Raw genomic sequence first — 71,325 nt, forward strand, 5'->3', positions numbered from 1 at the left:
GATGTTTCACAGTGGGTCTTAAGTAAAAGGAACTCAGGTTTTGGTTGCCTGCAGGACAGATGTTCTTTTGGGTTCAATATGTTTGCATAGTGACTTGCAACCATGGGACTGGTGTTCAAGGACTCTCTTGGTTCCTTCAGTTCCTAGGTTCTTTCTTGCCTAGATTTGACACTTAGTTTCAACAGAAGAGCTGATATTCTCTAGTGAAGGCTATTAGTTTGGGCACAAGTGGTAACCTAAACCTATTCCAACCTGTACATATAAACCTGGAAGATGGTCTCATTTCAGTCCCTCAGTCAATACTTTTTCTTTTCTTCCCTCAGAGCCAAAACCTGTGTTTATAAACCAGGAGAAGGTGCAGAAAGAGGTGAGTGCTGCCCTGGCAGCAAGTGCCTCCCTCAGCTGTAAAGTAGCACAGGATCCAACCGAAGTAAAATGGTACAAGGATGGAAGACTGCTTGCCTCCTCCAGAAAGTTCAGAATGGAATCTGTGGGCAAAACACGGCATCTGGTTGTGGAGCAGCTGGAGAAGAAAGATGCTGGAGAATACATCTGCAAGGCTGCTGGCCAGAAGATGACCTTCAAGTTGGAATCAACTGGTGAGCATTCGCTTTGGGAGCACTAAGCAGCTTTGGTGGGATGTGGTTGGGGTGGAATGGGTGGTTTCATTGACATGAGAGAACAGGCAGTGATGCTGTGAAACCAGATGGATGATGCTCAGCCTGGCCATGTGCCTCAGAGCTCTTTGCTCAAGGAAGCCAAGTGTAGTTGTGGGGTTGCTCTCAAGAGCACAGTTTGGTAGGGATGAGTTGGCGGTTGGACTAGATGACCTTAGTGGTCTTTTCCAGCCTTAGTGACTCTGTGGTTCTCTGCTTCAGGAAAGACCTACTCGCTGACTTACACACGTGTCCATGTCAAGGATGCAGCAGAAATAAAATCTGTAGCAGAAAAGGCGGAATCTCGTGCCCATCTTACAGTGAAATGTAATTATGCTTCTGATGATGATTTTGCTTAAATTATGTTATAAACCAGCTAACATCCTTTGCTTGAATGACTAAGAAGTTAAACACCACCAGGACCTTTCACAGAAATAAAAACTCCTACCTACCTACCTTTCTGCCCACAAAGTATCCAGCTTGTCTTTTGGGATTTACTTTTGCTAAGTAAAACAGATTATTTTCTTAGGAGGTTGATTTTCTACCTCTAGACTTGAGATTTCTGTTTGAACGTTGAGGGATAAAAAACATAGCTTGACTTTTTCTTCATTTTCTCTTGCTGTTTGAAAAGAGCACAGGGTTCCTTTTTTAATATATACAATGTTAGGGTATATATATGATTTTAAGTGCGATAAAGAAAAGGGAGACATTTGAGTTAGCACACTACTCAAGAGTTCAGTCCCCAGCTTTGCCACTGTTACAATTATAAGGGCAAGAACATTCTGGAAAATGAATTTCTCTTAAGTAGAGTCATTACGTTTGAGCTACAGAGACCTTTACTAGGAGAAAACTTGTTGTTCAGAGCTAAGTTGCTGTATTTAACCAAAGTAATTATCAATGTCCGTGTTTCATTGAACCTCTTTTCCATTTTGTAATGCGAGGAGTTTGATATCGGGATGGGAAGGTCATGGTTTGATTTGGATGTTGGAGTAAGAATCAAAAGATCTGGGCTCTCTTCAGGTTGTCAGTCTTATTGTCTGACTTCTTAACAACATTCTTTCTATTATTTTTTAATGATGTTTTAAGGCATTTTGAGCTGATAGGTGTAGTGTTCATGTGCAGTAATGCTGACATGAGTAAGTAGGGTGATAATGTAAGGGTTTTTTACATTCCTTCTAAATCTCTGCTTTCTCTTGTTCCATCTTTCTTAAAGAGCAATCCATTAATCTAGTAAAGGAGCTGTGTGATGAGGATGTGACTGAGCCTGAAGAAGCCAAATTTGAATGCGAGATATCCATTCCTTCTGTGAAACCTTGCAGGTGGTATCTACGTGGGAAGTCTTACAGGCTGGCGGAAACTTGATTATGCAGCAAGAAGGCACCATCCACCAGCTGACCATACTGAAAACCACCACTGATATGACAGGCACCATTCAGTTCTCAATTGGCAGATCCAAATCCACAGCCAATCTGCTTGTTAGAGGTAACATATCCTGGCTTGGTTTACATCATGAAGATGAAGAATTAATTAATGTCCAGTTTTCCTTCACTGGGGTCTTTGAAATATTGTGTGTGTGTCTGGAGGTTCTGCTCCATTTCCAGTTCAAAGTCGTTGGACACTAAATGAGACAGCTGCGTCTTAGTAAAAGATCTGTATGAATAGTTGTGATGTGCTTACTATTCAGATCTACAGAACTGAGGTTTTTTCCTTGGCTATACCAAAGAAGTCAAATCAGGTGAAATTAATTGTATTTCTGAAGTAGACAAGTTTAAGTTTGGTAGCACCTAAATTTGATGCAGTTTGTCATTGATTTTATCTGAAAGAAATTTGCAGGCATTTTATCTCCTGTTGTCCCCAGCGTAAGAGTCTCCATTCACATCCTAAAGTACTTGTTATATTTTCAACTCACTCTTATTTGAATAAAAGCCTCAACTGGGAGCAATTTAATAAACACAGAGCAAGAGCTGAAGCTTGCATTTGGTAGATACTATACAGTATTACTTTATAGAAATGTAATCAATGGCCTTCCCTATAGACAATCATTTGTTTTATCTTTAGAGTTGTTCAAAGAACCATTGTGAACATGAAATTAATTGGAATGGAATAGTTGCAAGAGACTTTCCTCTTCTTCCAATTGTCCTCATCCTTTCTTCTCTTCCACCCCTGCTTTTCAGATTACCATATACAAATCACCAGGAAGTTGGAGGACAAGACAGCTTTGGAATGTCATTCTGTCATCCTGTCCTGTGACTTCAGGCCTTCTCCAAAGGTTGTGAAATATTTCAAGGGCCACACACCCATCGAGCCCTCTGAGAAGTACAAGATCAAGAGGGATAAGCATTCAGCAGAGCTCCAGATTCTGAAGCTGAAGCCCAATGATGCTGGTGTGTACAAGTGCAAGGCGGGAATTGCAGAGACTGAGGCCACGCTGACAGCTGAAGGTATGAGCAGGGAGGGTGGCCTCTTCCATGTCCTATTTCACCTCAGATTTCTCTTCTTGAGGTTGATTTCTGCCGTTCTCTCCTGCTAACTTTGCAAATGTATAAACTTCACTGAGAAGATTACACAAAGATTATCTAGTCCAGCCATTCTACCACATCCCAGTATGCTTTATAGTAACAGTGGTAACAGTTCACCTTGTTTCCCTACAGCCCTCGATGTAGAAGTAAGGAAGCACCTGCAGGATGTGGAAATTGAAGAAGAGAGCTCTGCTGTCTTCTCCTGCGAGCTGTCCCATGATGATGAGGATGTGGAATGGTTTCTGAATGGCAACCTCCTTTACACCAACAATTACAATGACATCAAGAACGTTGGCAATTGCTGCACACTGACAGTGAAGCAGGTTAAGCCTGAGGATGCTGGCACAGTGACAGTGAAGTCAGACAAGGTGTCAGAAAGCGTGCGCCTGAAGGTGATAGGTGGGTCTGATCACAGCCCTCCTGGATGTAAGAGATGCTAAGGAGCTCCAGTTCATTCTATTGTGCAGCAATCCTGCTTCTAAAACTCACCTCTCTGGGTGACAAGTCATCAGGGGCTTTCTTCCAGTGGAAGGTTCCATTGCAGCAGATGTCAACGAAGGAGGATGGTTTTGGTGTCCTGCCAAAGCATTCCATTGCTTTTATCATCATTTTACTTAACACAAGGAGAGTTACAGGAGCAAATTTTTTTACTGCTTCAGTGCCATGCAGTGTCAATGCTGTTGTCTCCAAGGATTTATGACTGCAGGGAGAGATCATTCAGTGTGTGTTTTGCCTCTGGAATGACTAATGACCAGGCTGTGAGCAACCCGATCTAGCTGTGAATGTCCCTGTTTATTGCAGGGGAGCTTGGCTAGATGGCCTTTAAGGGTCTCTTCCAATTCTAAGGATACTGTGATTCTAATCTGCTCTCCCCAGTAATTAAGCTCTTTTACTCTACGCGCTCAGAGTTTGAAGGATTTCCTCTTTCTCCTTTCTTTTGCATTTGGTGGATCTTTTTTCCCCAGTGTAAACCTCTGATGTGTGAAATAGAAGATAGATAAAAGGAGTCAATAAAGAGGAAAATCAAAAGTGTTCAGCAGCTTATCCTCTTAATACTGTGGCCTGCTGTATGAGCTCTGCTCCACGTGAGGGCAATGCCAGCTCTCCAGCTTTAGAAGAGCTACATCCCAATTACTTCATATGATATCAGTCCCACCCACAGCAATGCAGGCTGTCCCTCCTGTTCCCTGTATTCTCCTACTGATTAGTTCAGAATTCCTTAAAGTGTATTCAGTGAACAGACATGAAACCACTTTAGGTTCTATATTGGTGTCGTCAGTAATGGTAAAGATTTATTGATACCTCTTTAAAAATCTGAACACAACTGGAAATGTCTCAACTTCTGTATCACGTTGTTCTGTTTTGCCTGTTTAATTGCAGAGAAGCCTGCTGTCTTCATGAAGTGTTTGAATGATGCTTTTGTTGAGGAGTGGGGTGTGATTAAATTGGAATGCGAAGTCTTTAAAGAGAAGGTCAAACCAGTGTGGAAAAAGGACGGTGTTGTGCTCACTTCTGGCAACAAGTTTGAGCTGCTACAGTTTGGGAAGACCCTATGTCTCCTTCTCCATGACCTCGAGAAGTCAGATGCAGGTTTATATACCTTTGATATTGGCACTGATGTTGCCAAGTCAAATGTCGGCGTTCAGGGTAAGTACTGTGGAAAGTGAAGGAGTGCTAAAAGCACATTCAGTGTGGTCACTATGTCTTACACCTATTCCCCCACGAGCCTTAATAGTTTCTACAATAGAAGTGTATTACTGCAAAATAGCACAGTGATGTCTGGAAAATTCCCATTGCTTTTGAAGTAAATGTATCTCCTTTTGCCATGAAAATCACAAAACACGTCAAGAATGTCCTGGAAATGTTTCCTTTCTAAACATCCCTAAAATGGAGAAATGGTTTGAACACCAGTAGGGGTAGGATGGTAACAAATTAGCTAATAGAAACATTTAATGTCTTGTCGTAGGCAAAACCCTTTTTCTCACGCAGCATCCTAGAGTTGTCCTCTCTGTTAGGTTTTTCCCTCTGTAGCTCATTGAATCTTCATTGTGCTCCATGGACTGAGCTGCTCTCCTTGTAGTTCTTCCAGAGCAAAGCCAAGAGATTCACGTCTCTTTTTTTTTATAGCTTTCTGGTAATTCTGAGAGGAGAATGTCTTAGAGAATACATCAGTGAGGAACGCAGCCATGATCTGCAAATCCTGAGTTCAAACACCAGTACTGCTACTCATGTCAGTCACAAATGCCTTTTCTCCATCTAAACCTCATACTAACCTATCTCTTATCTTCCAGAGCTGAATATTGGCATTAGCAAACGGCTGAAAAACAATGAAATCCAGGAGGTAGAAGATTGCACTTTTGAATGCATTCTGTCCCATGAAAGCATTGATGAGTTCAACTGGACACTGAATGGAAGCAGAGTGGAAAGTGGTGGGCGATTTAAAGCTTCTAACGTGGGTTGGTAAGAGACTCTCCTTATCAAAAGTGTGACTCCTACTGACTCTGGGGAAGTCGTTTTTATTGCCCGTGGTCTAACCTCCAAAGCCTCTCAGTCTGTGAAAGGTAATGAGATGGGAGAGATTCTGGGGTCTGATTCCTTCAACTGTCTTCTGATAAGATTGTCGTGAGAGCTAACTCATAATATGGTTAAAGTGAATAGCAACCTTCTACTTGAACCTCGAAGCACTGAGAATTTCTCTTAAAAATAAGTAAAAGGAGGAACCATTTGACACAAATGTGAGAACTACCCAAAGCACTGGGGTAGTGTTGGAAATGGGCATCTCACTACAGCTTGTTCCATTAACAGTAAATCAGGAATGATCTGTTGAGGGAACTGTGGGAGCAAATATCCTCTAAGTATAAGCTGAAGGGATGGCCTTCACATCATCTAGCTGTACAACAAATTCCTATCTAGAACATGTGCATCTGAGAGCATCATCTGAGGCTCCCAGTGTGATCAGTGGAGAGAAGGAAGAGGCAGTTTTCAGTCATGGTTCATCATCCTCAATTGGGTAGATTTAAGAGAGAATAAATGCTGCCTGGAATTCTATTGTCTGTACTTTGCAGATTACTGCTGGCTGTAGGATGGCGTCTGTTGCAAGTGCCTCTCTAACTTATCTCCAGCATGTAGATGCGTGTATTTTGAGAGAGGCATCCTACCCTAAGTGTATGTTACTCAAAAAGCATGTTTTCTTTCAGAAAAACCTACTGAGGTAACAAAACAGCTGGAGGATAAGACAGCAGCAGCAGGGCAGGACATCAGCCTGAGCCGTGAGCTGTCGAAACCAGATGTGAACATCAGGTGGTACAAGGATGGCAAAGCAATCAGAAAAAGCCAGAAGTACGACTTGCAGCAGGAGGGAACTGGGGCCATTCTGATCATCCATGACTCTACCGCCAAGGACAGCGGGGAGTACACCTGTGAGACAGAGGACTCTGAAACAAAAGCCAGGGTCACTGTGCAAGGTGAGTTGAAAAGCACACTGGGGATGGCATGTAGAGAAGTCGAGGTAAATATCTGCAGCCTGTGGGTGATGTTTTTCTCTTCTGTTTCCTTGAGCGGGATCAATTCTTAGTTTTCAGAAAATATGGTGGATTAAAATATTTTAGTTAAAATAATCTCTAAACTAAATGATAAATGGCATGAGAAAGCAAAGCTGAGAACTAAGCTCCAGAAGAGAAAACAATGTCAAGTATGGCATATTTAGAGACAGGTGAAGAACACTTGAGCGCACTGAGGAGTACTAGCATACTCTGGAATGTCTCTTGGGCTCCCTACAGCACACATACTTGCTCTGGGGCATGTCTGGATGTCTGTAGAGCTAATTGCAGGGCCCTGAGAAACCTCTGGGGCACATTAGGGGGCACTGGTTTCCATGTGAGTGTTTCCAGGTTCCCAGAAGTCAACAGGGAAGCCTTTGGAGACCCCTTGGGAAGACTCAGTGGGGCCCTAGAGTGATGTAGCAGCTTGTGTTGGTTACATCTGCTTGGCAAGGAAGCGATTTCCCTGGTGGGAGCTGACTGACTGGGAGGTGATTCCCTTGGTTTAATTAATTTAATTACCTGGATTATAATTAAATAACACTGTTCAGCGTTCAATCAAGATTATATTTTTCCAAAGTACTTCAGTCATGCATCTGTAGCAGCTTTCCTAAAATATATCGAGTTTATTCAAAATTCCAGTGATGCTCCTAAAGCACTTGAAGTGCATTTGAGGTGGCGAGTGACAAAACAGCTCTGAGAGAATCATCATCAAATCAGAACATTGGAACGGTAACTAATAGCAGAGATTCTGATAAGAATATTTAAATTTTCAAATTACCTTTTTCTAAAGTTGTATTTCACCAAGTTTCATCAATATGCACACTGAAGAGCTGACTTGCTATGTTTCTTTTTATAAAAAATCATGTGTTACAATTGAGAAAAGAAGGTATAGCATGTAACATCCTCCAAGTAAAGTGCAAAAAACATTTCTTCACAGTTCCAATTAATGTCTTATGTTTTGTTCAGACTCACTAAATGATGTATTTCAGGGTACATCACATGGGAATATAAGAAGACTATTCAGAACAGGAGCTGCAGAGCAAGATGAACAGCATGTGAAGGTAAGGCCGGGAACCAAGGACACAGCTTTTGTGTCACTCAGCCACCTGTGGCAGAGGTCAGGATTTCAGCAGGGATTTCTGCAGACGTTCCTTGAACACCCCCAGGGTGGGTGACTCCACCACCTCCCTGGGCAGTCCATTCCAGTGCCTGGCCACCCTTTCTGAGAAGTAATATTTCCTAATGTCCAGCCTGAACCTCTCCTGCCGCAGCTTGAAAACATTCCCTCTAGTTCTATCAGTAATGACACGAGAGAAGAGGCCGACCCCCAGCTCACTGCAACCTCCCTTCAGGAAGTTATAGAGAGCAATGAGGTCTCCCCTGAGCCACCTCTTCTCCAGGCTGGACATTCCCATCTCCTGCAGCCTCTCCTCATATGGCCCCATTGTGCTCCAGACCCCTCACCAGCTTTGTTGCCCTTCTTTGAACACGTTCCAATGCCTCAGTGTCTTTTTCTCAGTGAGGGGCCACAAACTGGACACAGAATTCGAGTTGTGGCCTCACCAGTGCTGAGTACAGGGGGACAGTCACCTCTCTGCTCCTGCTGGCGTCACTGTTTCTGATGCAAAATGTATGTAAGTGTCACATGTGTGACATCCTTTTTGATGGAGTTCTGTGACTGGAGTTCAACGGATTTGAGAGCTGACTTGAAGCCTGTGGGCATCACCCAGGAGTTGGGGTGAGAGGATGAGGCGTAGGAACAGGAACCTCTTTGGTCGTTATTAACTCCCAACTTTTTGGTCAGGAATCTCTGTGTGTTTCTTTATCATGTAAAGAACAGAGTCATTGTGCAACTTGTGAATGAATTGATTCACGCCTGCTGATTGGTGCTGTTTTCTACAGGGAGCTGCAATGGAAATGGACACTTGTAGTCCACTGTCCAGCCCCCTCCCGTGTTGGATTTTCTGGGCTTTGAGACACGTCTTCCAGATGCACTTTGTGTTATTTCTGATGTGTTGACCTGTTGAGCTCCAGCCCCAAAGGAGGATTCAAGTACTACCATTGGGAATGTAGTATTTCTTGCTAAACAGAATTCGTGTGCACCCTTGTCTTTCGTCTGCACAAAGGATCTTGTAATCATCTCTGTCTGCGTTTCTTTTAGAGCCAGAGATGGAGCAGAGAGGAACACAGACTTGGGTGAATCTTCATTCAGGAGCAGGGACACGTCATGCTCATCTGAGGTGTCTGGCTGACAGCAAGAGCAGAGAGGTAAGTTTCATAGGGTCGCGTGCCCATTTTATTTTATTTTTAATTCATGATGCATAGAGGCGTTCCCCAGACAAAGTGAGCATTTCTCAACTGGACTTTCTAGAAATGAGCTAGGCAGTGAAAATGGGTTTGAAGCATTCCTAAGAGCCCCGCAAGAGAATGCTGAGAGTTAATCTGGCACCCTCCTTTGGAAACGTCCGTTGTCTGTCAGCTCTTCAGCTGTGCCCTAACACCTCCCATTGCGCTGCCACACCAGGATAGAATTCCAAGCCCACACTGAGTCCTGGAATGTTGTGGTGCCGTGTTGGAATCAGATGTGACCACGTGGTCTTGGCTCCCCGCCTTGTGGGGGGTCATGGTGGACCAGGCTGTTGGCCGTTGGTGATGTCATAAGCAGCTGGAATGAGGGGAGGAGCGGTGCGTTCTGTGTTCCTTTGTGGGTGAGCTAGTGGTCGGAGTGGTTGGTTGTCTTGTTGTTCTTGTGCCTTTTGTGCCGTTAGTTAGTTAGTTTTGTTAGTTAGTTAGTGTTGTTAGTTAGCGTTGTTAGTTAGTTACTGTTGTTAGTTAGTGCCGTTAGTTAGTTAGTTCCGTTAGTTAGTTAGTGCCTTTAGTTAGTTAGTGCCGTTAGTTAGTTAGTGCCTTTAGTTAGTGGCTTTAGTTAGTATCTTTAGTGCTTTTTCTTCTCACCGTCGTGTGCAGCAGCTTGTAGGTAAGCTGAGCTGACGTGGGATGGATGGGTGGGCAGTGAGGTGTTGAGAACTGCTGGCTGTTTGAGCTCACAGCACCGTATTGCTTACTCTTGACCATCAGACGTAATTTTCCCTGGTACACACGTTCCAAAGGGGGTATCAGTAAAGTTGGCACCTGTCCCGTGCTTCTTCCATTGTCTTTGCTCAGTAGTGGAAGCATTGTAAAGTTGCTGGGCGGACAGGCATCACGTAGCCTGAGACTCAGCATGTCTTGCAGCAAGTGGGTGGGACAGTTGTGCTGTGTGTGTTATTCCATGACTGTCTTAGCCCTGCTCACTGACCTGCTCTTTCTCTCTCCTCTCCTCACCCTCCGCCCACTGCCTCGGTGCAGCTTTTGCTCTCATTTCATCCGAGCAAAGCGACAAGGAACTGCTGCAGATAGCTTGAGGTGATCTCACTGCCAGGTACGTGCCATGTTTTGTCCCCCCGCATGGTTTTGCCGCAGGGTATGCGCGGGTAGCTCTGAAGAAGTCTGTCCATACTGTGCTGTGTGAATAGAGAAAACAGAAGTGTGTTTCTGCTCTGTTCCAGCTGTTCACACTTGCTGTGATGGGTGCTGCGTGCAGTGGGATCAGCCGTGAGCCTGAGGTGGCGGCGACGGAGGTACAGTATGAAGCTCTGGCCGGTCTTTTTTCCCTGTGTTGAGCCATTAGAAGGAGCTGCAGGTGTACTCTCCTGCAGGAAAGAATGGGCCAAAAAGGGCCTGGCCACCTGTCTGTGCCAGTGCCATTGCTGATTAGTCTGGGTAGAGAGAGATGCATCTTTGCATGGCCTGGCAATGCACGCCAGAAAGGGAAATAACTGTGATGAGATGTGCAGCTCCTTCTGAAGTGCTCCTGATAAGGACGGAGCGCATTTGCTGCAGCTTTCTTTGCAGATGTGCTCCTCACCTTGAAATCCTCCTGGTTTGTCCTCATCTCCTGACAACGGCCTGTGCTCTGTTTTGCAGGCTGATAACATGCGGGAGCCGTAGCTGGTGCATGCTATGTCATCTTTAAACGTACCAGCGATTGCGGCAGCCCATGTTATTAGGAGCCACGTCGCCCAGGGGCCGGATGAGCTCTCTCTGGAGGTAAGCAGTTCCAGGCGTTCCTTGTTGTTGTGCACAGAATTAGTATAGAGTGTGAACGCCTCGGGAATACTCTCATATTTTGTGTCGTAGAAGAAGGCTTTTGTTTTAGCTGTGCTGAAGCTGGGATTGATGTTTCAATCTTTTGCAGGTTGGAGACATCGTGTGCATTGTTGATATGCCACCAAAGGAGATGAGCCCCTGGTGGAGAGGCAAGCGTGGCTTTGAGGTAGGCACACATTTTTGACTAGAGAGCACAGCTTCAGTAGTGTCTAGAATCTCCGGTTGGAGCTGCTCTGCCTGCACAGGATGGCTTCTGGATGCAAACAGTTGCCCTGTGTCGGTGTCAGAGGACCTTCCCTTTGGCTCTGGGCTTGGGCTAATGCCCACCTGTCTTTTTGTTCTTATTACAGGTTGGTTTTTTCCCTGGTGAGTGCGTGGAACTCATCAGGGGAAAACTGCCCGAGTCCATCCTACATTCATTGCCAAAGCCAGGTGCGTATTTTACATTTGACAATGCGGGTTAGTAAAATGGGGTCTGAACGTGGCTTTCAGGGGGTTCATTAATGCCCGAGTTGAGCAAGCTTAGAAAGAGAACTGCATTAAGCTCCTTGGGCACCTCCAGGGATGGGGAAAATCCGTTCTTGCGTGTCTTTGTTGGGAACATGCTTTCTGTTGTTACGTGTTCTGTTGAATGTGTTGCACTCGGCCTCGTCCAACCGAGCCAGGGCTGAAATGAACTTGTTTTTTTCTTTTGTTGCGCAGAGCCAAAGAAACGGGGCAAGTTCATCTCCTGCCTTCGTTCCCTGTTGAAGGCCTGCCCCAGGAGAGCGAAGCAGCCTGAGCCTCCAACATTCTCGGGATCCATGTCCCTGCTTGACATTGTTGAGAGGTATTTAGCCAACAGGACTTGAGGGCTGAGCTGTAGGAATGGAAGCATCCTCTGCTGTTTGAAACAGAGGGCGTTTCTAAGCTGTGTTTCAGCAGAAACCAGGCATTGCCAGAAACAGGCAACTATTGGCAAGGGTTCGGTGCAGCTCTTCCCTCACCCTGCACCACGACTGACAGCATGCTCTGTTTTCTCTGCAGAATGAGTTCTCCCAGTAAGAGGGCAGAGTCAGCAGCTTGCAGTTGGCGTTCCTGCTTCTGCCTGGGCAAACCATCCCCTGTGGCCAAACGCCAACTGCAGAGCAGTGCCAGGGAGCCCTCTGAAGCTGAAGTCTTGGTCCTGGCAGGTAAGCATGCAAATCCAGCTTTCAAACACTGCTTGTCAGCAACACAGGTAGAATTCATGCTTTCAGTGGGCTTGTACATCCTTCTGGCATTCAAGCCTGTGCCTGACATCTTCAGTTGACCCCTGTCTTTCCCAAATGAGTCTCTTGTCAACACAAGAGCTGGACCTGCACGAGGATCACTTTCAAGACAGTGACACTGTTGCTAGAAGCCTATTTGCTTCTGCCCACCATCACTGCATAGCCAAATGTCAAGAACCTGTTTCATGATTCATCTTGTGAAACTTTGACACTAACTGCTGTGCGTCTACTCCTTCCTAGGTGACCCGAGCCCTTGTATATCTCCAAGACGCCAGGCATGTTACGATGCAGCATCCTGTGCTTCCATCAATGAAGAACTGTTACTAAGCACAGGATGCTGCAGTTCAGATGAAAGCCTTCCGTATAACATCAGTTATAAAGAGAAGAATGCCATCATCGTTGAAGCTCTCGTTCATCCCATACCTGTTGAAGCTGCTGACCTGAGCCTGCCAGACTCCTCAGGCACCAGCCTGAACCGAGTGCCTTTCGAGGACAGCCCAGCCCAAGCACAGCACGAGTGCCCCGACAGCAGCACAACCATGCAGGCTCAGGTCAGCATTACAGAGGAGAAGCCAAACATCTTGGAGGGGGAGGTAGAATCAGGCCAAGAGTCCCAGGCTCCGGGCAACAGCACGACTTCTGAGACACTCTCGTCAGACAACAGAGGATGAGTCCCATCTTTCCTCCAGACCTCACACCCCCTCCTTTTTCCTATTGAATAAAGGCACGCTCGTGCTCAATCAACGCCTTGACTGAATTCCGAGTTTTCATTCGCGGAGATTGGGATGAGTACAAGAAACAGCAAGACAGCTCAGCTTGCAACGCTCTGGCTGTGGGGTGCGTGCAGGGACACTGTAACCATACAGGGAAAGGCTTCCACTGCTTCCTCAAGCTGTAGTCCAGCCCTGCTACTGCTCTGTGGCACAAAGCCCTGAGGGATGTTCCATATTGTTAACCTAAGTGAAGCCAGCTTCATGCACTGTGTTTTGTTGTTGCTGGGTGAGAGGGGGATGCACGTTGGTGAGAAGATGAGCATTGCTGGATCTGCCACGAGTGTCCCTTCTGCCTCTAAGAATATGTCCTAAGTAGGATGTGAACACTGCTGGCACTCCCTCATTGCACGTGCTTGGAGGATCTTCAGTTCTTGCACATTCAGGATGTCTGTCAGTGACTACGAGGAAATTCTCAAGTACTAGGAATTCCATGAAACAGTTGGAACGGGTAAGTGTCATCTTTGTACAGAAACAGCACGCCTAACAGTCTGTCTCACCACTCTAGAATTAATCTGAGAATAGATTAACAGCTCTTGTCAGTTCTCTAAGTCAGGTTTCATTTGTATAAATTTGAAATTCGTTTTTTAAACCAGTTAGAAATTGTAATATTATATTAGAGAAGAATTCACACTCAACTTTAAGCATCTGTGTTTTGATTTGTAGGTGGTTTTGCAAACGTAAATCTTATGCGGCATCTTCTTACTGGTGAAAAAGTTGCACTAAAAATCATGGAGAAAGTTACTGTAGGGGTAAGCCAAAAGGCATTTAAATATGAGAATATCTTCTGTTGGAGTTGTGGAGTTCTCAAGAACACGGGGGCAGGTGGGATGGTACATACGAATGCAGCCTACTGGTCCCATTGCCTTTTGAAAGATGCTGTAGAGCTGGAAAAAGTTTAACAGAGCACCACAAATCTTGTTGCTGGTTGTTCAGAGGGCAGAATTCTCTGGCTTTAAAATGGAGGAAGTTATTACATCATTACATTACATTACATTATTGTTACATTATTACAGCAACTTTACCAAAATGCCAATGAAAATGCTGAATGTTTTACTTTTCATTTTTCACAGCTCTGTTTCAGAATTTCTATGGGAGTGATGTCAGTCATTGCTGAGTTGATGTTGAATTGTGTACTGTCCCATATGTGCTTGTTCTGTTCCACAGCAGTCAGATGTGGTACCTGGTATGTCACAGTAGTTAGCGATTTCATCGCTTGCTTTTATGGTCTCTTAAGGATGACTTGCCTCATGCTAAAACAGAAATTGATGCCATGAAGAACTGAAGTCATCAACATGTTTGCCCATTGGATCACGTAAGAGAGACATCAAAGAAATATTTATAGTCATAGAGGTAAGAAATAGTTTCTGCTTTCTGTGCTGTCTTTCTTACTTATCTTTCTCTGATACTCTCTAAATGCATTTTCAGATAACCTTATCTTACAGGGAAGCTGTTTGATTGCATTGTTTCTAAGGACCGCCTTTTGGAAGAGGAAGCTCCAGTCTTTTTTTGACAGACTGTTTCAGCAATTGCTTCTGTTCACAGTCAGGGTTATGCCCAGAGACCTCAAACCAGTGAGCCTGAACTGCAGTCAGTCTTCCATAAATAATAATGAATGTGTTTTTATTTTTCTGTTGGCAGAGAGAGTTACAGTACTCCACTCCATTCCAGTGGATTGCAGGAGAGAACTGAAGGGGGGAGAAGTAACACAAAGTAGAACTCATGGGTTGAGATAGAATTATGTACTGAGATAGAGAAAAGGATAATAGTTATGATGAATGCAAAAGCAATTGCTCACCACCTACCAATCAGTGTCCGGTTAGCCTCCTAGTAGTGGAAGAGATTTACATGAAGTTATACCCCCTTCAAAACTCCTTCCACAATATGTCATATAGTATGGAATATCCTTTGGCCAGTTTAAGTCAGCTGTCCTAGTTCTGTTCCTTCTCACTTCCTTGGGCTCTCAGCTGAGATTGACTGTGGCTCTGTACAACGCTGCCTGGCAGCAACTGTAAGCATCACTGCGCTATCTCCATTGTTTCTCTAGAATGAAAACGTAGTATTATATCAGACACTGAAGAAGATAATTCAGTCCCAGCTGAAACTCAGACAATAACTTGTGCTTAGGATTCTTTCCCTACAGGAAATGTTAGATATTTATTGCTATGTGGTACTGTGTTCTGTAGCTGAGCTGGATTTTGTTATCCTTGAAGAAGTATCTTCCTCTGAAAGGGGAGTAAAACATGATGCTCCTAATGAGCGGAGCAGAGACACAGATCTGATCTGAGTGTTGGTTTCACATTTTTGTGATGCTCTTTGCTGCAGTTTGTATCTAGAGAGAAGCCCTTGTGGTGTCAGTCTGTTGTGTAACCTGCTCTAGTTTTGTGCCTCAAGGAAGAGTGATCCTTTAAACAAATGGTGGCTATACAGAGGGTATGGGGTGAGATGCATTCCTCTGGCCCCATCCAATGGATTTTCTGTCACAAAGATCATTCTCCCCAGCTTCTCTTCTCTGAGTGGGAGCTTCAGCCCCCTGCACAGGCTGGAGGTCATCCATAGAACTTGCTTCAGAGTTTGTTTCAGGTTGTTATCCTTCCTGGCCAAAAACCAGATACAGTATTGTAGATGTGGTGCAATGAGTGTTGAAGCAGGAATGACTTGTCCTGGTCTGGTTGTGCTGCTTTTTAATGCAGCTGATGATCTTGTTGTACTTCTTTTCTGTCAGAGCACACTGCTGGCTTGTATTCAGCCTGTGGTCTCTCACCACTTGTCCTCCTAGTCCCCAGGTCCTTTCCAACAGATACAAGCTAGTATTTCCCACCTGGGATATTGGAAGATGGGAACTTGCCAGCAGTCAGTGAAGATCTCTGAGACAGCGAGAGCGAGCGAGCTTTGAGTAGACTGGGAACCACTGTCCACAGCAGGAAATAAGAGAAGAGAAAAGATGTTTCCTTGGGCACTTGAGTGGAAATCATTCCTGACTGCTTTCTCATCCACCGGGAAAATCTGCTGATTGACAATTTGAAGCTGATAGACTTTGGACTCTGTGCAAAGCCAGAGGTAAGAGTATCTGTTAAATCAAATACAATGTGCCCCCAAGTAATGCATGTTTGACCACCGTATGCAACAGGGGCTTGTCCAAACAAACTCCTTAAAATCAAGCTGTTTCTGTGGCTGACATGTCATTGCATCTTGTTTGGATTGGCCTGAACTGTATGAGAGTGGTTAACAGATTGCTCAGAAGCACAGGTAGATAATTTTCTCTAGCTAGACTCCCTGTTTTCATAGTCTAAGCTGTAGATAATCTTGTAGGTATATCACCTGTCTTATGCAAGGGTCTGTAATAGGAGCATGGGGTTGGTGTGCCTAAGGAACCCTCTAAGGAACTGCATGTAGGATGAGATTGTGGATAGAATAAAATGACTTTTGCAGGTGACGTACAAATCCTGTGATTGCATATGCTTGAACTGAATTGTTTCTTGATCTTCAAACTGATTTCCAGAATCCTTTATTAACATGTAAGATGGGTGCTGGTAAGAAAGAATGGGAAGACTGCCTTACTGATTCCAAGAGAATTACTTGTCCTCAAATGATTTTTCCTGGCCAAAGTTAGAGCCTCTCACAGGTAATCGAGACCAACAGGCTGTTGTTGCACAATCAACAGGCACAATCTAGATGATCAGCTGAGGAAAATAAAGCATCATGCCAAGGGTACTAGATAAGTGAGCAGCTTGAGATCTACACATTTATGTGATACTCATGGTCTTAGACAATATTTGTTTAGTGAGGTCACATTGAATGAAAACAAAATCTAAGATTAATGAAAATATACAAAGGAGAAGAAGCCTCTGAGGCTTCTGAAGTGTTATGACCAGAAGACATAAACTCTGTTTTTGAAAGAGCAATTTGCTCTGTTAATTATCCATCATTTTTGTGCAGTCTGTTTTGTCAGACTTGTCTTTAGCTTCCAAGTTGTATGTGAAGACTTGTTTGCACTGTAATGCACAATGTACGAAAAATTGGGAGATGAAAATGTGAAGAGTTTTTCTATCTTTGATTTCATGTCTGGAATTTTGGAACCCACTACTTGCAGTTGTTAATCTGTCCAAACTGGTCTGGTTTGCAATGCCCTCATACTTCTTGAAAAGCTCTGCTGTTAAAGGCAGAACAATTCCTACAAGTGCCATGGCCCCACTGTTGTTCTAATTCTTGTTTCTTTGTTTTCCACACGCTGCTTTTCAAGCCTCCTTTTTCTTTACAGTCCAAGTGAGAATTGCACTGTGAGGTGTCTGAACCTTGTTGTGCCTCTACATAAATAGAACAGCAGCAAAGCCTGACAGGTGACTGTGCTGACAGCTCTCGTAGCCAGTAACACATAACTGTGCTAAATCCCTTGTGATGGCTTTGATTTAATTTTTGCCAGTGAAATCCTTGTAAAAGGAACTGCAGCAGTGTGATGAGCTAAGGTGAAGATGCTGGTTTTAGTAGTGCTCTAAGCTGAGTGGAAGGGCAATTGAATGAGGGTTATATGCTTTCTGTGGACAATAAGGTTGTGGTGCTGTTGGGGTGGGTCCAGAGGAGGGGCCACTGTGATGATCAGAGGGTTGGAGCAGCTCCCCTATGAGGAAAGGCTGGATTGTGGCTCTGGGCAGCCTGGTCTGCTGGTTGGCGACCCTGCACATAGCAGGGGGTTGGAACTGGATGATCTTTGAGATCCTTTTCAACCCAGGCCATTCTATGGCTGTACAGTTCCATACTGGAACAAATATAAAATGCTAACTATGTAAAACATGGAGTCAAACCTGTGTGATTTGTCCACACCAGGAGGTGAATAGAAAACAATTTGTAAGCTACAAAGCTGCTTGCATGAAAGGAAAAGAAAATAAAACTACAAGAAAAAGGGAAAACCTTTCTTCCTGAAAATAGGAAGAATAATGGACCTGACATGAAATTTGGGTGAAGCTGCCTGATTTTATGAAGCTATTCCCATTATTTTCTTGGTGCTGTGTTTCCCAAATGAGTGGTTTCTGGCTGTGCTGCAGCACCAGTCTGCATGTGAACATCAACTCTATTCACCATCTGGGAAGATTAGGACTTCCCTTCTCCCACCAGCACCACTGAATTACAGTTACTCAGTGGTTAAACAAAGGAATCCTTAAAGAAGGGTTTACAGCTGTCGTGTTATCTGAAGTGCTTGGGGCATTCTGATGCTATTAAGCTCTATGTATTAACAAGTTAAAAAAGAAAAGGTAGGCATCTGATTGTTGTGACAGTTTCTAAGTTATTTGGAAAGCTGTACCACCCAACCACTCCTTCTGTTTGATGGAGGTGACAAAGCTCAGTTTAATTTCTGACTGCTGTTTAAATCCTGAAGCTGGAGCTGGTTCCTGGAGCAGAAAAAGCTCGGAAGCTGTCCCTCCTACAAGCAGGCACCTCTGAGCAAAATATGACATCTCAATTTCTGATGGTAAGGTCAGGAGATCTGATACCAGCGTCTAGCTTTCAGCTTCATGCTATGTTAGTGGGACCTTTGGCATCCAGCACTGACCAACAGCAACTGACAGGCTGGTAACAGTGCACCCCAAAACAGTTATGTGTCTATTTATGTTATGAGGGAAAATTGCATTGCATTGAGATTTCCTATTTTTACACTTTGCAGATCTAACTCGCTGCTGGAAGAATCCTGTACGCCTTGTTCACACCATTTTCAATGAGCTGGATGAGTCTGTTGTTGGCATTTTAATACCATTGACCAGTCAGGCAATATGTATGGAGTATTTGGCTCTCTCTACAGTCATGAATGTTTGAGTATCTTCAACATGTGGCTCATTGCTTCCATTTCAGGCTGCCCAGAGAAGCTGTGGATGCCTGTCCTTGGTGTTGAAGGCGAGGTTGGATGGGTGATGGGCAGCCTGAGCTGGTTAGTGGGCAGCCAGCCCATGGCAGGGTGTTTAGAACTTAATGATCTTGAAGGTTTCTTCCAACCCAAGCCCTCTCGTGATCCTATGATTCTGTGATTTCATTCAGGTTTATTAAGATGAGATGAGTTCTCCTAAATGCGCTGTTCTCCATATGATTATAATTGGAGTCTAGATGGGTGACTGAAACCAGACACCAAACTTTCTGATGGCCAAAATGAAATGAAATCAATCCTTTACTGTGTCAGTAGTCTGTAACTAGAGCCCATCAGGTAATTCCCAGCCTCCTGCCTGTATCAGTGGCTGCACACAGTGAAAAAGTCTGATGGGATTTTAACCTCTAAAATGTTCCAAAGCAACCAGAGGGTGAATATATTCTCTATGCAAATACCTGCAGGAATAAGCTTGTCATGTATGTCCTCAGGTAGCACAGTAGTTACTGGTGGGACTCAGTAGGTCATGCTGAAAGTTGAGTCTGCTGATCTTGAAGGTCTTTTCCAGCCTAAATGACCTTATGCTAATATTTCTGTATTTATTTCTGTTCAGCTCCCAGAAAACCTCCCACCCAGCCCCCAGTTGACCCCGTGGTGAAAAATAAAACAGAAAGCTCAGTAATGCTGGCATGGTCCCCTCTGAAGATGCACCACCCCATTCCAATTGATGGCTACATTGTGGAACCCAATTAGCTAACTGGCTTCACCTGGGTGAGGTGCCACGAGTCTCATGTCCCCGTCCCAGAGTTCACGGTGAGCAATCTGTCTGAAGAGGCTGATGATCAGTTCCGAGTGTCTGCAGTCAATGCGCATGGACAGAGCCCGTCTCTGGAATTCCCAGGGAGCGTGCACCTTGGTAAGCACAAAAACCCCAATGGAAATGGGTCAGTGTGAGCTGAGGAGCTGTGTATGTTCCCTTAAGATGTTTCCTTTGACTGTAAAGATAGTAGTGCATTAACACACCAAAGGCTTTCCTTTATTCCTAGTTCTCCTATCTCCTATCAACATCCAGCTACCACTAAAGTGATACAAGATATATTTATGTGACAGAGACATGAATATCCTTATCTTGTGATATCTCACATGTGCAAGAGGCAGAACTTTCTGTAACAGATCTTAAGCACAGAAGTGCTTCTTCCAGCACTCATGCAAAGGGAGAAGTAGAAATGTACCTATGATTTAATCTTCCTTCTCTAAATGAGATACCAGACTTGCATCTAAAGAGCATTAAGACATCCATGTTGTTCTTCCTCAGAACCAGTCCTGGCTGTGAAATCCCCCCTAACAACCGGTGAAGCTGTACCTGGAAGGGATGCCATGTTTACTATTTACCTTACAACAACGTGTTGCGGCATTTGGTACCTCAATGGTAAAGTCTTACAGGAAAGTGAGACCTGCATCATCAAGAGAACCCAAACTACTCACAGCCTAATCATAAAGAACGTCACCAAGAACGATGATGGAGCAGAAGTGAAATTTGTTGCCAAAAATGTTGATGTCAGCACCAAGATGAGAGTGAGAGGTATTTGCTTTGATCCTTCTCCTTTCCTCTTACAGTCAAGGCATAGTTGCTGTGATCTGATGATTAGAAGTGGGGCTGCAGGCATTCACTGACTGTACCAAATACCTGAAATTGCATCCCATGGACTGACGTGAGTCCTGGTAATGACCTAAACATGATAGCACTGAGTGTAGGGTAAGCCAGTCTACCCAGCTGCTTGGTATCTGAACCAGATTGCTTCATGCCAGCTGATGAATGTCTGCAGTTCACAGCTACTGGCCAGTGCATTCAGTCAGCAGGTTTACCACTGCATCACCATAGAGCAGTAATTTCAGCTCCAGGTTCAGACAGCCTTTCTGACTGCACTGGAATAGTTTAGAAGTAGGGGAGCAATCATTCCAATAATATCTCTATCAATCAGCTTTGCATGACAAAGTAGAACAAATAAACATTCATGATGGGAGGACCTGTTTGTCATTGGGTGGAAACCTCTGCAGAAGCATGTTTAGAGCATTCTTAATCAGTAGAAGGAGATGTTTGGTTGATTTTTAATTAGTAAATCCGGCAAGAAGACCAAATGAAATATCTTGAATTGCTCAGCACTGACACAATGATGAGTGCAGGAACAGAAGGTGACACTTTTTCAGAGATCTTGCAGCAGACATTGACCACGTTAGCCTGATATCAATTGAAATAACGAGGCCTTTGCTCCTGACAGGTGCTGCAGTGAGATTTACCAATAAGAGCAAAGATGTAGAAAAGATCTCCGCTCGGCTGCGTGAGGAAGCCAAACTGCAGGCTGAGCTTTCAGACACAGGCGCTACTGTGGAGTGGATGAAGGATGGGAAGGAGCTCAAGGCCAGTGGAAAATATGAACTGCACATTGTGGGGAAGAAACACACCCTGAAAATTCACAGTGTCTCAATGGATGCTGCTGGAAGTTGTCAGTGCATCTGTGAGGGGGATAAAATGCTCTATCAGCTTTCAGTGAAAGGTATGTGACAGTCTGGGCTGTCCTCTTCCTGCCCAGGGCCAGCAGACTGCATTCACCTGACTCCCCGACAGTCCAGCTGTTGTCAGACAGCATGTGGGGTGTTTTCAGTGGCTGTTTTGACTTGAACTGGCCAATCTGCTTTGTAGAGCCATTTGATTTCTGTGTTCTGTCCTGTGATTCGTCCCTAAGATATAGAGGAAATCAAGGGAAAGACAGGAAAAAGAGCATCCCAGCCTTCCTGCTCTTCTGTCAGGGTGGCCACGAGAGATGATGTCAACAGCTCTTTTTGTAGCAGTGATCCCAAATGTACAAGAGACCTGTGAAGAGTCACAGGGACTAAATTGATGGAGAGCAGAACTTCCTGCCAAGGCTTGTCAGCTAGTCTTAATTTTGCTTTTCTTCTCTCTCTTTGTCATGTTAGCATGATATTTCATACTGGCAGGTCTGTCCACGGAATTAACTGGCACAGGCTGCCCAGGGAGGTGGTGGGATCCCTGGAGGTGTTCAGGAGCTGTCGAGATGTGGCCCTGATGGATGTTATCAGGGGACATGGTGGGGTGGGTTGGGGTTGGAATCAAAGGAGGACCCCCATGTATTTCATAAGGAAGCACTACTGGTAATAAGACCTTTGGAGCAAATCCTGGTAGGGCCACGCTCAGCTGGTCCAGTCCAGAGGCTGTTGCTCCTTCCTGCAGTATCTGCAGTGAAAACCAGCAGCTGCTTTTGTGTGTCTGGGCTCACATCCAGCAGTGGTGAGGGAACTCCAATGATAAGAGACAGTTCCTGAAAAAATGAATGAAATTTGACTGTATGATAGGATGGAGTTAAATGTATTGACAGGATCTCAGTCATCCCAGTGTCCATCAGCTGGCTCTCGAGCTCCTAAATACAGGCGTTCTGTAGAACGTTGTTGAATTTGTATTATACATGCGTGTTCTTGGAACTGCAGAACAAATGCATGCATAATCCAGACTTTGATTTTAGCAGCTCTGACTGCGCTGTCTCAACAGACCCAACTCAGTTGTGTGCGCTGTTTTGAAATGATATGTTAACAAGAAGTTGGAAAACAAGCTCAATTACCCTCAGTAAAATAGGACCGTGGACTTAGGCTTAAACTTTTGGCTAAGACAGTGGTGAGATTTTGAATCTTTGAAGTCAATTATTCCACTGTGTGTTAATAGGGGCCAGTTTTATCATCTAACTTTTGCACTCCAATTAATTTCCATAAAGGAATTCTGTTTTTCTTTTCAGTCCTAAGTGACATCTCCATCTTTTAGGCTCGATTTGTTTGCCAGGGGGTTACAGTGCAGTAATAGATACCCCCTCCATTGATTTCCTTCTAGTTTGCTTGTTCCAATTCTTTCCTCAGTTTTCCTATTTTAGACATTTTCTTGAAGCCTTGGGCTTCTTCCTTTGGCTCTGTACAGTGTATGTCCTTCAACTTGTGGAGATAAGGTAATCTGGTACGTGGTTTATAAAAGCTGCCAATTTGCTAGCTTCTGAATTAGAATCTAGCAATTAGAACTAGGATTAAACGTGCACGTTTGATCTTATGATAAATGAATGCCTCATGGTCACCAATGTCCCTGCAGTTCTTTACCATCATATGTATTTTGAGTGTCCATATTTTGTTTCAGCACTGGCAGACTTCGTAATCAAAGAGACAACTGGAGGAGTTATCAGAGCAGTTGCTGGAAAACAAGCTGAATTTGTTTCTGAGACCTCTGAAGCCAATGTCATGGTGAAGTGGTACAAAAATGGCAAAGAAATCAAGACCAGTAAGAAATTCACAATGGAAGATAAAGGGAAACTGCATAAGCTTGTGGCTTCAGCTGTAACGAAAGAAGACGAGGGAACATACATCTACACAATTGGAGATGACACTCTGATTTTTGATTGGAAAGTCTCAGGTAAGTTTGTGAGGCAAACATAGGATCACAATCCATGTAAAGCACTTCAGACTTAATTCATTTTATTTGTCCAGCCCTGTGGGTTTCCAGTATTTAGGACAAAGATTGCATAGCTCTATTGAAGCAATTCTGATCTTACTGTTGTCCCTATGCAAATCCACAGGATGAGCAAATAATGTAACTGTGTTGTGATGAATTCAGGACAGCCTTAGCTCCAACTGACGCTGGAGTCATGACGTGAGCCCTCACATCTGGGCTTCATTCTTCCAGTTCATGAATTGCCTCAGCGCTTACATCATCTTTAAACCTCTGACTGAAATGGTCCTAAGTTCTTAACATTGGAAACCTGTCTCCTCTTTAGACAAATTAAACTCCATATTTGGAGAGTTCAGTGTCTCCTGCTGTACCCGAACGATGCTGTGATCTCTGAGGTGTCTCCCTGAGGTGCTGTAAGCACAGCCATTAGCTCATAGTACAAGTAAAGCACTGTCAGGTCAAGCCTGGAGGAGTAATGCTTGTCACTGACATGTTCCTGTTCAGGGTGGAGCTGGAGGGTAAAATAACACAAGAAATTGTCATTGAAATTCAATATCTGTGAAATTCAGCTGGCTGCATTCACAGAACCTGGCATTGAGATCTGTTTTCTGGTTTATATCTTGAGCCTATTTTCCATAACCCAGTCCTCATTTATGAACTGAAGCTCTACTGAAAGCCTTTCGCTGTGTATGCTCATGCTGCAGTACAGCGCTTGTGACCTCTAACAGCACATTCACGTTCCTCTGATCACAGGATCCTTAAGGTTGATTAAGACCCTCTAGTCCGACTGCTCACCCATCACCACCATGATGCTCACCATCAGCTTAGCTAAAAACTCAGCAGAGATGATAGATCAAGCACAACACTGGATTTGGGATGGCTAGAGATTCCTAAGATATTGAAGGATTGCTTGCAGGTGGTGTTGGCTCAGGTATTCACCCTGCATCCCACCTCCTGTTCTGTTTGGTTGAGAATCATGCATTCTGCAATTTCACTTTGTAATTCAAAGACTCTGGCTTTATCTGTTGAAAAACTGACCTAAAACAAGCCAAGAAGACTCCGTTGGAACTGGTTGATGCAGAACAAAGACATCCCCAAAGGACAACTTGCACTGTTTGATGAACATTATCGGATGAGAGCTAAGCTAAGATTTAAAAAGTTCTGGGGCTGTCTCTGAGCATCAAATACAGAGGAAGCCTGCATGATTCCCTGAGAATGGATACCTCCTACTTTGGTGTTGGGTTAAGGGAACACTAGCAGTAACTCCTATCACAAAATGTCACATGGCTCAGACAAAATGCCATCAAGAGGGCTTAATTAGGAGCACCAAATGGTCACAAGATGGTCTTAGGGCAGGGAAGTAATCTATCTATGTGACATTGATTGGTGCTATTATTTCTTCACAGCTTGACTCTAGAGGGACTGTTCTTCTTTGGTCACCTAGTTTTAAAACAATAGATGTCTCCTGTCTATTACAATTTTTAACGAATTATTTGTTCACTGATGCCATAAATGTGCCTGGCATAGCAATTGGCCTTGTTATATTCAGCGACTGAAAGCAACAGTTGTTGCTCTAAGAAATGCAATACTAAGCTAGGTCTGCCTGTAGCTGACAGCCATCAGCTTGCTCCTCAGGCAGGTTCTGTCTGGATGGAATGAAGGGCATGAAATACTGATGTGCTCATCAAACGCTGCTTGTTAGCTTAGAGACAAGGTGTTGAATAGGTTTGTTCATGTATTGCAAACACGTTACTTAGCTGCCTTCATTCTAGCTTCAGAAGAACATGTGCAGAATACAGAATTGATTAAAAGAAATAAGAACTGTCTGCATAGAACTTACTCTTTCCTTACACAGGAGAATCAAGCACACATTTGTATGTGAGTACCTCCAGAGGTGAAACTCGATCAACCAAATGTAACGAGCAGAGACATTACAATCAGTTCTAACTTCATGTATCTTAATGCTGTGCTGAATAAGCCTGAGTCAGGATGTAAACCACTTTCTCTTTTTTTCTTCAGATGAAGCCATTAATTCTGTCAACAAGCCCAAAACGACTCCAGAAATATCAGTCAGTCCTTCTGAAGACCTGGAGCTGGTGTGTGAGGTGTCAGCTGCAAGCGGAGCTGTCGTATGGAAGAAAGATCAAACAGAGGTGAAGCAGGACCAGAGGACAACCATCATCTCCCAGGGGACGCACCGCAAGCTCATGGTCAAAAATGTGACCCTGAAAGACCAAGGGAGCTACAGCTGTGAAACAAAAGATGACAAAGCAACATTCCAAGTGAAAGTCAGAGGTGAGAAAATGCTTGAAATCCCAGAGATAAAGGAACGCTTCATTTGGTGTGTCTTGCATTTGGAGGATCAACTTACAGCCTCTCTGGTGCAAAACACTTTGGCTATAGGACTTTCTTTGTCATCTAGTGTCATAGCTACACTTTTCTACACGTGCTTTTCCATCGAGGAATGAATTACTGCAACAAACAATAGGCAAGGAGGGTAACTTGTGCAGCTCTTGTAGTCAGCTGGTGTCTGCAGGGTTACAGTGCAAGAGCACACCAGGCATGCAAGGAGTGAGAAAAGGGGAGGTGTTTGAAGAGATCTGGTTACAAAATTTGAATGACACAATTAGGTGGAAAATGCCACTAATCTGACTCATAAATGGCCTGGGTTGCAAAGCCCCACAGTGCTCATCCAGTTCCAACCCCCTTCTTCCTATGTGCAGGGTTGCCAAGCAGCAGCCCAGGCTGCCCAGAACCACATCCAGCCTGGCCTTGAATGCCTGCAGGAATGGAGCATCCAGAGTCTCCTTGGGCAACCTGTTCTGGAGGGCCGTTCTCTTCTGATTTACTGGAAATGTAGAGAGACATGAGAAGAAAAAAAGATAAGGGAGAAGGTTCAGTAGTGCATGCAGGTGTTCTAAATCTCATGTCCAAATCTGCTATCAGACTGCGAAATGTTTAGCTTTGTGATATGATGTGATATGATATGATATGATATGAAATGATATGCTTATCATTTCCCAAGGCAAAATAGAGGGGAAAGTGTTTTCTTGTCTTAATGAGGCATCACGATGCTCTCTGTGAAGGGCAAGTATAGTGAAAATGGGGAACTGGAGTAAGCTCTGCAGCAGACTACAGCAAAATGGTGTGACTGTTGTGATGTCCCTGCAGAGAAAGAAGACCTGTTTACAAACAAGGACAAGGTACAAAAGGAGGTGAAGGCTGTACTGACTCAAAATGCCACGCTGAGCTGCGAGGTGGCCCAGGAGAAGACAGAGGTGAAGTGGTACAAGGAGGGGAAACTGATCACCTGGAGCAAGAAGTTCAAGGCTGAGTCAGAGGGCAAACAGCGTCGGCTGGTGGTGAGCCAGGTGGAGAAGAAAGATGCAGGGGAGTACAGCTGTGAGGCTGCTGGCCAGAAACTCACCTTCAAGATTCATGTAACTGGTAGGAAACACATTTTGGTTGATATTCTTTGATTATTCCATAGTCTGGCTGTGGAAACGTCTGTGTGAACGTGTCCTCTTGATTCTGCCATGAAACTGTTTTGGGGAGGATGAAAAGAAATGCTTACAAACGTGCAGCTAAAATGATTATTTGTTTTTAACAGTGTTTCATCCAGCTCTTCCCCTACGACTACTTTTATAATGAGCTGTCCATAGATGTCCAACTGTGATTTGTACAATGTGCAACACTGCTCTACCAGTTGATATTTCAACAGTAGTAGTTACAGATCTCTACTGTGGCTGCACTGAGGTTTGGTTGTTGGTGTCCTAAGAACTTTTAGTCAGAGGCATTGCACTTGCCTTTGGCTTGTTGAATCCCACGTTGACGACCATTCGTTCCATGTTCTGTAAATGTAATGACCAGTCATGAATCCATTGATACCTTTCTAATTGTACGTTTCTCATTAGTCTGAGAGTTTAGCATGGAGGCAGATCTCTCACTCCAGCTGCAGTAGAGATTGCTCTGGTGTCAGTATATTTTGCACAAGATCCGGTACATTTTAACTTAGACTCCAGATAGCCATGGGCACATCAGCTGCATTCTGAGTGACCATTAGTGAGCTGGCTGATGACGAGGGTTTGTCTTCTGTTTTATTTGAAGCTGCACTCTGCTGGTTTTTGCTCGTAAGTCAACTTGTTCTCTGTTAACTTTACAGTTCTGAATGTATTCTGAGCTGATCAGGACTGGGAATCTGTTTTCTCCTCTTCTTTCTTATGGCAGTGAACACATTGGAGCTTAATCCTGGTCAAGGTTTGGCATTTGGTCAGCTATGTGGAGGAGCAACTGTACTGGGAGTCTACTGCCTTTCTGCTCACACAGACCTGGTGTCCTTGCAGGGCATAGCTTGCGTTCTGTTCCCTTGTAAAGGTTGCAGTCTTTGCTCTCTCCATCTTGGGGCATTCTGCTCCTTCAGTCCCTGGTGTGCAATATATCTCTGCTCCTGTAGTAGACAGTTTTGCTGCTGCCTGTGGTGTAGACTCTAAACTATCAGCTCTTACTATTCCCACACCACATGGATGTGATTCTGGGGCCTTTGGATCTGTTCCGTGAGTTGTGTAGCTCATGCTTTTGGCTCAGGAAACTGGCAGTTTCAGCAAATAGTGGATTACAGAAAGGGTAGATTTGGGAGGTATCTGTCAGAGAAAATGAAATATGAACGATGACAGAAAGACTATGGCAACAGCTGGAATCTACCAAGTTAATCCTCAGCAGCCAAAGCCAGCCCACATCTTATTGCAGAGGTGTAGGGAGAAAACACAGCAATGTAGTGCTTTTACACTTGAATTTTGCTAGCTGAGGGCTATTATTAGCTGTTTGCCTCAGAAACCAAAGGTTTTCTGTTCTCTTTCAGACCAGATGAGCTCATGGCTGCACAGGGTAATGTGATACCTCCTCCTCTGCCATACGTGGAGAGTGCTTGCCTAGCTACCGTTGCTGTATTTCTCATGTGTACCACTGTAACATGACGTGCAAGTCCAGCCCTCACTGCAGAATGATCTGGTGTGAAAGTCAGGAGGGATTATGAGTACTCTTGGAGTGGTTGGCTCTTTCACTACAGAAATCCTCATCTTACTAGCTTCTCCCAAAGTGCAATGGCTTTCTGAGTCTTAATTTCTCCTCTTACCATTGCACTCAGAAAGCTTTTCAGGGTTCCTCTACCCCAGGGTTCCACTGGTAGCACAGAACAATCCCATTTTAAGGACATGTTGAATGTTAGGTGCTGAGTGTGACGCAGACGCATTATGGGACGCAGATTAGAGCTTCTTGCTTAAAAGAAACAAGTGCTGCACACCTTGGAAACCTATAGAAAACTAGAGTAAAAAGGGCTGATTCTGCCATCTCATTATCTCAGTATTTGTGGTGCATGCTGAAATCCTTATTTGAAGTGGGCCAAAGCTCCATTGCATTTGTGAGAAGTTTTGCATCACCTGGTTGGTCTAGGCCATGTTTGTTGTCTTGCTAATAAGCAACCCTTCTGATCTTCATCAAATCATTGCGGTTGGAAAAGACCACAAAGATCCCCACATCCAGCCTCACCCCATCCCACCATGCACACTGCCCACGTCCCTCAGTGCCACATCTCCATGGTTATTGAACACTCCCAGGGATGGTGACCCCACCACCTCCCTGCAAAGCTGTGCCACCACATCACCACTCCTCTTCAGAAGAAGTTTTTCTTAACATCCAACTTGAACCTCCCCTGAAAATCATCAGTCAGAACAGGGGCTGTTGAAGATGGGCGGAGAGAATGATGCTTCTACAGTCAATACAAGCAGGGAGATCAAATGTAGAGTGTATCAACTGCATTCTTGCATTGGCTTGCTGCCCTGCTCCCTCGCCTTCAGTGGACTGCAGTGCTGGTGGTAGAGCTGTGGTGTGAATCCTGGGATTGCACGTACTGCAACGGTCAGCAGCACAGGAACTTGAGCTGAACTTACCCTCCTGGGCAGCTGCTGCCACTCAGAATTCAGACAGCATGCAGAGGAGAAAGTCATGAAGGAAGGGAAAGGGATGGCAGCAGAAGGCTTCACAGAGTGACAGCGGGGAGAAAGGAGATAGGGGACAGGTCCTGGAAGGGTTTTCCATGACTGCTGGGGAGCAGGAGCCTTCCCGGTCACCTGAGCTGGGTATGCCTGAATATGCTTGCATGAATGATCTGAATGAGTGGTCTTCCATGTCTCCACTGCAAATAAAAGGCAATGTCAATCCCCCTCACACCTGCTAGTCCTGCATTCATGCTTGGAGCCTCTGTCTTGGTATCAGCATCAGGACCCTGGGATCTTTCCTGGGACCCAAACAAGCATCGGAAGCTTATTCAAAATTGCTCTGCTGTTAGAAGCTGGCTAGCACTAGAGAAGTCCATGATGTAAGTGCGTCAGAAATATTCTGCACTTCTACAGCCTTTTGTAGGGCAAACCATGGAATAGAAATGGAAGCCCATTTATTTAGGGTTTATCTGTTCTCCCACGCCTCAAATAGGAACTAGCATGAATGCTCTCAGCAACCAGTTGTTGGTAAAAGGAGAACCAGATAAAACAGTGATTAAAGTAATCAATAAAAGATTCAATGTATCAATCGATCCCACTTAGCAAAGTGATTAACTGAATCACCTTAACTGAAGTGTGTATGCCTAACTAATTACACTTGCTATCTTTCTGATGCTAACTCCATTTGTTGACACAAAGGGTAAGGTGGGCTTTAAACACTTTCTTCTATATGTGTTAGGTATTAAGAGGAGATGACCTCAGCCAGTTCTCTGAAGAATCAGGGGTTGCTGAGAGTAGAAAACCATGCTTTATGCATAAAACCGAGCTACAAAATCTAATGTAGGCCAAGTATTCACCATATTAAGGGCTATATCATTCCCATAGGGTAAAGTCAAAAGATGGTTTTCTGCTCTTAAATTTCTATGGTTTCCTGATTTTGAGGTCTTCACTTCATAATTGAGCTGTATTTGGCTGATCTCCAGTGCAGAGTGGAGCAATATCAAAAAGACAGACAGATGAAGATCTGTCATTGTCTTCATTAGAAGAAATCTGAAAATTAGGAGTCAGAGCTGATAGTAAAGACTACCCAGAGGAATGGGATGACCACAGGGACTGTGCTGAGGATGCATTATAATGTGTGATAAACACTGTGAAGCAGTGTTGCTCCAGGAAATGGTCCAATACAACATAGAAGCAACTGTTAATGTCTTCCAGTCACAAGTTGCTCATATCTAATGTATTATTTACCCAATGTTTTCCAGTTCAATTCCAGAAGCAGAGGATGCCTTTATCAACAAGCAGAAGGTGCAGAAGGAGGTGAAGGCTGCACCAACAGAAAATGCCACGCTGAGCTGCGAGGTGACCCAGGAGAAGAAGGAGGTGAAGTGGTACAAGGAGGGGAAACTGATCACCTCGAGCAAGAAGTTCAAGGCTGAGTCAGAGGGCAAACAGCGTCGGCTGGTGGTGAGCCAGGTGGAGAAGAAAGGTGCAGGGGAGTACAGCTGGGAGGCTGCTGGCCAGAAACTCACCTTCAAGATTCATGTTACAGGTGAGAGAAATTGTTTCGACTGTATTGAACCCCCCAACAAAGAAGGAGGGGAAAGTTAAGTGGTTTGACACATTTAACCCCAGCATTCAGTGATGTAGACGGTGCTTAAATTCTGTTTAATTTGTGTACATTCCTGTTTGCCTTCTGAAGCTATGAACGCAGAGGACTTGGGTAGCCTCAGCTTAAGACAGGCTGGAAATAATTTGGGAATTTCCCTGGGGATCTCATGTAGATGCAATGATAGCAAAATGAGAAGTCAATAATTTCAGGGGAAATTAAAGAATATTAAAGATATCTTCAGGGCACAAGCACACCCCTGCAAATGCTTCTTCCTAAATAGTCTCAGAGACAGCATTTGGTCACAATGCTAGAAGGCGGCATTGGTGGTTTCTATTAAATTAAAGAAACCTGCAACTAAAAAGGTTTTCCCATATTGTCTTTTGTTTTCTTCTCTATAGCAGGTACAAAAGAAATGCTTAAAAATAGAAAGCCTTCAAGCTGGTGCTTTTCTTTCCAAAATGTAGGAAGACAGGCGTTCTATTTATTAGGAGAGTCTGATAAGAAAGTGGAAAAAGGCTTTTTACCAGGGTCTGTAGCAACCTAAGAAGGGGCAATGGTTTCAAAAGTGAAGAGGGTAGACTCAGTTTGGACATGAGAAAAGTTCTTTATGATGAGGGTGGTGATACACTAGAACAGATTGTCCAGTGAAGGTTGTGGGTGACTCATCATTGTAGTGTCCAAGGGCAGGCTGGATGGGGACCCTGGGCAGCCTCATTTAGTGAATGATGTCCCTGACCACGGCAAGAGGTTGGACTGGATGATCTTTAAAGCTTCCTTCTATACCCAAACCGTTCTATGATTCCATAGGGGAAACCATTTTATTACTGCCTCTGAAAACTCTGGAGATATTAGAATTGTTTTCAGAAATAAGTAGGTGAGAAAAATATATTTCCTCACTATGACTTAATCACAAACAGAATTTAACCTTGACCCTCACCTGGCTTTTGCTAGCAAAGCAACTTACAGCTGTCAGCTTGTTTGGACAATTTAATGCCTGTCCCCTTGTATGAAACAGACTTTTCAATGACTGCGTATGCTGGTGTGCTGCTGGACAGTGGGGAAAGGGGTGTTTTTTAATTTTTGAAGATTTTGGAACATGATACTGGTGGAAATGAAAACAAGTTTAGGGCTATCTAAGCTGTTTTGGTCTGGCAAGGAGGAAGTTCTTCACTGGCAATTGATATAGTTCAGATGTTGGCATTCAGTTCATAGCACTGTCAGGAAATGTGAGTGGGAAAGCTGTCCTCAACGGTACAGTCCAAAGACTAATTTGGGCATTTGGGGAAGGCTGTGTAGAAAAGATTCATGTCTTAAATGTGCCCATTTGCCTTCAATTCCAGAAGCAGAAGATGCTTTTATCAACAAGCAGAAGGTGCAGAAGGAGGTGAAGGCTGCACCAACAGAAAATGCCACGCTGAGCTGCGAGGTGGCCCAGGAGAAGACGGAGGTGAAGTGGTACAAGGAGGGGAAACTGATCACCTCGAGCAAGAAGTTCAGGGTGGAGTCAGAGGGCAAACAGCGTCGGCTGGTGGTGAGCCAGGTGGAGAAGAAAGATGCAGGGGAGTACAGCTGCGAGGCTGCTGGCCAGAAACTCACCTTCAAGATTCATATCACAGGTAAGACAGGTGTTGTCTGAAATACAGCAGAGAACAGTAAAGTAAAATCTAGTTTCCATTATACAGTGATCCAGGTGCAGTAGTCTGTGCTGAGGTATTTCCCCTAGACTTGATTGCCTGGGTTTGTAGCAAGTATTTGGTTTTAGTATGGCACAAAGACCTGTTTCAGTCTGTCTGTAGAATAATAATTACTGATATATGTACAGTGGAAGCAATATTCAAGATATTATTCAAATCTCTCCTGTGCCTGAGATCCCAAACTGTAATTCTTGTTCACCTAAACATTTGACTAAGATAAGTATGTGCAGTGAGGCTGGAGTGCATGTTGTACGTGCAGCCTTTCATGGCAGGAGAAGCAGGAACTTCTCCTAGTAGTACACTGCCTTTTTACTATGCCTTTATGTTGGAGGCTGCATCTGGATAGGTGAGTCTGCTACTCACAGTAAGAGACCTGGTAGAGCTGACTATTCCCAGAGCTCAAAGTAAGATAGATATCTGCAAATCACACACAAAGAACAAAGGACTGCGTTGGTGAGCAATTTCCTTTGTGCCTTTGACAGTCACAGTTGTGGCAATGGTAGAGGCCATGAGGAGTCTGTTCAGGAAGCCAGGAGTACTGTTCTGGGTCATGAAAAGGCAGCCAGTGGTTTGACTATTGCATGTTTATGTGTTTTGATGTTTCACAGTGGGTCTTAAGTAAAAGGAACTCAGGTTTTGGTTGCCTGCAGGACAGATGTTCTTTTGGGTTAAATATGTTTGCATAGTGACTTGCAACCATGGGACTGGTGTTCAAGGACCCTCTTGGTTCCTTCAGTTCCTAGGTTCTTTCTTGCCTAGATTTGACACTTTGTTTCAACAGAAGAGCTGATATTCTCTAGTGAAGGCTATTAGTTTGGGCACAAGTGGTAACCTAAACCTGTTCCAACCTGTACATACAAACCTGCAAGATGGTCTCATTTCAGTCCTTCTGTTTTTCTTTTCTTCCCTCAGAGCCAAAACCTGTGTTTATAAACCAGGAGCAGGTGCAGAAAGAGGTGAGTGCTGCCCTGGCAGCAAGTGCCTCCCTCAGCTGTGAAGTAGCACAGGATACAACCGAAGTAAAATGGTACAAGGATGGAAGACTGCTTGCCTCCTCCAGAAAGTTCAGAATGGAATCTGTGGGCAAAACACGGCGTCTGGTTGTGGAGCAGCTGGAGAGGAAAGATGCTGGAGAATACATCTGCGAGGCTGCTGGCCAGAAGATGACCTTCGAGCTGGAAACAACTGGTGAGCATTCGCTTTGGGAGCACTAAGCAGCTGTTTATGTGGCTGAGAGGAAGACTGGCTGTCTTCTACCCTGTGGGCATGGAACAGCCACAATTCCCCCTGAGGAAATATTTTAATATATTAATTCCTTTGGCTATGTTAGAGCTCATCATGAGGTCAGCTGATGTTCTTTAAATGCTCGGAGTCTAGCAATGTGGGGAAGTGGACTGCTATTTGCTGTTGAGCTTTAGGCTAATAAGCCTGATTTTAGAGGACCGTGGACTTCCCCTTTCCCTTCCCCTCTCCTCCCCTTCTCCCTGGACTGATCCTGCATGGTTTGAGAATGATTTCAGATCAAGGTAAATGAGGAATTGCCGTGTGAAAACCTGTTGTTTTACTGCACTATAAGAGACACTTAGTCAAAAGACAAGTGTGTGTTCCAAGCTTGAGACTGCAGGAGATCCTAGAAACAACTCAGCTGCTCAAACCTGTAGTCTGGGTGAATATTTTATTGTCAGTTATGGTCAGGAGGAGATGCTTGAGTAAGACAAATAAAAGGTCATGGGTAAGTTGGTCCTTCTTGTGATATACTTCTAGGCTTTCATCAGGGAAAAGCTTAATTAGTCCAAATAATCATAGCAGAAAGCACACCAAGAGTATGAGAGTGAAATTTATACTTTCTTGACGTGAAGGAAAATTTTACCTGGTTCTGCCATTCCCCAAATATTTGTTTCCTTATGACAAAAAGAGCTTTGCAAAAGTAATTTTTTTTTTTTTTCAGTGTTGCGTGCAACACAAAAAGGGGTAGAATCTAGGAGGCCACCTGAAATGTTTTTTCCATCTGGAAGGATACATTTAAGAGCACCCATGGACCTGGTTATGAACAAAACTAAGTTCCCAACTAAATCCACATTCTTCTTTCTCCTTCTCAGAATTGCCTGTGAAAATCAGCAAACCATTGGCAGACATTAGCGTCACTCAGAAGGACAAGGTCACATTTGAGTGTGAGCTGTGCAGGCCCAACGTGGACGTCAAGTGGTTCAAGGTATGACATGTAATGGTATTTTCCTTTCTGACTTCTCTGGAAATGAATGAGAGCCTTTAATTTCACTTCCAAGGGATGCGAGTCTGAGCTTTTCCTTGATAGCTTTTTCACTGCTCTCTTTTCTTTATGCTCTTTTATTTGCCCAGATCAGCACTCTTTGTTATTATGTCCTGAGTTCATTTATCAAGTTGAAATTGAAGTTTGTTTTGGTTTTATTGTGAACTTTTTAGGTCATGCTGCACAAAATATTGTTGGTTGAACTACAGTACAGTCTTGAGCTTCAAGTCTAACACAGAAATTCTCAGCCGGGATTTTGTAGCCTTGTTGTGAACTGGGTTTTTGGGGTGAAATCTCAGTTTTCTTTGCACCTGACAGTGTGAGAATTTGCTCTGGCACTTTGTGTACCTCCCCGGTGCTCAGCTGTTCCTTCCCTTACTTGGGGATAACGTCATTTATTCAAGGTGATGTCCAAACAGGCTTGTTAACAGTCCTCTGCAGTGCTTTAAGCTGTCATAGGTCAGCCAGAATTTATGCATGTTCTATAGCCATTCCTACATGTTGAAAACACTGCACTGTGCTTAAGCTTCAGCATATGTTCCAGTAAGCACAGTTCCATTAATTCTAGGGGAGTGGGTGAATTAAGCATAGATCTGAAGGCTCCCTTTGCTGAGTGCAGAGATGGAAGGACTAATGGAGATCTGACTTGATATTTTCCCTTCTAGGATGGGAAGGAGCTCTGTCAAAGTAAAAAAGTGGGCATTACTTCCCAGGGAAATAAGAGAAGTCTCATTATTCACAAGTGTGAATATGAAGATCAGGGAACATCCACATGCTGAGCAGCCTAAGACAAGACATCAGCTACCCTAAAGGTTCATTTTATGTTTAACTGAAAGAGCAAATAAATCCTCTTGTGGTATTTTGCACCACGGGAAGAAATGCTTCATGGGCAGTTTGGGCATTTCTTGGTTAGTCCTTTTGGATACCTTTCTCTTTCTTCTTTATGCTCAAGACAGATTTTCCCTCCATGTGTTGCATTGGTTAAACCCCAGTTTGTAGCTCATCATTGGGCTCTGAAGCATCAGACTTGTTACTGAACACACGGGTCTGCTGTGCCCTGGTAGATGCCACCTTCCCAAGGGACGTATGAAAGGATGCTTTTTTCTGATTTCCTACTAGATGCTGTCCTCATGTGGCCACTTGGGTTCAGTGTTAGCATGAACATGAACATGTGTTCTGTCCCATGACTTTGGTGAACTCTCATTTTCTCTCTCATTCTGCAACCAGGTTGGGTTGCTGTTTCAGTACTGGCTGTTTTATGTAGCCATTCCATTTGTTCTGGTTTACGTTCTTTTTTATTTACTTTTTTTCAGGCATCATTTCTATACAGTAGACAAAGCCAGCCTATTACATTTGATTTACAGTTTTTAGCTTTTGCTGGTAAGCATTTCAGCTCTCAGGCAGTTTTACCAACAGCTTTGAAGAGCTGAAATGAACCAGCCTGGACACGATGGTCTGTTTTTGTTGGTGTAATGAATTTATGAAGTTAAACTGATTGACCCCATAAGGTTTTACAGTGTATGACTCACGTCTGGCAGAGTTATCACAGCAATGAGTTTATATACTTAGCATTTCAGGAGGCAAATGGTTGGGGATACTCTTTCATTTGCTTGCGTCTCAGAGTGAATCACTAGTATGTGAACCATCCTTCATCTCCTTTGTATTGCTTTTGTGTGTGTCTGTGTGTGGTTTCCCCTGTGAATTTCATTCTTTCCAGTTATATGGAAGTTCTCTTTTGAGCAGTGAAATTAGATGTTCCATCATCAGTCATAATGGTAAAGCTGAGTTGCCACGTTATCTGTGTCCTTTCTGTCTGGCGTCTCAATAACTGCTGCCCCACCACAATATCTGCCTAATACTTCAGCTCCATGGATGCCTCCTTGTGCAAACTGAGAGCCTGTATTTGGTGTGCATAGATCTGGGCTTACATCTGTGCTGGTAAATGCACTAGTGCATGGGCTAAGCAGTCCTGCCTCCTGTGCTGTGGGCATTGAGATGGGGCTCCTACAAGCTGCCCATTGCAAGATATTTAGAAACTAATTGCTGCGGAGGTTTCCATCCTCTTTTCAGACTAACTAAAATTTGGTTAGTGGGATCAAAACAGAAGGGGCAGGGAGGGAGAGCTGACCAAGGACTACTGATGGAACAACTATGAATCCTTGGTTCCTCAGGATTCCCTGCATCAGCAGTTGGCAACAGGAGTAAGGGGGCTCAGGAGGACACTGTGGAGTAGTGTGAAAAATGAGCGAAGAGAGTTACTAATTGATGCCTCTTGGAAAGTAGTCCAAGAGTGGTCCTCTTCCTAAACTCTCCTCTTGTGTGTGGTTTTATCTTTATGAGGTGTTCATAACAAGTGATGTGTAGATCTCCCTTATCTCATAATGTCTTTTCCTGCCTGCAGTGAATATGCAGGATACTGGATCATATACCAGCTTCTTTGAATTACTGCTCATGTCAGGAGATAAAATCTGCCTATTCTTTGAACTAACACTGGCGAGGGTTAGTTATTCTGGCTACCGAGAGAATGACACAGCAGATTAAACTCTTTCATTTCCTTCTTTGTCAAATGCCTTTTCATCTAACTGTGTGTCCCATAGAAATTCAGAGCAGTGTTGGCTGAGGGAAGTGGAAATATTTATCTCCTGTGTGTATCTGCCACCCTATTTAGACATGCTGGCAGAGCGCAGAGATTGGAGGAGTTGGATTAGGCAGTAGTTTCCCTATTGCTCACAGAACCACTTTTTCTGTGGTCTCCCAGCTACCCTGTGCCCAGTGGCCTATGCAAGATGGAGCGGAAAAGGCTCATTTTATGAACAAACAGGAACCTTTCTGGTCAGATTAATACCTGTGCTCTTTTAGAGAGATTTAGATACTAGAGATTTTAGGTACTGGAATAGGCTCCCCAGAAAGGTGGTTGAATCACCATCCCTGGTTGTGTTTAAGAGCCTTTTGGATGTGGTACTCAGGGATATGATTTAGTGTAGGGTTTTTAGAGTTAGGGTACTGGTTAGGCTGCGGTTGGACTTGATGATCTTCAATGTCTTTTCCAACCTGGGTAAATCTATGATTCTATGCAGGAACTCTTCTCCTGAGGTTAATCCAAGTTGTATCCAGGCCCTTCAGAAGGAAAGGGATATAGCAGCACAGAAATATGGCCTGATTCTGACATAACTAAATGCAGACCTGGAGAGTTAAAAGGGATTGTGTGATGTTCAAAGGATTTTGAAGCAAAGATGTCCCCTAGGTAAGATTTGTGGCTGACATTCCCCATACATTGTTTGTAGGCACACAAGCTAAGGAGAGACTAGTGATGAGCATGCAGAGAAGCCAATGGTTCAGACAGGTTTGTAGTGACACAACACTGTAGAGTTCTGTCTAGTTCTCCTTGGCATAGTTTGGAAAATAAAGATGAGGTAATTGGTGGTAACCAATATGGCTTCATCAAGGTCAAGCCATGTCTGACAACCTTGGTGGCCTTTCATGATGGAGTAACAGCATCAGTGGATAATGGGAGAGCAACTGACATCATCTACTTGGACTTGTGCAGAGCATTTGATCCCGTCCTGCATGACATCCTGGTCACCAAACTGGAGAAAAATGGTTTTGATGGATGGACCAGTTGCAGGATAGGGAACTGTCTGGATGGTCACACTCAGAGAGCTGCAGTCAATAGCTCAGTGTCCAGGTGGAGGGTGGTGTTGGGACCAGTGTTATTTAACATTTTTGTAGGCAACATGGAGAGTGGAATCAAATGCAGCCTCAGCAAGTTTGCAGATGACACCAAGCTGAGCGGTGCTGTTGATGTGCTAGAGGGAAGGGATGCTACTCAGAGGGACCTGGACAGGCTGGAGAGGTGGGCCCTTGGCAGCCTCATGAACTTGAGTGTGGCCAAGTACAAGGCCCTGCACCTGGGTCAGGGCAATCCCAAGCACAGGCACAGGCTTAGAGGAGAATGATTTGAGAGAAGCCTTGACCCTGAGGAGAAGAGTTGGTGTGGAGGGAGGTGTCCCTGCCTATAGCAGGGGGACTGGAACTAAATGACCTTAAAGATTCAGTCAGTTCTATTGTTTTTCTACCCTTAATTTTGCTTGAAAGGTTTTAGAATAAATGAGATTCTGGTTTCCATGAAAACTGTTTGCAGGGAGCTCCATTGTAGCTAGTAGGTCTGTCTTTAAGTTCAAGGGCAATAATGCATTGACTGTGTTGAAGAGAGAAATGACTCAGGAATGGATGATGGTTTAGAATAAAACATAATCCTACTTATTTTCTATGCAAACATGTGTAAGGAAAAGATGCTGTACTCAGTTCTGGAAATACCCTGACAAATATATCTCTACTGTTTCACAGCTGGAGATATCAAGATTGTTAAAGCACTGGAAGATGTGGAAGTGAATGAATATGGGAGTGCATCTTTTGTCTGTGAGATTTCACACGATGAGGTTCAGACCCAGTGGTACAAAGAGGACAACAAGCTGAAGGCTGATGACAACATCAGAATGCAACAAGATGGTAGGGTGTAAGCGGGGGGTCTTTCTCCTGAGTGGGGGGTGGGTTGGAGATCAAGCATATAAGACATCTGAAATGAAGTGAAGAGGGTTAAGAAGCGAGTTCCCCTTTTGTTTTGGGACTGAGGTTTAGGTGGAACAAGTGACATGGTGGGATGCTTAGTGTGGGAAGTGTGATGCTATCCCACCATCCCACACTGCTGGGAGCAGGTAGGAAATGAGTGCAGTTATTTCCAAAGTGGGGGTGAACAGGGCAGTCAGTTCACCTCTCCAAAGAGGTTTTGTCTGACAGTGAGTGTGATCCTTCTGTATCAGATACTTTGAATTTGACGGTGGCCGCATTTGATCAGTCCTTGTAGAAGCCATGTTTAGATTCTGCTTTGGTCTGCTCCATTTCCAGTTCAAAGTCGTTGGACACTAAATGAGACAGCTGCATCTCAGTAAAAGATGTGTTTGAATAGCTGTGATGTGCTTACTATTCAGATTTACAGAGCTGAGGTTTTGTCCTTGGCTATACCAAAGAAGTCAAATCAGGTGAAATTAATTGTATTTCTGAACTAGACAAGTTTAAGTTTGGTAGCACCTAAATTTGGTGCGGTTTGTCATTGATTTCATCTGAAAGAAACTTGCAGGCTTTTTATCTGCTGTTGTCCCCAGCGTAAGATTATCCATTCACATCCTAAAGTACTTGTTATATTTTCAACTCACTCTTATTTGAATAAAAGCCTCAACAATTGGGAGCAATTTAATAAGCACAGAACAAGAGCTGGACCTTGCATTTGGTAGATACTGTACAGTATTACTTCATAGAAATGTAGTCAATGGCATTCCCTATAGACAATCGTTTGTTTTATCTTTAGAGTCGTTCAAAGAACCATTGTGAACTTGACATTAATTGGAATGGAATACACGCAAGAGACTTTCCTCTTCTTCCAATTGTCCTCATCCTTTCTTCTCTTCCACCCCTGCTTTGCAGATTACCATATAGAAATCACCAGGAAGTTGGAGGACAAGACATCTTTGGAACGTCATTCTGTCATCCTGTCCTGTGACTTCAGGCCTTCTCCAAAGGTTGTGAAATGGTTCAAGGGCCGCACACCCATCGAGCCCTCTGAGAAGTACAAGATCAAGAGGGATAAGCATTCAGTAAAGCTCAGAATTCTGAAGCTGAAGCCCGATGATGCTGGTGTGTACAAGTGCAAGGCAGGAATTGCAGAGACTGAGGCCACGCTGACAGCTGAAGGTATGAGCAGGGAGGGTGGCCTCTTCCATGTCCTATTTCACCTCAGATTTCTCTTCTTGAGGTTGACTTCTGCCGTTCTCTCCTGCTAACTTTATACATGTATTATCTTCACATAGATGATTACACAAAGATCATCTAGTCCAACCATTCTACCACATCCCAGTATGATTTATAGTAACAGTGGTAACAGTTCACCTTGTTTCCCCACAGCCCGCAATGTAGAAGTAACGAAGCACCTGCAGGATGTAGAAATTGAAGAAGAGAGCTCTGCTGTCTTCTCCTGCGAGCTGTCCCATAATGACGAGGACGTGGAATGGTTCCTGAATGGCAACCTCCTTTACACCAACAATTACAATGACATCAAGAACGTTGGCAATTGCTGCACACTGACAATGAAGCAGGTTAAGCCTGAGGATGCTGGCACAGTGACAGTGAAGTCAGACAAGGTGTCAGAAAGCGCACCTGAAGGTGATAGGTGGGTCTGATCACACCCCTCCTGGATGTAAGAGATGCTAAGGAGCTCCAGTTCATTCTATTGTGCAGCAGTCCTGCTTCTAAAGCTGACCTCTCTGGGGTGACAAGTCATCAGAGGCTTTCTTCCAGTGGAAGGTTCCATTGCAGCAGATATCAAGGAAGGAGGATGGTTTTGGTGTCCTGCCAAAGCATTCCATTGCTTTTTATCATCATTTTACTTAACACAAGGAGAGTTACAGGAGCAATTTCTTTTACTGCTTCAGTAACATGCAGTGTCAATGCTGTTGTCTCCAAGGATTTATGACTGAAGGAGAGATCATTCAGTGTGTGTTTTGCCTCTGGGATGACTAATGACCAGGCTGTGAGCAACCTGATCTAGCTGTGAATGTCCCTTTTTATTGCAGGGGAGCTGGGCTAGATGGCCTTTAAGGGTCTCTTCCAATTCTAAGGAACTTGTGCCTGAAGTGCAGAAGTGGATGAATTATACCACTTCTTCATATCCTCCCCATGATTACAGAGGAAATACAACAAAACAACATGCATGGTCTTACTGTTGTCATTTGCTTGAATACGAAGACGTCTCTTTTTTATGGTTGAGATTTTTGTTGATATGGGTCAGGAGGAACTCACACTTTTTAGCTTTCTCAATAGGCAAAAAGTTCCAGTTGCTGCAAGCCACTGAGGTAACCAATAGAGGGGCCCTGATCCCCCTTGTGCCATCGGGATGCTCTGGCACGGGATGTGCCTCAAATTCAAAGCTCCTTCCCACCTCCCAAGGAAAAGCAAAGCAACTCAAGCATCTCCAGCAAAGCTGCCCAGCAGACAGCAGGGAATGCAAACAGCTTCTGGCTGCTCCCCTGCACTCCTGTCCTAAGTAAGTGACCCCTCGAGGACTGGATGGGAAATCAGTGCATGACACACGTGAGTGTGCACAGCATTGTGCAAAGCAGTGGGGATCCATGTGTGTGTGTGTGTGTATTTGTGCATGGATGGTGTTGTACACACATTTGTGTCCATGAGTGTACAAACCAGTGGTGTTGCTCAGCTGTGTGTAGGTCTGTGGGTATGTGTGCAAGGACGAGCATGCACATATATGTACGTGCACAGGGGTGTGCAAAGTGTTGGAGCTGCACAAGGACATTGTGGTACCGGTGTGTGCGTGCACTTTGGGAGTGAAAGGAAGGGGTTACACATGTGTGAGTGTGTGTGTGCGCACAGGGCTGCACTAAGGGATGTGGTTGTGTGAGTGTGTGTGAGCACATAGATAGTGCGTGGATGCGGTGGCACAAATGTGTGCTTGCACAGGGCTGTGCTGAGGAGTTGGGCTGCACACAGGTGCACACAAAGGGATGTTTGAACCCTTTGCCCCTAAGAACAGTTTTCCAGTGTCTCTCGTCCAAGAATTCTTTGAACAGCCTGCAGCTGACTCTCCTGAAGCTCAGGGTCCTGACTTTGCTTTTTGCCAGGCCCGCATTCCTTGAGATGAGGAACTCTAGGAGGGCATGGTCACTACAGCCCTGACCACCTCCAGTCTTAACCCCTGCTGTGCAGCATGTCCAGTAATGCTTCCCTTCTGCTTGGTGTGCTTAATGCTTGGCCCACAAAGTTATTCCCAGTGCAGTCCAGCAGTCTCTCAGACAGCTTGCAGCCAGCCATGCTGATTTCCCAGCCTGACTGGAATCCCCCAGCAAGTTGAGAGTCAGTGAGCGCAGTGCTTCTGGTAGCTGCAGTAAGCAGGGCCCATCAACAGGCTCCCTTGACCAGGCGGCCTGGAGCAGACCCTCACCTCCAGAAGCCCATTATTGGTTCAGTCCCGAATTTTACCCGCAAGTTCTCAACGTGATCGTGGCTGTTCTTAGTCCTTTGCAGTCAGCTTCTTCATAGAGAGGGCAAATACCTTGCCCTCCAGAATTCCATAGTAACAATCATGTCTCCTTTATGTCATGTGAGGTGTTTTTTGTTGTTGTTGTTTTTTGTTTGCTTGTTTGTTTGTTTTCCATTTTCTAGGTAGAAAATTTAATTTCTGAGCCAGGAGAAGAAGAAGTGCAACATGTAACAATCTTCCTGGTACTGTGCAGTTTGCATGAGTAGCCAAGTGCTCCTCAGGTAACGTGTGCTGCAGAGCTGACCTTGGTGGCAGGGGTTGTGTCTTCATTTTCTTCCTGTCATGTGGGAACATAAGAAGACTCTTCAGAGCAGGAGCTGCAGAGGAAGATGAACGGCATGAGAAGGTAAGGCTAGGAACCATGGACACCTCCAGAAAGAACAGAAAAACTAAGTCATTTAAGATGCATGATGGCCGTGTGATACTGTCCGTGACTGGAGGAGAAGCACATGGCTAGGAATGACTGATGGCTCTGGTGGGATGAGTGCCTACGTGCGCCGTAAAGGATGTTCTGTGGACATGTGAAGGCTGTGGGAAAGTTAAGAGAGAAAACGTGTGAATTCACAGAAGTGGTATTAGAACCTGGAATAAACCATTTGGATCACTCACATCTGAGTCCGTGCCAGATTGTCGCACTGTCAGAACCTGAGGCCTGGGATTTTCCTTTAGTAGTGCCAACTGCCTGTTGTAAATGAGAAAAGATATTACTAAACATAGCTTCCCTCCTTGTAGGTTTGATATTTCTGTCTTTGCATTCCTTTAGCACCCAGGGTGTTGATGCAGCTGCACAAATCCGCTGTACTGTCCTCCTGTTTTGCATGGAAGAATGGTAAAATAGCAATCTCTGGGTGAAATTTTGTTCAGGCATTTTCCTTTCTGTGCCCCTAGGAAGCAATGGCTTGGAAATGGCAGTGCTGCCTGGGAACCCACACAGCAACCCAGTATCTCATTGTCTGGGTCTGTGAAAAACCACAATGATGACAAAAGATGTTTCAATTCTGTCTGTGCTGTCAGTGCAGCCCTGAGGAGCGGTGTGGGCATGGCATGGCAGGGAGAAGGGATTTCCCTTCCAATGGGAAAGTGCCTGTTCATGTGTTGGTATGTAACCGCTCCATGGCCTGCTCCATGTGCTTCTGAATGGGCAGCTCAACTTTTGTGTCACTCAGCCACCTGTGGCAGAGGTCAGGATTAGTGCCTTTCAAGGAGCTGAGAAGCATTTCTTGCTCAAGTCCTGCTTCCAAGCTTAACCACCTACAATGAAGTAGATGTCGTTTTTCTGGTGTCCTTCAATTCCGTGTCCGCATTTTCCCAAAAGCAAAAGAATTTGGAGTTAACCAGCTGCAGTGAAGTGAGCGATTTCAGTGCCTATTTCTGATGGTGGCAATGAGTTCAGAGGTCACACTTAATTGACGGTGCCTGTTTCCATTCTGACAAAGGCTGTAGTTTCAGCTGACTTCCCGAGGCTGCCATGTGTGGTGGTGACACAGCCTTGGGCTTGTGCGTTTGCATGACTCCCACCTTTCCTTTCTGTGTCTTGCAGGTCAGCTGGTGCTGGAAGCGGCCGGTATCTGAGTAGGAATGAAGGTAAGTGCAGGAGCAGCTGCTGAGGGGAGGAAGGAAGTCCATGCTAATGAGCTCTGAAGCATCTGCGGGTCCGGTACCAGAATAGGCAGCAGTGATGCAGGGGGCTCCTCGGCAGGAAGCTGGCTGATCCAAATGCTTGCTGAGAGTTTGGAAGCCCAAACCCTTATGGTCTCTGTAAGGGTGGTTAATAAAAAGATATTAACCAAGATGGTGGTAAATAGCCTAAGGTTATTAGCAAAGGGAAACTCACCAATATCGATACCTTGACTAGAAAGCTGAGGCAGCCTCAACTAGGGAGCAATCTCTAAGACATGCTGTCTCAGAGGTGGTCAGCCTTTAAATGAGGTCTCAGAGGAGGTTGAGTCGAGGTCCACCCCTTCTGGGAGCACAGCTAGATTACTCTCACCTGTGCTCCCGCAGCTGACCCAATACTTGCCTCAGCTGATTAATCAGAGGTTCAAGCTGTGATTTCCCATACAGTCTCTAAGCTGAAGGCAGCATCTCCTTGATCTGATGGTGGTGTGCCTGAGTGAGGGAGTGATCCAAGCTGGATGCAGAAGAGTCATCTTAATTTCTCTGCTATTTTACTTCAGATGACACCTATTGGGTGTTGGTTTCTTAAAATTTGGATCTAGGAGGTGGTCTCTTCCTTTGCTTCTGATGAAAGCACAGAAGTGCAGCAGGAGTAGAAGACAAAGAGGTTTTCTTGGTGACAGGAACACCAATTATTTGATTCAAATGTGTAACTGATGTAGATGGTGAAGAACAGATCTGCCTCAAAGACATGCTTGATCACATAAGAAATGAGCATGTGATCCAAGACAGGCAGCGTGGCTTTAGCAGGGGAAGGCCATGCCTAACCAGTCTGGTGGCCTTCTATGATGGAGTGACGGCATTTGTGGACAAAAGGAAGGTAACAGATGTCATTGACCTGGACTTGAGCAAGATCTTTGACATTGCCCTCCACCACATCCTTATCTCTAAACTGGAGGGATGTGGATTTGACAGGTGGACCACCTGGTGGATAAGGGATTGGTTGAAAGGCCACAGACAGAGGGTGGTGATTCATGGTTCTATGTCCAGGTGGAGGCCGATAACAAGTGGTGTCATCCAGGAGTCTGTCTTGGGACCAGTGCTTTTTTACATGGTTATCAGAGACACCAATGATGCAATGGAGTGCACCTTCTGCTGTTTGCTGAGTGGTGCGGCTGACGCAGTGGAAGGAAGGGATGCCATTCAGAGGGAGCTCAACCGAGAGGTTGGCCTACGTGAATCTAATGAGGTTGAACACAGCAAAGTGCAAGGTTTTGCACTTGGGCTGGAGGAATCCCAGGCATTTCTACAGACTGGGAGGAGCAGTCCTTAAGAGAAGCCCCGCAGAGAAGGACCTGGGGGTCCTGGTGGATGAAAAACAGAACGTGAGCCATCAGCGTGCTCTTGCAGCTCAGAGAGCAAATGGTCCCCTGGGCTCCATCAGAAGAGGGGATGGCCAGCAGGGACAGGGAGGTGATTGATCTTCATGATCCTTGAGGTCCCTTCCAACCCAGGCCAATCTATGATTCTGTGATTACACTCGCTGTCAGAAATAACGGCAGCTGTACAGAAGCTGGATATATTTTGGGACAGTTCTTGTAACCAGCTGATTTTAAGACCTTGCCCGAGTCAAGAGTATTAATTGCATGTCAGAAGAATGCTGGGAAAGTGGTTATTGCTCATTCTTTTTCATTTGCTGATTCTTTCATTCGGGTTCCTTTTCCAAAGGAGATTCTGGTGATGGAAGCAATTGAAGAAAGAACCAAAGCAGCTCTTGCCAAGAGTGCTTGAAGTCCCTGTGGAGAGAAGCAAAGAACTTGGGCTTCCTCTGGGATGCTCCCCACCATGTCTCAGGAAGGAGACAACTGCTGTTCCACTTTCTGCTCTGTGTGTGGAAAGGTACGTCTGGGTTTTTTCTGCTTGTTTTTTCTTTCTTTTTCAGGCTTTGAAGGAGAAGGGGTGGAGCAACGGGAGACTCACTGGTCGTTTGTTACCTCAAGAACAGGATGGATTCTGCATTGACTGTGAAAAACCTGGGCTAGTAGCATGGGCATGTTTCAGGCTGGACTTTTCCTTCTTGGTTTCCTTTTGGCTACAGGGAGACAGCTGTCTAAAGGTATGTTTTCATACCCACTCTCCAAAACCATGTTTCATTGTTGCAGGTGGTTCAGTGTGCTCTTGCAGTGCAGATGCTGTAGTTTGGTGTAGAATCTGAATTGTTTCTGTTCCTAGGGGAGGACTGGGAGGAGGTAGTGAGAAGAGAATTCAATGCCTGAGGTGTATCTTAGTGAGAAATGTTGGCATGAGGTGCTGAAAGTCTTGAGTTGTCAAAGGCCAGTGAGGCTCAGACTCCTTAACCTGCTGGAGCAGGGTGGAAGCAAGGAGTGGGCACTGCCGTCCCACAAGCTGCACTTGGTTCTGGTCTGCCAGGTCTGTGCTGGCCTGGATTTCTTCTGAGAAGTTTGTTGGAGCTGCTTGGAGTAGTGAAGGGTGGGGAGGAAGTGCTGCTCAAGAGCTAAGGCTCTGCATGATCATCTTGTTTTGGTTTTAACCATGATATCTGAAGACATAGTTTCCATCAGAATGATCCCAACATTGTGCGAGTGTCTCAGATGTATGAGAGCACCCGCCTCCTCCAGCTGAGCCATAGGAAAGCTAACTGTGCCCAGTAATTACAGCTTCTGCAGATTGAATATGCTTCCAAGTGTTTTCCTTAGTGATCAATAATGTCCCAGCACTCTGAGATTCCATCTCTGGCACAGTCTGGAGCATCTCTGCAATCCTTGGTTGCTGGAGGGCACGTGGTGAGTGCATGGACAGGGTGGCACAAACGCGTGCGTGTGCTGAGGAGTTGGGTTGCACACAGGTGCACACAAAGGGGTGTTTGTGGAAGGTGTAGGCACGTAGGTGTTCCCAGGGATGGTTTGCACACGTCTGTGAATGCAAAGGAGGGCACACGATGCAGAGTGTGCATGGGGGTGTGCAAAGCAGGCAGGGTGGTGAATGGGTGTGCGTGTGCACATGGATAGGGGAAGGTTGGGGTTACAGGTTGACCTGTGCTGAGGTGAGTGGGGACTCACGGTGTTGCTCAGTGGTAGATTGGTTCACACTGAGTGCTAACAGGAAACTCGCACACCCTTTTTGTTTCAGCTGTGCCAGCGCTGTGATCCCTTGCTGCAGGGATGGGGTGTTGGAAGGATGGTGTGCGTGCCGAGCTCCCATCTCTTGCAGGAATCAAGTGTAGAGCAAAAGGGATGTTTGGGCCAGGTGACTGTAAGAAGGCTGGCTGCTTTGGATGGTGGTAGCTGATGGAAACAGGTGCTCTGGGGACCGTTCAGCTTTTAACAGAAGACAGGGGTCCTGCAGCAAGAACGACTAGGTTCTCAAATGGCTTCAGACGTGCACACCGACTACATCCCCGCAGACATTTACCGGTAGGTGGCTCTTGCAGAAGAAGATTCAAGCAGCAGAACCTTTTGCTCAGCTACAGCACACAAATGCTACAAAAGCAGGAACAACCTGCAAGCTCTGGGTCTGTTTGTCTTGCACAGGCATGCACTAACTGCGTTTGATGGTACCCCCCATCCTTGATTTCCTTCCCTGCTTCTTGTCTGATGACGCTGCTGAGCCAGGAACAAGCTGCCCAGTGTGGCAGAGCATGGTGCAGAGCTGTGCTGGGACCTCCTCCCCTTCATCTGCTGCAGATCAGTGCCCCACACATGCCATTGGGATGCTCTGGCACGGGATGTGCCTCCAACCCAAAGCTCCTTCCCACCTCCCAAGGAAAAACAAAGCAACCCAAGCATCTCCAGCAAAGCTGCCCAGCAGACAGCAGGGAATGCAAACAGCTTCTGGCTGCTCCCCTACACTCCCGTCCTAAGTAAGAGACCCTATGAGGACTGGCTGGGAAATCAGTGCATGACACACGTGAGTGTGCACAGGATTGTGCAAAGCAGTGGGGTTCCACGAGTTTGTGTGTGTGTGTATCTCTGCTGTTATGAAAGCATGGGAAGACTTACTGAGTCCCAGATAATTACTTATCCTCAAATGATTTTTCCTGGCCAAAGTTAGAGCCTCTCACAGGTAATCGAGATCAACAGGCTGTTGTTGCACAATCAACAGACACAATCTAGATGATCAGCTGAGGAAAATAAAGCATCATGCGAAGGGTACTAGATAAGTGAGCAGCTTGAGATCTGCACATTTATGTGATGCTCATTGTCTTAGACAATATTTGCCTAGAGAGGTCACATTGAATGAAAGCAAACTCTAAGATGAATGAAAATATGCACAGGAGAAGAAGCCTCTGAGGCTTCTCAAGTGTTATGACCAGAAGACATAAACTCTGTTAAAGCAAACGTTTCTCTCTATTTTTTGTGTTATTCCAGGCAGGCCTTGATTACCGCCTGAACACATGCTGTGGAAGCCCAGCTTATGCAGCACCAGAGCTAATCCAGGGCAAAGTGTCTATTGGCTCAGAGGGATGTAGAGCGGTGTTTGTTTTCCCCTCTTTCCCTTCCCTCTCCACAGAGCATTTAAAGGCAGTGGAGCTCAGGTAGGCTCTCTTGGTTTCCCTTCTGAATTCTGCTAGGTTGCATCGCTTGGTAGCTCTCAGAAGCTGTCAGTGGCCACAGACTAGAAAAGTGCAATTGGTCTCAGTTCACACAGCTGGCTGGTTTGTCTCTGGCTAATCCTGAACTGCCTCAAGCGACTGCTTTGGGGCTCTACAGAACAGCAACTTCAGAGATCTCTTTCTATTACTAAGTGTTTGAAAGAGCAATTTGCTCTGTTAATTATCCATCATTTCTGTGCAGTCTGTTTTGTCAGACTTGTCTTTAGCTTCCAAGTTGTATGTGAAGAATTGTTTCCGTTGTAATGCACAATGAACTAAAAATTGAGAGATGAAAATGTGAAGAGTTTTTCCAGCTTTGATTTCATGTCTGGAATTTTGGAACCCACTACTTGCAGTTGTTAATCTGTCCAAACTGGTCTGGTTTGGGATGCCCTCGTACTTCTTGAATCGCTGTTAAAGGCGGAGCAATTCCTACAAGTGCCATGGCCCCACTGTTGTTCTAATTCTTGTTTCTTTGTTTTCCACACGCTGCTTTTCAAGCCTCCTTTTTCTTTACAGTCAAAGTGAGAATTGCACTGTGAGGTGTCTGAACCTTGTTGTGCCTGTACATAAATAGAACAGCAGCAAAGCCAGACAGGTGACTGTGCTGACAGCTCTCGTAGCCAGTAACACGTAACTGTGCTAAATCCCTTGTGACGGCTTTGATTTCATTTTTGCCAGTGAAATCCTTGTAAAAGGAACTGCAGCAGTGTGATGAGCTAAGGTGAAGATGCTGGTTTTAGTAGTGCTCTAAGCTGAGTGAAAGGGCAATTGAATGAGGGTTATATGCTTTCTCTGGGACGATAAGGTTTTATTTCCTGAGGGAAAGAGCCAGCTTTTCATGGGCTATATGTGGGCTTTGGCAAGGGCAGATAATCCAGTCTGTCAGGAAGCCATTTGAGGTGCTTCAGGTTTGTAAGCTTGTCTTTTTGTTTTTCAGGCGGATATTTGGAGCATGGGTGTAGTGCTGTATGCTCTGCTGTGTGGGTTTTCCCTTTGGATGATGACAATATGATGGCACTCTACAGGAGGATACCAGTGGGTATCAGTGGTGCTAGAATACACTGAGAAGGGAAATAGCTGAGCTTGACAAGAGGCCTTGCTTTTCGGATGGCAGAACATGCTGAGCTGTGGGTAGAAAGGCCTGTCTGCTGAATATTGTCCCTGTTTTTGCTGCTTTGTCTACCAGTATTTTGTGGATTTGGTTCTACACTTGGTTGGCCTATGTGGCACTGTAGCCTAATTCTGTACCATGATAGCATACAGAATTTAAGGAGAAGTATTTTCTTGCCAATGGGCTGGATTTTTTGTATCTGGTTCTTCAACTGGCTGCTCCCTATACTATCTGTAGTAAAAAATACAGACACATCATTTGATTTCCCTGAAATGAATGTTCCTAAATGCCAGCTCTTCTCATGTCTACAAAGATCAAAGTTCTGCATTTGCTATTAGAATTTCCTCTTCCAGAATCAGGAGGTAATGTAGGACCCCACAGATTGCCTTCAGAATCCAACAGTTAGTTCTGTTTCCTTTCGGAGTGCATAACAACCTGAGCACATGAATTGAATGGCATGGCTTTTTAGTCTGGTACAAACTCTGCTGTACACTGAAACTTGGTCCATTTGTAAGCAGGACTTTGTCCATCTCTGCAGGACAGCAGAAAACCCTTTGTGCTAATCATGATGCCAAGAAGCAGAATGCGGCAGATGATCCAACTGCTTCAGGTGTTCATTTCCTTAAAACTGAGAATAGTTTTGGACTGAGAGTTTGTAAGCAGAACAGAGCTCTTAAAGCTGTCAGAGATTATTTCTGCACTGTTCAATTCTATCTGCACAACATACACAGGATCTCAGAACTGCGTTGCTTGAATTGGTGGAACTTGCTGAAGTGAACTGGGATGAGCAAGTTTTAGAACTTAGTCAGAGTGCTGTAAAAAATGGATAATCTCATGAGTATTAAGGTACAGGCTTGCTATTTCTGCACTGAATTTGTTTTTATTTTACATGGCTGTGATCTGAAAGTTGCTTGAAACGCAGGCACCTAGGCACTGTTGTGTAACTGAATTTCACACGATAGGTCCTGAAATATCCTGGAATCAAAAACTCTGACTTGTTTTAAGTCTGCTGCTTGAGTCTAATCAGGGTCATAGTGTCTGTGTGCAGTGTTTCTTTCCCTGTAATGCTCCACATCATTTCATTTTGGGAATATTGAAGGAAATGGACTATGTGCCATAACTGTTGTTAGAACAAAGTATGTCTGGTGTGATCTTATGCATAGGTTCTGTAACTGCTCTTCACAGCTCAGGTGTTTGACCTTCCTTTTGGTGAAGTGATGAAATACTGCTGGTTTCTATTTGTGCTTCTAGGCACCTTGAAGCTCTTAGGAATAGAACAATTGTCTCCAGTTCTTTTCAATGATATCAGTAACAGCTCGAGTGTTGCTGCCCACTAGGTAGACCCAAAGAAGCAGATTACAGTGAAACAACACACGAGCTGGACCTGAATGAGGATCACTTTCAAGACAGTGGCTATGCTGCTTCAAGCCTACTTGCTTCTTCCTGCCGCCACTCTATTACCAAGTATCAACAACCTTTCATGATTCAACTTGCAAATGTTTGAAACTAACCCTTGTGTTTCTATGCCTTCCTAGGTGATTCGAGCCCTTGTCAACCCCAAAGATCCAAACCAAGCAGTGTCTTTCCATCAATGGAGAGTTCTTATTAAGCATGAATCGCTGCAATTCGGATGACAGCCTTCCACATGGTAACAGTGATGGACACAAGGGGCTCATCCACGTTCATGCTCTCATATCTCCTGGCTCTGCTGAAGCTCCTGACCTGAGCCTGCCAGACACAGCAGTCACCTGCCTGGATTGTGACCCAGCGCCTTTGCAGTGCTGCCCATCCCAAGCACAGCCCGAGTGTCCCAGCAGCAGCACCACCATGCAGGAGCAGGGCAGCATCAGTGAGGTGAAGCTGAGCATCTTAGATGGGGACTTAGAGTCAGGCTGCCAGTCCCAGGCACCAGGCAGCAGCACCAGCTCTGAGCCACTCTCATCTTGACAAGAGGAGTCCCATCTTCACCCTTGACCTCTCAAGCCCTCCTGTCTTTTATTGAATAAAGTCACTCTCATGCTCAGTCATCGCCTCGACTGCATTCTGAGTCTTCAATCACAGGGATTGGGATGAATGCAACAAACAGCAAGGCAGCTCAGCTTGCAATGCTATGGCTGTGGGGTTCGTGCAGGCAGAGCTCTGGGTTCCCATTTTGCCTGGCTTTGGGATGTCTGCAGCAAGATCTCTACCATTTTGTATGGGAGCAAATAATCTCTAGCATCCAGGTTGCTGCTCATGATATATCCCAGTCTTCCTGGCTGTCACTTTGTGATACTTTTCAAAGCCTTTTGATACTCTTTGATGCCTTGGCTGCTCCCTAACACCTCTGTCCTCCTGCCATGTTGACTCACGTCTCCCACTTTTAAGCTGGCTTTGCAGATCATCTCCAGCTCTGTCATCATCACGCTGCAGCAGGAGGTGCTCACCTGGCCCAATGTCTGGCAGTACTGCTTGTTCTGCAGATGAGCAGCTGCCTCCTCATCTCTTCAGCTACAGTAGTTTTTCTCAGGGCAGTTAGATGCAGTCATGCTCCTCTGGATTTGGTGTGTTAAATCCATGCTGCATGGCAGCAGTCAGTGCAATACAAAGGTGTTCTGTGTGCCACAGCATTTCTCCAGGGGCTGCCAAAGGTAGAAGCACAACACAGCACCATCCTTCTGACAGTAATGTCTGTGAGTGTTAGACATGTGAGCACTGCATCATCCCCAGCGTGTCAGTGCTTTTCCACACCAACCTGACTCTCACACTCTGCACTGAATGTAACTCTGCTCTTGTGGAGACAAATGCTTTCTGTCACATCCTCCATCCCTGCAACCATTTGCCGGTAGGCAGCTCTTGCAGAAGAATCAAGCAGCAGAACCTTGTGCTCACCCTACAGCATGCAAATGCTATGAAAGCAGAAATAACCTGGCATGCTCTGGGTCTGCAAGGCTGCACAGATGGGAGAGGTAGATTGTGCTTTTGCAGTGGAAGTTTCCAGTATTTTCAGTACATAGTGTAGGCCCTAACTGAATGTATAACCCTCTTGTAAAACAGCTGTATAAGTAGTTTTTCCACCAAGAAAGTTGCTGAACAGAATTAAGTTCAGACTGGGGGCATTCTGACATGGGGAGAATTGAGACAAGCACAAGATAAATACAGGGTGGGTAGAGCCCAGCACAGGACAGAATGAATGTACTGACTTTTGGAAACATTGCCCTTCTCTGTCCGCAGAAAAGTACAAGGCAGACCTAAAAACAAGAGGTTGGTAATTGACCTTCTATGGAAATGAATCCTAGCCACAGTCTCGAGGAGTCTGTGAGCCTGAGATGCTCAACCAATGAGAGCCATGAGAGCATCACCTGCAGTGGGTTTAGGGCACAGAACAGAATTGATTTCACTGACTGGTGTGCAGTTTCTCCCTTGCCAATAGGGGATGTGCGCGCAGTATTGCAATAATGAATAAGCACTGCTGCTATCGCTGCCATCTTTGCCTAACTAGAAATCTTTGACTTTGAGAGTTTCTCACACAAGGGGAGAGGGTAAGAAAGTAAAGAGGCACAGAAAACTAAGGGAAACTGCTCTTCTTTATCTTATCTATAAAAATTGATACGATGCTGTTGTGCATTTTTTTTAATTTTATTTTTAATTTTTTGCTAATGTCAGTTAGATTGTTTTAAAATATCCACACACCAAAATCTGACTACCAAGCAAATGTAATGAAAATGAAATGAAGGTGAGTTAGTGGAAAGCACAAGGCCATATTATATTAGGCTCCAGCAAATTTACAGGCAGTCACTGCACGAAGAGGTAGATCTGAGTTGCACATTATATGATTCCCACAAAGATTAAGGAAATCTGAAGCTTTCAATATATTTTTTTAATTCTTTTTTCATTTCATTTTTAAACACCTGACCCAGACCCCAACCCTCACAGGAGCTGTAAAGATAACAGCATTAACCAGCAATGTAACTCTAATCCTAACCCTTACCCTGATTCTAAAATCGTCCCTAACTCCAAATGCAACAACAAAAATGATGCTAGAAGTTTGTAGCAAAAGGAACCTTAACCCTGATCATAATCCAAAAAAAAAAAATCATTATGGTAACAATAATCTTTACCTTAAGAGTAATATTAATCAGAGCCCAGATGATGCCTGCATCCAATCAGAAGCATGCTTTGCATTATTTAAGAGTTGTATTTTTTCCAATGAACTCTCTCTATTATCACGTTTATAAAGTAACAGAGTCTGTTCTTTTTCTCCTGACACTGTGCCTTACTCCTGACATCCCCTGGAAATGACCCAGATAGGGCACCATCAAAGTAATGCTAATAGTAATGTCAATCCTAAGGGTATCTCTAGCCTCAGTGTTAATGGGACGCTAACAACAATCCCAACAGCCTTAAACATTCTGGTGGTGTGAAAGAGGTGCTGCCTTGCACATGCTGGGCAGTCCCATTGCCTGTTAAATGCAGGCGGCAGCGTAGAAACATGATGCCCGTGGTCAGAATGCCCTGTGGCAGATCCTGGCACCGGAGAACTGACCGGAGAACCATGAGAGAACTGACAACAAATCACGCGACATCAGAACCGACCCAGTGGTTATTTACAAGCCTTGGGAGACCCAGACAGGATCTCAGAGTGGTGAATGTAGGTACAGAAGTTGTTACTACTCTGTTTTCTTCTAAAAGAAGTGTTTTTTTTTCATCTCAGAAGTTGGGGGGGGGGGGGGGGGGGGGGGGGGCGGGAAAGGGATATCAATTTAATTACTCATTAATTTATTGACAGACATTCACGTTTGCTACGTTTGGAGAAGTTTTTATTTGTTTGCTGTGGTTTGATATTTTTTTTTTATTTTTTTTTTCCCCCTTCCCTCCTCTTCCATCTTTGTGTTCTTCCCCTATAATCAAAAGAACGGATCCCCAGGGTCTGTCCCGCAGACGTTCTTTCCGTGGTCTCTGCTGCCACCTGCTGGCCAATAAGCGGAACTGCCACTGTTGGGCGTTTGGTGCCGCAGGAAGCACAACGCAGATCTGAGTTCTGACCGGTCTACGCAGCAAATCCGCCAATCTTTATTGCGATAAGCCCTCCAGACAAGAGCATAAAGTCTTTGCCTGAGGGCAGGGTTAGTAGTAATGGATGTCAGTTTTGAAATTTCCAGTCCATTCACCATAGCACTTTCTGCCTCCATGTCCCATAACCAGAGCAGCTATGCTGGCATGCTCTCTTGGTTTCTGTCTAAACCACTGTACTATATCCATCAGTTCAGCTGCTGTATTATGGGCAGCAGGGTTTGGGGGGTGGACAGTGGTCAGGGCACTCCCACCAGCCTATCCTGCATTTTTTTTTTTTTTTTTTTTTCATTTTTGGGTTACAATCAGTCAGATCTCAAATAGATCTAGTCCAAATGGAACCTCAAAATCTGACCTTTTAGTGCCTTCATTTACAGAGTCCATTTTATACAGATTCCCTTGTACAGGGCCCCCATGGTCTTCCAGAGAGATGTTCCTGATCTTCCATAGGAGAATGATTGAATTAGGTTTTTTCCCCATCAAAACTGCCACCTGTCTTTCCAGTTTTTCAACACTATCATTCAATAGCTGATTTGCATCAGCCTGAGCCTCTTCAGTTATGTTCAGACAGTTCAAGGCCATTAAAAGTGGCCATGCCACCATGAACACAGCTAACTGTCATTCTCAAGTTGTAAGTATGTCTTTGCTAAGACCATGGAAATACTCAGTCAGGTGGGCCAGGGACTCATGGACCCTCCCTCCGTCCCACACAGGGCCCCATTTTTCAGTGACAGAAGCAGTGCTGCATTTTGAGGATCCTAGGAATCCCAGGACATGCCCTGACAAAAGGTCATTCAAAGGGGTAGTCTTTCCCCATCCAAACAACTCCATGATATTCACAGAATCACAGAATTGTAGGGGTTGGAAGGGACCTCCAGAGACCACTGAGTCCAGTCCCCCTGCCAAAGCAGGTTCCCTACACCACGTTGCACAGCTCAGCATCCAGGCAGGTCTTGAATATCTCCAGAGAAGGAGATTCCACAACCACCCTAGGCAGCCTGTTCCAGTGCTCTGTCACTCTCACCATAAAGAAGTTATTGCACACATTAGTGCAGAATTTCCTATGGTGCAGTTTCTGTCTGTTTCCCCTTGTCCCTCCTCCACACACTGCTGAAAAGAGTCTGGCCTCACCTCTTTGCCCCCCACACCTCAAATATTTATAGACCTGGATCAGGTCCCTTCTCAGCCTTCTTTTCTCAAGGCTAAACAGACCCAGTTCCCTAAGTCTCTCCTCATAGGGGAGATGCTCCAGGCCCTTCACCATCTTTGTGGTCCTCCACTGGACTCTTTCCAAGAGATCCCTGTCTTTTTTGTACTGGCGAGCCCAGAACTGGACACAATATTCCAGATGAGGCCTCACCAGGGCAGAGTAGAGGGGGAGGATCACCTCCTTCGACCTGCTGGACACGCTCTTTTTAATGCACCCCAGGATGCCATTGGCTTTTTTGGCTACAAGGGCACACTGCTGGCTCATGGTCAATCTGTCGTCCACCAGGACGCCCAGATCCCTCTCAGCAGAGCTCCTCTCCAGCAGCTCTTCCCCCAGCCTGTACTGGTGCATGCAATTATTTCTACCCAGGTGCAAGACTCTACACTTGCTTTTGTTAAACCTCATCCGGTGTCTTACTGCCCAGCTCTCCAGCCTGTCCAGGTCTCGCTGAATGGCAGCACAGCCTTCAGGCGTGTCAGCCAATCCTCCCAACTTCGTGTCATCAGCAAACTTGCTGAGGGTGGTCACTATCCCCTCATCAAGGTCGTTGATGAAGATGTTGAACAAGACCGGACTGAGCACAGACCCCTGGGGGACGCCGCTAGTTACAGCCCTGCAGCCAGACACTGCACCGCCAGCGACAACCCTCTGCACTCTGCCAGTCAGCCAGTTCTCGACCCACTTCACTGTCCAATCACCTATCCCATACTTCCTCAGCTTTGGTATAAGTATGTCATGGGAGACTGTATCAGTTATAGAGGTTATAGAGTTCAATTCCTGTAGTCAATTTGGCGGCCCAGGTGGGACCAGCTCTGTTCGCTGCAGGACCAGCTGAGAGGGAGACACTTTTGGCGCACCCTGAGATTTCTCTGAAGGACTCCCTTCCTCACCTGATCACTGCAGGGACAGACAAGGACCACCCATAGGTGGACCAGGTATGTGTATGGTAAGTGGAGCCCATATGTCTTGAGGAGACATCCTACACAGTTTATAGCCATACGTGCTGCTCCCAGGGAGGTGAGCTCATGGCTTTGGTTGCCAGCTGGGTAGGAAGACTCCTTGGGTGAGTTCCTATGAAAGGGAACTGTATGTCATATGAATGGAAACAAGAACAAGTACTCTCTCCCAGGTGGGTGACAATAGGAGGGACCTAGGTTGGTCTCTCCTACGGGTATGGGATATAGTGGATAGCCTGTCAAATGGTAGCCTGGGTTCTCCAAGTTGTAATCACGGGGGTTATAGGTTGTATGTTCAATACTATCATCTGCTTTAAGTGTTTGGTACCGTGTGTCAAGCCGACTCTGGGAAAAACATTAACGTTTGCAACTGGTCGACCAGAGTATGAGTGTTATTAAGATTCCAGCTAGAAAACTTTGTCAGCATTGTGTAGTATGAATAAACCATGGTTTTTGATCTAAATGTCAGAGTGAGTGTGGTGTGAGTGAGACACAGAACAGCTGCAGGGTGAGTGCCGAGTCCCGATCCATGTTTCCTTCCTCCTGTGAGGGAAATGGCCAGACACGGACAAAGTGAAAGACTGTGTTGTCTGTCCACTCATATGTACTTTCTGCTTGTATGTAAGAAGACGGGAGTTTGTACTCTGTAGATTAGTAAGATTGTCCTGAGGAGAGGTGTACATTCCACCCAACCAATGAATGTCAACACATTTATGTAATACTATGTACTGCTTGCGAGGAAGTGTGTGAGGGAGGTGGTTCAATCAGTGCTGGTTCTGTGGCACAGTGTTTATAACTGAAGAATACAGACTGTATTAAGGGAGTTTATGTGAACTGAAGAACTGTACTGTTTGACAAACAGTTTTGATGGTATAAGAAAGTGTAATTGTTAATGATATATGGAAGTGTACTTGAGGGAATGTGGAAGTGTATCTGAGCATACAAACAGAGGAAGCATTTACAGAAGAAAAAAGGTTAAAGTGAGTTTACCTGCACTGACATGAGAGCAACACCCTGAACCTCTGCCCTGTGAGCTGAGCAGAGCAGAGCAGAGACACAGTCCTCATGTATCAGGTAGTGTTATTCTGCTTACCAAATGAATGAGTTCACTACAGAAGAGGCAAATCTTCCCCTCTGCTCCATTTGTGGCATACTCTGGAGTTCAAGACATTGCAAAGCTATGGCACATCTACTTTCTTTCAATGATGACGCCTTAGTGTGCTCTGGGCTCTCATTTCAATTGCATCTAAAGAAGTCTAGCGTCATACCAGCTGACAGGAAGCTGGCAAATGTTGTCTCATTGTAAGGAAGAGCAAGAAAGATGACATGGGCAATTATGGACCTGTCAGTCCAGAGCCTGGTAAAATTATGGAGAAAATGATGGTGGGAGTTATGGAAAAACAGCTGAAGGACAATTCTGTCATTGGTTGCAGCCAACACAAGTTTGTGAGGCAAAGGTCCTGTTTAATTTAAGCTCATTCTGTGACACAGTTATCCGTTTAGTTGACCAAGGGAAGCCAGTTGATGTAATCCTTGAGGATTTCAGTGGAGATTTTGATACTGTTTCTCACAACAACCTTCTGGACAGAATGTTCTGCATATGGCTAGACAGAAACACAATGTGGTGGGTGAGCAGTTGGCCAGTAGGTCAGTCCCAAAGGATTATAGTCAGTTTTTTCCATCAGGCTGGTAGATGGTCACTGTCGGGGTCCCCAGGGTTCCATTTTGGGGCCACTTTCCTTTCATGTTTATGCAGATGACTTGCATGCAGGACTAGAAGACGTTCTGAGCAAGTTTGCTGATGAGACCAGATGAGGAGGTGCTGTTGCCTCGACTGAGGGTGGAGAGGACTTGCAGAGAGATGTGGACAAGTCAGAGAAGTGGGTACCAGTTGGTACTAAGCACCAAGTGCATAACGTATAACAAGAACAAGTGCCTGATTGTGCACCGCAGAACATAAAGGACTTCAAACTCTGGGAGAATGTGCAAACGAGGGCACTGGAACTGAGAGATCTGAAGTTCAGAGTTTCACAGGGATTGACTGCTTGTTCAGACTGGGCCCTTCTCACATCCCTTCTCACATCCTGCAATGAAACATAGGTCTCATATGGGACATGAACCTCACAGCGTCCTTGCACCACATGTAGAGCCTGGGATCTTCTGTCCCCATGTCTTTCATTTAACATCATACGGACCTCCAACCCATTGCCCCAGGAAATGCCAGGAGCCAACATGAGAGACAGGATCTCTCTACCACTGGTCTTGCAATCAGGGCTTGACCTGTCTGCTTCGTAAGGCAAAGGAGAGGTTTCTTAGCATGCCAGTGCCTTTGCCTGCCTGTAGTCATGGCTTCCAGTTATCTTCTCTAACAAGTCCCTTGGGAAGCTTACTTGGTAATGGCCCTCAGTGGGCCCATTAATACTCCAAGAAACTTCACTGTTACTTCCGACTTTGTCTTGTTGAGCACTTTGTGCAAACTTCTCTCTGCACTAGAGGCTGATGAACTCAGCATCAAATGCACCCTGGGGCCTATTATAACCTAAAGAATCTCCTGTGCCTTATGCCATCTTGTTATCTTCTTCAGGTTATCAGAACTTGTTCAGCAAAAAGGAGGGATATCTGGAGAGAGCTTAAAGAATCCAGTATAAATTTATTGTCTATTTATTTATAGTTGGGTTTAAAGAAGACATTAAAGCAGCACTGTGCAACTGATACCAATCCAGGATGTCCCAATGAGTTCTGTACTGTTACTGTGTTGACAAAGGTCCTTCTCAACCTCCCCACCCAATTTCTGCTCACAATGGACCTATGGGACTTGCATCACTTTTCTTCACATCACTCTTCTCCTCTGCATTCATCCGCTCAGTGTTAAAACTGCTTTGCACCAACTCCCACTGGCTTTCCTCAGAGAACCAGCTACACATGGAAAAGGAAAGATTTCTCTTTTTTATCTGGCCAGCAAATGGAAAGAAAGGTGATGCAATTGAATGAACAGTAAAACACAGTGATCAACTGCATGCCATGTTCAAGCGGCATCTATTGAAGTTTGTCTTTCATATGGAATATTTTTAAAAGAAATTATTTATTCTGAGGTAGGATAGGATAGATTGAATCACAGTGAAGTAGTTGACAACAGAGGCCATCAGACTCTGAGAGATGGAGCAAATTCCAGTAATCTTCCTGGGATAGATCAGCCAGGTAGTTGAGAGGTATCAACTTAAAATTGATCAGGACTTGTGAGTATTTCACACATTGAGATGGGTTAACACATTCTCATTGATTTATATCTTTGTCTCCAACTCTGTTTTTCACTTTTACTGACATTAATGAACATCTTTCAGACTTCGTGCCTTAATAAAAAAGAGACAGTGATTGAGAAAAAGTATAAGAAGAAAAAGAAAAAGAATAGATAGGAAGGGATAGATCAAATCACAGTGAAGGAGTTGACAACACATTCCATCAGACTTTGGGGAGATGGAACAAATTCCAGTAATCCCCCTGAAAGTCAGAAATCAGACAGATAATTGGGAGGTATCTGACTGAACAAAGAGCAAGGGATGGAGAAATCTGGAGGGCAGTGGGAGTAGTTTGTGCCCAAATGGCCTGCTGAAAACATGCCCTTAACCATGGCCATTTCTTTAGGAGAGCTGAAAAAACTTGGAGGATGAGGCACATCAAATAGGCAGCAGGGAAGAGTAGTGCTGGGCACCGGGCTATAGTCACAGGGCATTGGCACTGGCACCACTGTCTGTGTCTCTGAATCTGAAGGCATTTGTGTCCAGCGAACACAGTTCTGGAAAACATTGAAGTTTCAGTAAAAGAAAAAAAAAGACATCAAATCACCTCAAAGATTCATATTTACAACTTAAAATGGAACAAGACTCATGAGAATTTTTCATGTTGAGAAGGGTTAACACATTTTCATTGATTTCCATCTTTGTCTTCAATTATTTGTTTCAGTTTTATTGACATTTATGATCAACTATTAAGCTTACAGCCTCAAAATAAATAAATAAATTAAAAGAGATACATTTGCATCTTGCACATGGCCTGATGCCCCTTTCACCTTCACAGTTCCCACAAGTCCTTCCATGCCGGAGAGTATGAGATCCAGCAGAGCACCTCTCCTCTTTGGTTCCTCCACTGCTTGGTCAAGAAGCTGCCATCTGTGCTCTCCATGGATCTGCTGGATGCCACATGCCCTGCTGTGCTGTCCCTGCCACAGATAATGGAGTGACAAAGGCCACCAAATGGGACAAGGGACAGACAACATCAGATTCCCATTTGTCTGCAGAGGGCACCTTCCATTTACTCTCCCTGATCAGGAAGACAGGAAAAGACACTGATGGTCTCCTCTGTTTGCCATTTCCATTAGCTCTGACCTGTCTGCTCTTCCATCCCCAGGCAGAGCTCAGTGCACTCTCACAGAGGGCAGTCGCCCTTCTTTGTCTCCTCGCCCATCCATCCTAAAGACTCGGTATCCCCCTTGTGCTACAGTGCAGTTGTGGAAACCATTAAACTGTGTCCCCATGGTCCAAACAGGAGCTCAGGCCTGCAGCTCTACCAAGATTTCTAGCTTCTTGTGTGTTGGTGTTTGCATTAGTGCAAAAGCACAGAAGTAAATATCCTAATTGAAAAGCATCACTGGACATTGCCTGACTGGATAGCTCATCTATAGAATCAGTGTGCAGAAGGTGGCACACAAACATTAGACCGATCGTGGGTCTTGGAGGTGACGTAGCAGCACGGACACACCATGGGCATGGCTTTCCTGAAGGCCCTGTGCTGCTCTTGTAGCTGTGAGTGAATTCACCGGACAGCCGGTGCTATCCCCTCTCTGGCCCTCAGCTGATGCCCAGGAAGGAGGTGTCTATCTCAGGGATTTCCCACACGGTTTACAAGCACTTGCAAACATCAGGAGCAGCCCAGGCACCTTGGGCATCACCCAGTGTCTGTGTGTGAGCAGCTGCCTCCCAGCTGAAGGACCGAGGACTCATAGCAGGAGCTCACATGCAGGCAACTCCTTGTGCACTTCTGAACTGAACCAGAGAAATCCCAGCTCCTGTGGTTCTGTGGGGAGCCGAATCCCATTTCAGCTCCAGGATTTCTGTCAAGGGATGAGACTCCTGCGCTGCCTCAGCTGGATCACTGCCCTGCACAGGGAAAGTCCAAACCTCGCCTTCCTTGTCTGGTTGCCCTTATTGTTTCATCAAACGATCTCTGGGAGCACTCCCCATATGTCTCCAATCAGTCACTGACCACTGGACATGTGGTGGTTAATTGAGCGGATTTCAAAGCACAGTCATGATGCTGTTGTCTTTCAGGAGCTGTTGGCCATGAGGACCCAGGGACATGTCAGGGGAAATGAGTGGGAAGGATAAAAATGACATAATCTGCTGCTTGCTTGTCCAGGTTCCTGGGACACAGGGAGCTCATAAAAGTGGGCAGAGCTGCAGAGAGACAGCTGTGCCCAGGAGCAGATCTCGTGCACAGCACAGCCTGCAGGTGACAGAAGGACAGGAGAGAAATTGGAGAGAGCTTGCAGGATGTGTGTGGTGTGAGCGGGCTGTGAACTCACTGCAGGAGCATTGCTCACAGACCATGACAAGGTAAGTCTCACAGCTGACCATGAGCTGCTTTTAATTAAGGGGTAACTATAACTGGGACATCCCATAGGAGATCTGACTGCAGGCACTGCATGTTTCTTTACTGTGGAAAAAGCTTTCTGCTCCAGCTGAGACGGGTGCCCAGGGCTGTCCTGCAGAGCAGGGTCCCTGCTGTGCCCCAGGGGCTGTGTGCCGGGTATGGGACTCTGCCGCCTGCCAGGCTCAGCACTCAGCCTGCCCGGGGAGCTGCCCAGGGCGCTGCGGGGAGACGTGTGGGGTAAGGAGCCCCCGGCAGGGTTTGTGCTGCCACAGCTGCTGCCTGGGGCAGGGGATCACAGCTCCACTGCACAACGGAATGTTTCTGAGGGCACTTTGCAAGAGGAGAGCCAAGGCAGGGGGTTTCCATTTCCTGTTCTGAGGCAAAGAGGTTTGGAGTCAGAAATCTAAAAGGGGCAATAAGAGTTCTGAGAATTTTTCATCAATCAATTGCTTGTTTTGTGAACACTCACACATGATGTGCTTTCAGTCTCCCCTTTCTCGAAGGATGGAATTATCTTCATTTTCTGTAGGCATGAATAATTCACTTATCCTACAAACAGGCAGCATTTTCTAACTGAAACTGAATGCCACAGAAGCTCGGGTAGGGGGCTCTAAGAGCACTTGGGGTAAAGATATGAGACATGAAACAGATGAAAATATCCAGGGAGAAGGGATAAGAAAATAAGAGGAAGGTTAGAGCTCCATATGCTGCTTCTGCTTAAGGAATGCTGATCTACATGAAATTAAATGCAAGTAATGGTGCTAAATGTACACTGTTGTAGGAGAATTAAAACATTTCATAGTATAGCAGGAGTAGTGCCTCTGAGAATGGTCTGGACTTGTCATTATCTTCTGCACTCTGAGCAGGACTCCAAGCCCAACAACAGCAGATGCCCAACAGCAGCTCCATCAGTGAGTTCCTCCTGCTGCCGTTGGCAGACACGCGGCAGCTGCAGCTCCTGCACTTCTGGCTCTTCCTGGGCATCTACCTGGCTGCCCTCCTGGGCAACGGCCTCATCAGCACAGCCGTAGCCTGCGACCGCCGCCTGCACACCCCCATGTACTTCTTCCTCCTCAACCTGGCCCTCCTCGACCTGGGCAGCATCTCCACCACTCTCCCCAAAGCCATGCCCAACGCCCTCTGGGACACCAGGGCCATCTCCTACACAGGATGTGCTGCACAGCTCTTTTTCTTTACCTTCTTCATGTCAGCAGAGTATTCCCTTCTCACCATCATGTCCTATGACCGCTATGTTGCCATCTGCAAGCCCCTGCACTACGGGACCTTGATGGACAGCAGAGCTTGTGCCACCATGGCAGCAGCTGCCTGGGGCACTGGGGTTCTCAATTCCCTGCTGCACACTGCCAGTACGTTTTCACTGCCTCTCTGCCAAGGCAATGTTGTCAACCAGTTTTTCTGTGAAATTCCCCAGATCCTCAAGCTCTCCTGCTCAGAATCAAATCTCAGGGAAGTTGTGTTTCTCATTTTTACTATCAGTTTAGACGTAGGCTGCTATGTTTTCATAGTTGTGTCCTATGTGCAGATCTTCGTGGCTGTGCTGAGGATGCCCTCTGAGCAGGGACGGCGCAAAGCCTTCTCCACGTGCCTCCCTCACCTGGCCGTGGTCTCCCTGTTTCTCAGCACTGGTGCTTTTGCCTACCTGAAGCCCCCCTCCATTCCCTCCCCACTCCTGGATCTGACAGTGGCACTTCTGTACTCAGTGGTTCCTCCAACACTGAACCCTATTATCTACAGCATGAGGAACAGGGAGATCAAGCACGCTCTCAGGAAGGTGTTGCAATACTCACTATTCCCGCTTCAATAAAGTGCACATCTTCATCGCATGATTCCCAGTGATGGTTCTTCATCTTTTATGCATCTTTGATTGATTGATTGATTATGTGAGATATAGCAACGTGCAAAAAAAATGTTATTGAACTTATAAATAAAAATTTGTTTCACTTCTTTCACACCTACTATCCATTTTCTCACTCCAAGAGCTCATGTAAACATGGAACCAGATTCCCCGAATAGGTTAAGAGATAAATAAATAGCATTCAAAATACGCTTTTCCTTAGCTCTTCTCTTATCCAACTTTGTCTGGATTTGGGGAAGGTACAGCCACAGATAGAAGCACAACTAGTTCTTTTCATTCCTCCTCTCTTTACACTGATACAGTGCACAGAGGATTCGAGTCCTCTCATTTCTACAGGCCTGAAGGTCTTGTGTGTCTCACAGCAGTCCCGTCGTCTCTACAGCAGCACTCAGGGGTTTGCTTAATTTTCTTATCTCAATACTTGGAACAGCTACAGGACCTGTAGCATAAGTGACCGCAGAGCTCCTTATGAGGGGTGGAGTGACAGTGGGATCTGTCCAGAGCTTGGAGCAACTGCAGGATGTGTAGCAAAAACTTGGAGCTATTGCAGGGACTGTGCCAGGAGTTGCAGAGGCTGCAGCAATGTCAGCAGATCCAGCTCTCTTCCCCTTGAAGATGCTGAATAGTGTTGAACACAGCTCAGTAGGTGTGGGCCAGGCCCTGGCACACTGCAGTCATTTGGGCCTTTTTAGGATTACCAGTGCCACAGCAGACCTGTCTCCAATATTCTACCAGTTTCTCAGGATCCTGCAGTTGCTCGGAGATGAAGTTCCAAAGCCCTGGGGGTGCCCACCACTCCAGGCAGCTGCCCAGACTGTCCCACACCCCCTGCCATGCAGAGCCTTCTCACCTTGGGGCAGATCTCTCACTGATATTCCTGAATAATTGTTTAACCTCAATCCTAGAATCATAGAATCACCAAGGCTGGAAAAGGCCTGAAAGATCATCCAATCCAACCGTTCACCTATTACCAATAGCTCCCACTTAACCATGTCCCTCAACACAATATCCAGTCTCTCCTTGAATACCCCTGGTCTCCCAGAGACGACAGTGTAAAATGTGTAATTCCTAATCATACCAACAATATTACTTCCAAAACCCAAAGATGTCCAAAGAGCTGAATGTGCACAAAACTTCACTTTGCCAATTTTATCGTGGTACAAACCAAGGTCAAACAGCATAGCAAAATAAATACCCTAATCCAGCATCCAGAGTTGACAAATGATGCAGCAGGGAAAACAAGCAGCAAGCAAGGAGCTGTGAAATGCAGCTTCATGAGAAGACTCAGCAAGCTTCACAAATAGGGAAACTATCAGCACCATGGCCTGCACATCTCCAACTCCCACAAAGCCCTGTCCACTCTGGACAGATGTGCTGTTACCACAACCCTTGGAGCCTCACATCAGGCACCAAAATGACTGTGGTTGTTGAACCCAACATGTGGCTCAGCAGCTCACAGTGCTTTGTGCACTGCCCCATTCCCAGTGGGATGGGGATGAGAACTGGGAAAAAGAGTACAACTTCTGGGTTGTAACAAAGCAGTTTACTAAGAGAGATAAAAGGAGAGGAGTAATAGTTATCACTATATATCCGTTGATATAGAATCGTATGTAACAACTGATGCACAAGCACTTGCTCAGCACCACCAGACTGATGCTCAGCTGGGCCCTGAGCAGTGAAGAGACTGAGATGAACTCCCACCCCTTTCAATACAATTTCTGCTTGCTGTCAGCTGATAGAGAACGTCCCTTTGGCCACTATCAGTCAGCTGTCCTCACTCTGTTCCCTCCCAGCTCCATGTGCCCTCCACTGACCATGGCCTTGGCTCTGTACAACACTGCTTAGCAGCAGCTGTAAACATCAGAGTGTTATCAATGGTTTTCTCCTAGAACCAAAACACTGCACCACAGCAGACAGTCTGAAGAAAACAATTCCATCCCAGCTGTAACTCAGATTCCTGCCTGTCCCCTCTTCTTGTTCTTCCTGATCAGGAAGCAAGGAACAGAATCTGCCGCTCTCCTCTCTGAGCCCTTTCCATCAGTTCTCAGCTGGCTCCTCTGCCATCCCCAGGCAGAGCTCAGTGCCCTCTCATGGATGGCAGCAGCCTTTTCTCTTCTTCCTTGCCCATCCGTCATGCAGAATCTGTACCCCATTTGCTACAGTACAGAGCTGAGAATCAACTCACCGTGTCTCTGTGAACCAAACAAGACCCTAGGCCTGCAACGGCACAGAGATTTGGAGTTCGCTGAGTGAATGTTTGTGGTCCTCTCATTAGTGTAAGGATTCTTCAGAAAGCATCCCCTTCCAGAAGCATGCTTTGATTTAGCCTGTCTGGGTCTTGCATCTACACTGTGGTACTGATGTTCAGGGCCTTGCTCAGAATCAGCAGCCTGCATGAAAGGAAAAGCTCTGTGGTTTTCTCTTGATTTGTCCCGTTTATTTCCCATGCTACCCGCACTGGTCTACAGGCACTTTAGGGCAGCAGTAGGTTGGGGTTACCCCCAGAGGGTACACAGTAAGATTTAGGACGGGGTATTGGCAACAAGACTTTCTCTGAGGAATCCTCACACAATCCTATAGAACAACTCAGAGGCTTTCCATTCAATCTCCAACAGCAACAATATCCCTCAGCCCTTCTCTGTCACATCCAATTCCCCACCCTTCCCCATTTGGACCTGGTTTAAAGCCCTATAATCAATCAGTGCAGGAGCATTTCAGATGGGGTCATGGAGGAGGCAGACTGCCATTCTTGGGGTGGCCATTTTCCCAGGAGGGCATGGTGGGAGGGCTTTGTCCCATCTGGTTCCACCAACACTTGCATCCACCCAGCAGAAGGCTGTGCCCTCTGTGTCCCACTTGAACTCTGCATGGAGCTTACAGTTGGCAGTGACATGGCTGAGAAGCTCTGGGCATGGATTAAGGGACAGGGAATTAATGTGCCTTCCTAACTTCCTCCCTGCATGCCTTAGCAACTTCCTTGTAATCTCCCCAAGTACCCAGCCCCTTCTTCCAGAGGACGGAGATTCTCTTTTTCTTCCTGAGTCTCAATAGTTTTTCCCAGTTCATCTGCACTGGTCTTCTTCCCCTATGGCTCACCTTATGGCATTCAGGGACAGCCTGATCTCGTGCCTTTAAGATTTCCATCTTGAGGAGTGTCCAGGCTTCCTGGACCCCTTTACCCATAAGGAGCGACTCCCAAGGGACCTGTGCTACAAGTGTCCTGAACAGGTCAAAGTCCGCCCTCTAGAAGTTCAGGATAGTAGTTTTGCTAGTCACCCTTCTGACATCTCCAAGAATAGAGAATTCTACCATTTCATGGCCACTCTGCCCAAGACAGTCCCCAACCTTCTCAACTCCTACCAGTCCTTCACTGTTAGTGAAGAGCAGGTCTAGCAAGGAACCACCCCTGGTAGGACTTCATACCAGCTGTGTAAGGAAGCTGTCTTGCATGCAATCTATAAACCTCTTGGACTGATTCCTCTGCTATTTATTATATTCCCAGCATATATCAGAGAAGTTGTAGTCTCCCAAGAAAATGAGTGCTGGCAATCTTGCGACTTCAGTAAGCTGCTCATAGAATGCCTCACCCATCAATTAGGCGGTCTATAAGAAACCTTTAGCAAGATGTCACACTTACAGGCCTTTCCCCCGATCCTTACAAACATGCACTTCATTCTGAAGCCCAAGCTCTTCAACATCAAAACTCTCTTTAATATAAAGGGCCACACCACCACCCTTCCTTCCTCCTCTATCCCTTCTGAAGAGCTTGTAACCATCCATCACAGCACTCCAGTCATGGCAGTGGTCCCACCATGGGTCGGTAATAGCAACTAGGTCATGGTTTGTCAGATGCACAGTTGCTTCCAGCTCCTCTTGCTTGTTGACCAAGCTGCGTGCGTTGGTGTAGACGCACTTCAGCTGAGGCATCTGCCTCTCTCCCAGCTCAAACAGCATTTCCCTAGGCTTATCTCTGGTAAGCCCTGTTTTGTCCACTCCCCCATCGTAGCTAGTTTAAAGCTCTTTCGATAAGCCCTGCTACCGTCTATGCTAGGATTCACTTCCCCCTTTGAGACAGTTGGGTTCCATTCATGGATAACAGACCATGGGCCAAGTAAACTGTCCTGTGATCAAAGAACTCAAAGTTTCTGGCTCAGTACCAACCTCTGAGACAATTGTTCATTGCTTTGCTTTCCAAGCCTGCTTTGTGTCCCTCACTGCCACTGAAGGTATAGAACAAAAAATCACTTGATCTCCCACTTTGTGAACTAAATGGCCTAAATTCCTGAAATCTCTTTTTATAGTTTGTAGTCTTATCTAAGAAATTTCATCACTGCCCACCTAAACTATGAGTAGTGGAAAATAATCAGTGGACCTAACCAGCATTGGGAGTTTCCTCATTATGTCCCTGACCTGAAACCAAGAAGGCAGCAGACTTACTGACAACTGGGGTCCAGTCTGCAAATGGGGCCCTCTATTCCTCTGAGAAGGGAGTCACCCACCACGGCCACCCTTCATTCTTTCATGGCAGAGGAAGTCACAAGGCTTGGTAGTGACTGCCTTGCATTAGGTTTCCTCCTAGGCAGATCCTCCATTGCCTCCCCATTCTTATCTCCTTCAGATTTCAGAGTGTCAAACCTGTTGCTTAGATGGATCAGGGGTCGAGGGCTAGGCAGGCATGGGGGGGCTCCTGTGATGTTGAGTTGGGACTCTCTTCCAACCCTTCTCATCAGTCAGGTCTGTCTGACTGTGACAGGGCAGGGAGTCAACCACTTTTCTGGGGGTATCTGCCTGGCAGCCTTCCCTCGGGGATGCCAGCAAGTCACTCCACCAGCCCATCTCCCGATCACACTCCCTGATGGTAAACTGTGAGTAAAACCTTGAGTAAAGTGAGAGTTCACCTAGACAAAAGTATGAGTAGAAACATGGACTGACGTGAGGGTAAACCCAGAGTAAACCCAGGATCCCATCCATTGGGCATGCACAGCCTCTGAGGGCAACTTTTTCCAGTGTTGCTGTGTAAAAATATAGGTTCCTCACATCTAACCTATGTCTCCCCTTTTTAATTTAAATCCGTTTCCATTTGTCCTGTTATCAACAGACCATCCCATCCTTATTCTAGCGTTAGGCATCTCATCCTCAGATGGAAACCCTGGGGCTGAATTGGGATCAGTTTTTCAAAGAACCACAGGAGCTACAAGTTCACCTAGCTGAGTTCAGATGTGCACAGTGAGGTGTCTGTGTGTGAGTCCCTCATCTGAATCCTTGGTTTTTATTCCACAGGGACTGCACTACTCATACACAGTCTCTCAGTGATGCCCAAGGTGCCTTGGGTGATACTAGTTTTGTGCTAGTGCTTGTAAACTGTGACGGAAAATCTATGAGATAGACACCTCCTTCTGGAGCATCAGCTGAGGGCCAGAAGGGAGGTATTCTTGGCCATCCTAAATACCACCTCAGCCACGTGCTTAGGGCACCCATTGTGTCTTTTGCACCTGACCCCATGGAGTATGTAGTGATATTCAGCTTATCAAAAGGATGAGCTCAGAACAGAAGAGGCAGATCTTCCTCTCTGCTCCATCTGTGGCATAGTCTGGATTTCAAGGCATTGCAAAGCTATGGCACATCTACGTTCTTGCACTGATGACACTTTAGCATGCTCTGGGCTCGCATTTCAATGGCATCTAATAAATCTAGGGTCATACCTGTTGACAGGAAGCTGGCAAATGTTGTCTCATTGTAAGGAAGAGCAAGAAAGATGACACGGGCAACTATGGACCTGTCAGTCTCACTACAGTGCTTGGTAAAATTATGGAGAAAATGATGGTGGGAGTTATGGAAAAACAACTGAAGGACAGGTCACAGACAACACAAGATACAGAGGGGAAGGTCCTATTTAATTTCAGGTCTTTTTATGACACCTTTATCCATTGAGCTGAACAAGGGAAGGCAGTTGATGTAATCCTTGAGGATTTCAGTAGAGCTTTTGATACTATTTCTCCAGCACCCTTCTGGACAGAAATTCCTGCATACAGCTAGACAGAAACAAAACGTGGTGTGTTGTAATACAAGAAGAATTTTACAGAGCAGCAGCCATGGATTGAGATAAGGAGTTCACAGAGCAGCAGCTGCGGAGCAGGATAAACAGCATGAGAACAAAGGACATCTCTAGGAAAAGAATGAATGGCTCGTGGCTTTGAAGGGGGGTTATAGGGTTGTTATTGCAGTAGCTTTCCTCCAATTAGCGTGTGTGATTTTTGGACACCCTTGTCTGTCTCCTATAAAAGTCTGGCTTTCGGGCAATAAATTGATGCAGCTATATGTAACTATATTGG

General features: G+C 45.4%; 2 protein-coding genes across 2 annotated transcripts; both read left to right on the forward strand.

The window, feature by feature from the left end:
- Positions 1-3,261: 3,261 nt before the first annotated feature.
- LOC146759439 (obscurin-like) lies at positions 3,262-4,842 on the forward strand. Its single transcript, XM_085510391.1, has 2 exons — positions 3,262-3,574; positions 4,556-4,842. The coding sequence occupies exons 1-2, from the start codon at positions 3,262-3,264 to the stop codon at positions 4,840-4,842; spliced, it is 600 nt and encodes a 199-aa protein (XP_085366517.1).
- Positions 4,843-33,403: 28,561 nt separating this feature from the next.
- LOC146759440 (obscurin-like protein 1) lies at positions 33,404-40,611 on the forward strand. Its single transcript, XM_085510392.1, has 4 exons — positions 33,404-33,722; positions 39,151-39,312; positions 40,285-40,551; positions 40,598-40,611. Exons 1-4 carry the CDS (start codon positions 33,404-33,406, stop codon positions 40,609-40,611), a joined length of 762 nt encoding a protein of 253 aa, XP_085366518.1.
- Positions 40,612-71,325: the final 30,714 nt, after the last annotated feature.

Source organism: Coturnix japonica, chromosome 10, assembly GCF_054131305.1.
Source record: "Coturnix japonica strain WE chromosome 10, WE-NBRP24, whole genome shotgun sequence".
Taxonomy (NCBI): Eukaryota; Metazoa; Chordata; class Aves; order Galliformes; family Phasianidae; genus Coturnix; species Coturnix japonica.

What these genes read in the sequence shown, in the direction of transcription:
- LOC146759439 (XM_085510391.1), top strand. Translation starts at nt 3,262, where the DNA reads ATGCTTTATAGTAACAGTGGTAACAGTTCACCTTGTTTCCCTACAGCC. An exon ending in CGTGCGCCTGAAGGTGATAG is followed by an intron (nt 3,575 to 4,555) that starts GTGGGTCTGATC and finishes GTTTAATTGCAG; the next exon opens with AGAAGCCTGCTGTCTTCATG.
- LOC146759440 (XM_085510392.1), top strand. Translation starts at nt 33,404, where the DNA reads ATGGTCTCATTTCAGTCCTTCTGTTTTTCTTTTCTTCCCTCAGAGCCA. An exon ending in CTTCGAGCTGGAAACAACTG is followed by an intron (nt 33,723 to 39,150) that starts GTGAGCATTCGC and finishes ACTGTTTCACAG; the next exon opens with CTGGAGATATCAAGATTGTT. An exon ending in CATCAGAATGCAACAAGATG is followed by an intron (nt 39,313 to 40,284) that starts GTAGGGTGTAAG and finishes CCTGCTTTGCAG; the next exon opens with ATTACCATATAGAAATCACC.